The sequence below is a fragment of the Enhydra lutris genome, unplaced genomic scaffold (genome assembly GCF_002288905.1).
Source record: "Enhydra lutris kenyoni isolate GAN:26980312 unplaced genomic scaffold, ASM228890v2 scaffoldscaffold14, whole genome shotgun sequence".
NCBI classification, from domain to species: Eukaryota; Metazoa; Chordata; class Mammalia; order Carnivora; family Mustelidae; genus Enhydra; species Enhydra lutris.
The window spans coordinates 36,905,886-36,977,974 of record NW_019154098.1 but is presented as its reverse complement, the minus strand read 5'-3'; the positions used below and the strand labels follow the sequence as shown (position 1 = coordinate 36,977,974).

General features: G+C 41.4%; 1 protein-coding gene across 2 annotated transcripts; it reads right to left on the bottom strand.

Moving 5' to 3' along the window:
* Positions 1-32,653: 32,653 nt before the first annotated feature.
* On the bottom strand, positions 32,654-65,237 carry LOC111146608 (tyrosine 3-monooxygenase/tryptophan 5-monooxygenase activation protein zeta). Of its 2 annotated transcripts, none has more exons than XM_022502235.1 (6): positions 64,879-65,237; positions 61,784-62,088; positions 39,155-39,278; positions 38,338-38,501; positions 38,162-38,257; positions 32,654-34,895 (listed from the first exon to the last, which is right to left on the bottom strand). In XM_022502235.1, the coding sequence occupies exons 2-6, from the start codon at positions 62,075-62,077 to the stop codon at positions 34,836-34,838; spliced, it is 738 nt and encodes a 245-aa protein (XP_022357943.1). In that variant the 5' UTR covers positions 62,078-62,088; positions 64,879-65,237; the 3' UTR covers positions 32,654-34,835. The 2 variants fall into 2 exon arrangements, with proteins under 2 accessions (XP_022357943.1, XP_022357944.1); XM_022502236.1 differs by having other exon boundaries at positions 64,435-64,879.
* Between the last annotated feature and the right edge of the window lie 6,852 nt (positions 65,238-72,089).

The following is a 72,089-nucleotide window of genomic DNA, read 5'->3' as shown; positions in this document are numbered from 1 at the left end:
ACTTTCCCAGTGGAGGTGTTTTGGCTGAAGAATGGGATAACAAGGAGACCCATCTCCATAGGGACCCCCACTTCTCCTTCCAGGAAATTCCAGAGGTAACCCCAGGGACGCGTTTAAAATCCAATGGGCTAGAAAGATGTACTAGAAAGGCCTGTGGTCCCATCTCTCACTTGCTCTGGACAACCCCTTCAAGGAGTATTTTCTGCACTTAGGTACTTACTGAATATTTTCAGTTGATCAGCGGGAATTGTTCCTGGATAATGTCCACCCAGCACATTCTCCTGGTAAGTGCACTGCTGCTTCCTCCTCCCTGACTTCTCCTTGCATCCTGTCATTGATTAGTTCTACTTGGCAACTCTGTCTTCATTTCCAATCCTCTCTGCCAAATTCTTCTTTCCTCCTAGGATGAGCTGGCCTTGAGGGCAATGATGCATATGTCCACAGGGGATTCTAAAAAGAAGGGACTTCCCAAAGTACGCATTTCTGTGATTTCCATGACCTTTCTCCACCAGAAGCCCTTGGGCCACCTCACTCAGCCCTGAAATGGACGAGTAATATTTACTCCATCAGCTAAGCTGCTCCAGACCCCATTAGAGGAGGAGGAGACAGGGTGTTTCCTAATCGATGATTCCTTTATTAAACTTTTATACATTGCAAGCTGTTACAGGACCTAAATCAAAACCAGGAGGTTAGGGCTATAGGGGAAAATAAAGAGTTGTCTCCAACTCCTCTGTGTCAGTTTGAGTCTTCTCAGAGGCAGATACCAAAATGGGATTAGGGACGCCTGGGCAGCTCAGTCAGTTAAGCGTCTGCCTTTGGCTCAGGTCATGATCTCAGGGTCCTGGGATAGAGCCCTGCATCAGGTTCCCTGCTCTGTGGGAAGTCTGTTTCTCCCTCTCCCTCTGCACCTCCCTCCCTGCTCATGCTCTCTCTCTCTTTCAAATAAACAAACAAAATCTTTAAAACAAGCAAACAAAATGGGCTTAGAGGCACCCACAGCATGTTGCAGGAAACACCTGTAAAGGATTAAAGGGCACAATCAGGAGTCAGCAGGGAGAGGCACAGTGGGAGTGAGGGACACTAGACACAACAGCCTCAGAGAGCAGTAGGTCTTGGCCAGGCAATGAGCAGCTCCCAAGCAAAGGCTGCCCACTGGGCAGGCATCCCTAACCCCAGAATCTCTGTCACACCAGTTGCTGCTGGGAGCAGCCCTGTCAATGTGTGGTCTTGGACTGAACGCCATGGTGGAGACAGAGGTGGACAGCTGGCAGCTGGCAGGGACTTACACACCCTGCAGTCCTCTTGAAAGCCAAAGAGAGAGGAGCACACTTGGCTGCCACACCCACACTCTTGAGTCAATTGATTTCACCCCTGTTACCACCCCAAATTACAGCACCCTTGTCACATGTGATACAGACGCTGTGGGAAGGGGGCCCATTCACTGGCTCCGGGCGTAGTCAGAGATGAATCGGTGGCAGCTTTTGAGGACCTAGAAGTGTCTGATTCTCTTAGAACATCCCCACCTTCACCCAATCTGCTCTTGGACATTTAAGCCGCCATGTTGGGTGAAGGCCCTTTTGAAATGTGGGTGTAATGGCAGCATCTCCCACACTGAAGAGGACATTTCAGCTCATATCCCTTGAAATTTGATGGGACCAGGACAGCAGCTCTGGAAGAAAGCCTAGGAAGGTATCATTTCTCCCTCTTACAGACAGGAAAGTTGGAGCTCACAAAGGCTGAAGTGACTGGCCCAAAGTCAGGTGAGTACGTGACAGAGGGCTGGGTGTAGAGCAAAGTCCTGACCCCCTTAACTCACTCAACAAGTGTTTCCTGAGCCCCTGTTATGTTTTGAGCACTAAGAATACATCTATGTCTTATTGACCCACAATGTCTCTGCCTTCGGGGAGCTTGTACTGTTGACGGGAGAGAGAGGCAATCCACATATTAACTGATTCATTTCCAACAGGTAAGGAATAAAGAAAATAGAGCAAGAGAACCAGAGGGACTGAGAGACGAGAGAAGTGCCCCAGCAAGGGGCACTGGGGGAGGCTTCTCGGAGAGAAGAGCACTGTCACTAGAGAGGGCCATGCCCTGGGGCAGGAACAGGCTGACCTGGGGGTGGTAAAGGGAGAGTGTGGAGACTTAGGGAACAGGGGCAAGAGATAGGCCAGAGAATCAGCAGGGGCTTCATGGGTCCTGGTGAGTTTGGTTTTTATTCTCGTTTCAATGGAAGCCGATCTATGAGAGAGGCTAAAACAGAGGGCAAATCCCGCCAGCTGTCATATTTTCAATACGTTTCTGCCGTGGGGGTGAGGACCCATCATTTGGGGTGCCTCCAGGTACAAAGATGATCACTAACTTGTTAGGAGGTGAATTACTTCGCCCATGGGATCTGTTCCTGGGGAGAAGAGAAGAGAGGAAGAGTAATACCACCGTCCTGCCTCCATTCTCCACTCCTGCCCTATAGAGCGCTCATGCTCTCTCTCAAAATCATGCTTCTTAACCTGGCTCTCATGGAATCATCTGGAGCAATATAAAAAAGAATACATACGTGTGTGTGCGTGCACACACATGCGCGCATGTGTGTTTAATTAAGCCTGCTCTTAGCAATTCTGATTTAACCGGTCTGAGTTGAGAGACTGAATATACAAATGGACAACAGCCGGACCTTAAGTGACAATAGAACTCTGACCCATCATCTGCAGCAACCAGCCCAGAAAATCAAACCACAACCTTTGTAGCAATCGGCCCCAAACACTCAGAACTTAAGCAGTATCTTCCTAATTTTAGTCCCTCCTTCCAACTTCGAATCAACCAGGGAAAGTCAAATATGCATCCCTAACCAATCACATTGGATGCCCCACTTCTAGTTAGCCTACTTCCAGCTTCCCCATTTCCAGAACCCCAATCAGGGCATACCTGAAAGACTTCCTTTTTCTCCATTCATCTGCCTGCCTTTGAGTGTCTATCAGAGGCAAGTGATGGTGGTGTTTGATTCTCTTGTAGTGCAAGTTCTGAATAAATAGCTTTTGACCTTATTTTATTGTTCTTCACTTATTTCTATAAGATGCAGCTCAGGAATTAGGGGTTTTTAAAAAGTTCTCTGAGTGGTTCTAATGCATAGCCAAGGTTGTGAACCTTGGCTCTAAATAAGTGGTTCTTTTTTTTTTATATGATTTATTTACTTGCGAGAGAGAGAGAGTATGTGTGTGTGTGTGTGTGTGTGCACACATGTGTGCACGCAGGCACGTACACACATGCATGCGTATAGTGTGGGAGGGGCAGAGGACAGAGGACGAGGGAGAGAGTGAATCCTCAAACAGATTCCCTAGTGAGCACAGAGCCCAATACAGGGATGGATGTCAGGACCCCTGAGATCATGACCTGAGATGAAATCAAGAGTCAGACGCCCAAATGACCGAGCCACCCAGGTGCCCTCTAGATAAAGTGGTTCTTGAAGTTTAGTCACCAGACCAGCAAATCAGCATTACCTGGTAACTTGCTACAAATGCAAATCCTATATGGCTTTTATTATTTTCAGGAAATTTCCTTCTATTCTCAGTTTGGTGGGAGCTTTTATCATGAAAGGACATTGAATTCAAATACTTCGGGATCTATTGACATGATTATGTGATTTTTATCCTTCATTCTGTTAATATGAAGTATATTAATTGATTTTCATATATTGAGCCATTCCTGCATCCCAGAAATAAGTCCCATTTAATCGTGGTGCATGATCTTTCCCATGTGCTGTTAGATTCATTTTGCTGGTACTTTATTGAGGTTTTTTGAGTATGTATTCATCAGAGCTAATATCATACTCAATAGTGGAAAACTGAAAGTTTTTTTCTCTAAGATCAGGAACCAAAGCAAAGATGCTTGCAGATTCTTGCTACTTCTATTCAATATAGTACTAGAATTTTTAGCCAGAGCAATTTGGCAAGAAAAAGAAATAAAAGATATCCAAATAGGAAATAGGAAAGGAAAATGTCTATTTGCAGATGACATGATATTATATATAGAAAGCCCTAAAGACTACACACATATACTCATTCATGTTAGAATTAATAAATGAATTCAGTAAAGGACATAAAGTCAACATACAGGACATAAAATCCACAAACAAAAATCAGTTGCATTTCTGTATGCTAATAATGACCTATCTGAAAAGGAGATTAGTAAAACAATCCCATTTATAGTAGCACTAAAAAGAATACCATACTTAGGAATGAACTTAACTAAGGAGGTAAAAGACTTCTAGCCTGAAAACTACAAAACACTGGCCACAAATAAAAGAAAGATCCTCTGTTCATCAACTGGGAGACTTAACATTGTTAAAATGCCCATACTATACAAAACAATCCACAGATTCAAATGCAATCCCTATCAAAATCCCAATGGCATTTTTTTACAGAAATGAAAAAAAATACTAAAACTCATATGGAGCCATGAAAGACCAAGAATAGCCAAAACAATCTTGAGCAAGAAGAACAAATATGAAAGTATCACACTTCCTGATTTCAAAATATGTCACAATTGTACAGTAATAAATAGCTTTTGACCTTATTTTGCTACAGTAATAAAAAAAGTATGGACTGGCATAAAGACCGACACATAGATCAATGGAACAGAATAGAGAAGCCAGAAATCACACATGCATAACACATACGCACACACATAGTCAACTGATTTTTGAGAAGGGTGCCAAGACTACACAACGGGGAAACCGTAGTTTCTTCAACAAAACATCAGGGACGTGTGAATAAACTCACAATGGACTATCAGCTCACACCTGTTAGGATTCCTATTAGAAAAAAAAAAAAGTTGGCATCCAGTGTTGGCTGAAGATGCGAATAAATTGGAACCCCTTATACTGGTGACGCAATGCAAAACCGCGCAGCTACTATGGGAGACAGCATGGGGAGCCCTCAAAAATCTAAAAATAGAACCAGCATCTGACCCAGGAAGCCCACTTTTAAGTATTCATCCAAAAGAACTGAAATCAGGATCTCAAAATTAATTAGTACTCCAGCGTTCACTGCAGCACTATCCACAACAGCCAAGATGTGGAAATCACCTAAAAGTCCACTGATGGATGAATGGGTAAAGGATATGCGGTATATACATACAATAAGATATTATTCAGCCTTAAAAAAAAAAGAGAAAAGAGAAGGAAATCCTGCAATTTGTGACAAGAGGGAAGAACATGGGGGAACTTTTATTAACTGAAAAGACAAATATTGCATGATTCCACTTATATGAGGTTATGGAAAATAGTCACAGTCATAGAACTAGAGAGCAGAATGGTGGTCAGCAGGGGCAGGGAAGAGGGAGACATGGGGAGTTGCTCATCCATGGGCATCAAGACTCCCTACACAAGACGGATAAGTTCCAGAGATGTCCTGTACATCACTGTGCTTATAATTAAAATATACTACTACACCATACTATGATACTAAAATAATACTCCATTGTACCCTTAAAAGTTTGAGAGGCTAGATCTCACCTCAGGTTAAGTGTTCCTACAACAATAAAATAAAATAAGTAGGAATTTAGAAAATAAAATAAAAAAAGAAATGCCAATCCATAGGCGTATAGGACCTCCTGTATCAGACACTCTGGGGGTGGGGTCCAGCTGCTTTTAAAGCCTTCCAGATGATTCTGGTGCATGCTACAGGCTGCAGGCCACTGCCTAAATAAAGACTGAACAGACAGTAAATAATATTGATTTGAAGGGTGGCCAAATCGTTAGCTTCCTCAGGATGCTCATGTGCTTTCATGTTGGAGGAACGGTTCCCCTTACCCATGAATAATAACTTATGGCGCACCTACTGCATGCTCAGAGCTCCTTACTTTGAAGAGTCACTGATATTATCCCACCCTGTGCTCATGGCAGCAGTGATGCATGGAGATCTTAAAAGAAAGAAAGAAAGAAAGAAAGAAAGAAAGAAAGAAAGAAGGAAAGAAAGAAAGAAAGAAAGAAAGAAGGAAAGAAATCTGAGGACTTGGTAACTGCTTAAAAATGGAGGCTCATGTTGAAGTAGCCAAGAGACTCCCCAGTTTCCTGCCTGGAAGGGCAGGCAAGACAGTGAGGATGTTAAGTGGGACAGGGGCTGCAGAAGAGGAAAAACAGGGGAGGGGCGTGTCAAATATGGAGTGTGAGAAAGCGAGGTTAGTTGAGAGCACACTGAATCTGAGAAGTGAGGAAGAAATCGATGGTTCTCATTTCTCTTCCTTCCCCAGATCCCTTGAAACAAGCTGTATTGCTAACAGAGGAAAATTGGATGGCATCATAAACCGATTCTCCTCTCAGTTGGTAACTGTGAGGTCAGGAAGAAGCTGAGTCTAAAAGACAGAGTGTGGGCTCTGGAGTCGGTCAGTGTGTGTGCCAGTCAGCTGTGTGACCTTAAGAAAATGACTCAACCTCTTGGATTCTTCAATTTTCTCATATGTGAAATGGTATATCCAGCTGACCTTACAGAATTATTGGGAAGAATAAGTGTGATACTCTCTGCAGCGTCCCTACAATACAGATGGCCCTCTGTATTGTATACAGGAGGCCGTTAAGATTGGACTGTTGTTCTCCTTCACGTAAGCGGGGACTTCCGCCTGGGTCGGGCAGAAATGCTATCCCCACAGCCTTGGGACTGAAGCTGGGTTTCCCTGAAAAACAAGCCCATCTACTCCCTGTCATGAATGCCTCCTGGAAACAAATTAATCAAACCTACTTACTATTTAACTGAACTCTTCTCTACCTAGCTAGGGAATCCTAAATGGACTCAAAATTTGGGTCTGTACGAGCAGTCAACTGACGGAGCGAACTGATGAATTCGCCTGTGTAGATCAAACTGATGGTGAAGAGAACGGTAATAACCATCCATGTCGGCTGCTCCCTGCATGTCGGGCACCGTTCTGGGGCTTTCCAGAGTGCAAACTCATTAAATCCTCACACACAACCCCGCGCAGTCAGTTCTATTATCTCTATCCCCAGTTTGCGATGAGGAAACTGAGCTCACAGGCTCATCCAGTCACAAATACCCCATGATTCCCACTCTTGTCTTTCACTGTTCTTCCAGAGTATGTCTTGCTGTCCCACTAAACCTTGCTTCCCAAGCCTGTCTCAACCCAGTGTGATGTATGTTGAACATAACTTAGTTGGGACTGAGTCCCTCTTTAAAGCAAATGAGAGCAATTGGCTCCTTCACCAGCCCTCACCTGCATTCGACTATTCTCTGAGGAGGAGGAAAGTGAGTCCTCCTATGGGAGCAGAGGTGGGGATGGCACTTTTGAGACATCCTGGTGCCCTATTTCCTGTCACAATTTGGAACACACCCAAGAGAAGGCACCCCTCAGGCGGAGGCCGCCTTCAATGCTTGTCTCCCGAGACCCAGTCTCAGAACTATGCAACTCGATCAAGATTTTTTAACCTTGAGGGGTCAAGGGCCCCCTTGGGAAATCCAGGGAAAGCTGCCGCCTCTGTCCTCATTAAGATGCAGGACTTTACATAAAATCGCACATAGTTTGGAAAGGGCATGGATCCCCTGAAGCCCAACCCTGAGCACCAAGTTAAGAAGTTCTGCCACAGAAGACAGACCAAGCAGGTATTTTAATCATTCCTCCAAATTCAGTCTCAGCCTATTAATTTGTAATGTAACTCCCTGGAAATCTCTCTGTAGTACTGAAATTCACATGCTCCCTGCTCCAGCTCTGTCCTTGAGACACTTAGGAAATTGTCTGCAGAGACTGATTTGGATGGGCAGGCACCATTTTTCACCTGCCATGGCATTTTATCAGGAGTTTCTGTCCTGCCTGGCCAGCCTAGGGGACAGACTAACGCATCTCTTTGAAAATTCAAGTTCAATGACTCTAAGCCCTCATCTTGATTATAACAGAAGCTCCGTTCTTATTAAAAAGGTTGTCCTACTCAAAATAATTTCTGAAACACCTGAGAAATGGTTACATAGTCTACAATCAAACCTTCTAACCTCTTCTGAAGCCCACTCCACCACCTTCTGGGACAGTGGTTGTGCTGGTCCGTATAGGAAATGCTCCATGTCCCTGAGTAAGTCCATAGTTCGATAAGCAGTTAGTTCTCTTCAAACTCCTTACTTTGAAGAGTCACTGATATTATCCCACCCTGTGCTCATGGCAGCAGTGATGCATGGAGATCTTAATCATTTCCACTGACCAATTCTTCCAGCCAGCTCACTGCTTCGTGTAGCAATGGTAGATAGTAAAGTGGTAAAGACAGTCCATTGAATCAGGATATACAGAACAGAATTGCTCAGAAGCTCACTATTCAGGAACCTAAGTATAGAAATACAATGTATTTACTTATGCATTAAGCCATTCAAGTGATAAATAATATGTAATGATTTCAAGTCGGCATACGTTACATGCATTTCCTCCAACTCTTCCCAGCAGAACACTTCCAGTTCACAGATTAAGTAGGCAGGAGTCAGGGGTCAGGAAAGGAAGGGCTTGGGCCAAAGACATCTCCCTTCTATGCTTCCCCAGGGCCTGAGTTTAATAATTGCAGTATACATGTACCCTAGGGGAGGGTACCTAACTAGCTGGCTAATCGTGTCCCTCTCTCGTGAATGTATTTAACTAGACAGCTATCCCCCCAGGGGCTCACAGGTCATTTACAGCTGAGACACTAGAGAGATTCATTGGAGGCTTGAAAGGTAGACCTAAGCAAACATGGGAAACCATGGCAGGAGGGTAGGAACAGCCAGAGAGCAGTGAGTATCCAGGGGGCTGAGGCTCCCATCAGATGGGAATGATGGAGAAAGGAGAGAGATAGGATGTTGACTTCATCTCATTCATAATTAGGCCCAAGGCCAGTACTTCTCTTTCCAGACTGATCCAAAAAGTGCCTTAGCTAATAAATGCCTATTTCTACAAGAGTCAGGTGAAACTTCTTTCCTCAGACCTTGATGTCATTTAGGTCCTGCCTGACTTCTTCATGTTGGACCTGTGATAAACCCTCATTTGCAAAGTCACTCTCCAATCCCTTGCAAAACAAACCACCCCAAACTTACCGGTTAAAACAACAGCCATAGTTATTTTGAGTAACTTTCACGCTAAGTATTTGAACCATCTACCCTGAAGCTAGAGACAAAAATTATCTGTAAACACTGAACTCAAGTCAGTGGTTTCATTTTTTTTTATTCCCGCAGACGTACGGGTTAACAATTTTGAAACTACTCTCTGTATATTCTAGGATTAAGAAAATAAGACAAAATATCATGGATGATAGGAGCCAGGTTTTCACTATTAGAAAAGGAAGTCATAAATATGGAAAGGGAGAGAATTAAAATGAAGCTCTGTGATGTTAGATTGGAATTAGAGATACCAGTATAAAACAAAGTGTGTGTGTGTGTGTGTGTGTGTGTGTGTGTGTGTGTGTACAGACATATATTTTCTAGGTCTCTCCAGTAAGAATGACAAAAAGCAATAACACTCCAGTAGCAATGGGCTTCCCTGGGACCCTGATCTTGGCTTCTAAATACCTTCCCCACTAAAAGGAAAGAGGGTACCTTAGGAAAATGGTTGATTTCAAGGCTGGGGCAGGGGCGGTAAAACACAAGAGCCCCCAAAGGTCAAACCTGGGACAATTTAAGCCATCAGAATAATTCGTGATAGTAATAGATTATTGATTCAAACAAGAATTAGTTAAAACCAATTTAAACAAGTAAATGGGGGGGGCTCTCTCTTACAGTAGAATATTAATAAATGCAGAAGGAAAGATGAAAATTAGAAAGTCAACATTTGGCAATCATCACAATAATAACTGGTTCATCCACTGAATCATGAGACCATCATGACGGTTTGATGTCCATGGTAGCCATGGACACCAAAGCTAGTGGATCACAGTGTCATGAGAAACAGGATATTCACAGGGTCTCAACACACCCCTCTGTGAGATACTTATTAATGAGAAAGAAAACTATAGTAACTTTATATGGACAAAACCGTCAGACACCATCATAATCCTGTTCAAATTTAATATCACCTGATCCCTTCTCTCATATTTTTGCCAAGAATGTATAGCCTGAAGGTAATGGAGAAAGGCCACATAAACCCAATTTGAGAGACATTCTACAAACTAACTGGCCAATAAGTATTCTTGGAAAGTGTCAGTGTCATGAAAGACAAAGAAAGGCAGAGGCACTGCCTGCCACACTCCACTTCCCATACCGTCCACACCCACGGACTGGGCAGTAAGAACGCGTTTTGGGAATAAACAGCCTTGCGCACTGCCCCATACGTTTGTCTCTAATAAACTTGTGGATTCATTTCATCAGCAAAGACGGACTCAGATCTTGCCAGGTACCGGGCCTCATAAGAGATTCTGGGGTTACCGCACCAAGCAAAACCTGACTCAGACCTTGTCCCCTGGAACCTCCAGGCCAGTTAGCTCAAACGAGAGCAGAATCTCAGGCTGACATAGGTATGTTAAGGACGCGTCAGCCATCAGCGGTTGCATTATTGTCCGCACATCTCCTGTAGTAACACAGGGAATGGATACATCTTCTGGAGAACTTTGCTAAATTTAAATCTCACTTACCCAGAGAAGCCAGCTCCTCAGAAGATCTCTGCTCCCAGCCCGCCCCCACATGGCCCCGCCCCCACATGGCCCCACCCCCAGGGCCCCAAGTGGGAGGGGCGGTGCTGAGGCACGGGGTCTGCCCCGCCTCTTGGCCTCACCCTGATTGGCTAGTGTTCCCTCCTCTTCTTAATATTGCTTTCACCTGTTGGGTGTGTTTGGCGCCGGCCTTCCTCCTCCCTCTTGTTACCAAAAGGTAAATATAGAGATTAAGAGAAAATAAGTGGTTGGCTAATGATTAAGTAGCCTTTCCCAAGAGCACTGAAGACATTTTAAAAATTGTACACAGCTCTCTCCCCATTAGGTCACGCAGGCTTGGCAACTAGTGAGGGGTTTTAAATCTCTCCAAAGGGAGGGAAGAGTGGAAATTGTACAATTTAAACTGCAACAACCCCTCTTGCGTCCGAAGAACTTGACGTGGTTGGAACGTGCCTTCCTCCCCACTGACATCCTTCCTAGGGAAAACTGAAGCGAGGCGAGAGTCAGAGCCGAAGCATGGAACACAAGGACAAAGGAGCGTTTCTGGCCTTACGTATTAGAGAACAGTGATCTGTTTGGGTTATTACTGTCCTGGGGGATACCGTTGGAAGGGGTGAAAACATAGGGAAGCAAAACAAACATTGGAACACACTCTGTGAGTTGTTTGAAATCATTGCCTATTCATTTCACACAAACAGAATGTTTGCATTTTTAAATTTAATACTTGAGAGTCTCGACTCCTTAAACATAAACATGCACTATGGTCTGAATGTTTGTGTCACTGCAAAGTTCCTGTGTTGAAATCCTAACCCCCAACGTGATGGTGTTAGGAGGAAGTAACTGGTTGGAGAGGGTTCAACCTTCAGGAGTGGGATCAGTGTCCTTAGGAAAGAGACCAGAGAGCTTGCTCGCTCCATCTGCCCTGAGAGGCTACAGTGAGAAGACCACCATCTCTGAGGAAACCAACCCTCAACAGACACCGAATCTGTTGGTGCCTTAATCTCGGACTTCCCAGCTTCCAGAACAGTGAGAAATAAATTTCCATTGCTAGTTTGCCACCCAGTCTATGGCATTTTGTCATAGTAGCCTGCATGGACCAAGACAACATGGGAACTCCAAAATGTGCCAGAACTGAGATCTCACCAGTTAAAATTGTCTCCCCAAGGCTGGAGGCCAGGAGTTAGTCACGGAGTGTTGAGTGGCAATAACTAGCCTCCTAGAAGTCCCTTCTCAATGTGGCTGCATGATTCCCAATGATGACTTGATTTCATTAAGTCCTCACATCACCCTCTGGAGGAACGAAGTGACAGAAGTGACATCCCCACTGTTCCCCAATATGCTGGGTTCGCCTATCTTTCTGGCAGGGAGGATTCTGCTTCATCGCCCCCTTGAAATAAGGTTGGGCACTTAACTTGCTTGGGCTGATGAAATGTAAGTGAAAGGGACATGTTTCCCTTTTGCCTGGGAACATGCAAACTCTGTCTTCCCTTCTGCGGTTGATGTCTGCCGGTAATGATACAGAGTTGCCTTAAGACCAAAATGCCCTGGAAAAATGAACCAACCCATGGAAAACAGCTGTCCTGGAAGCTGACTGTATCCATAGTAGACTTTTCTGCATGAGTAAGAAACAAACTTGAGGGGTATTAAGCAACTGATTTGGGGGGCCTTGTTTTTGCAGCATAAAATAAACTTGGATCAATATGACAGAGTGGAAATGACCCAAATGCCGGTTCCTGTGACAGCCCTTGAATGGTCTGTCTTGTTCCACCTCCTGCCTCTTGGAAGCTAGTGGCCGTGTAAGAAATGCCGTCTCCCTGAGACCACCATGTGGGAATGTCAGCTCCACTCACTTGGAGGCCTGGAGGACGAGATACTGCCTGGGAAGAGAAAGACCAAGAGACCCTAAATGTGCCAGACATTCGAGTAAAAAGCTCTTTTGGTAGTGGATCTCCCAGTTGCTCCAGATGACATCATGTAGAACAGAGATAAACCATTCAGCCAAGCCCTCCACAGATTCCTGACCTATAAAATCAGGATCCAAATAAATGGTTGTTTGAAACCATTCAGTGTCTGGACATTTTGTTTCCTAGCCGTAGATCACCAGAATACTGAATAATAAATATTTTACAGTGAGCAACATTTTTTTTTTTTTTTAATTGCCCTGTACTGGGTGCCTGGGTGGCTCAGTAAGTGTCTGCCTTCCGCTCAGGTCCTGATCCCAGGGTCCTGGTCCAGCCCCGCATCGGGCTCCCTACTCTGCGGAAAGCCTGCTTCTCCCTCTCACTCTGTGTTTCCGCTCTGGCTGTGTCTCTCTCCATCAAAAAATAAATAAAAATTTTAAAAAAATAAATAAAAATAAAAATAAAATACCTTATATTTAGGATATAAGTCATGCTGTAGGCTTCTATAGGCTATGAGTTCCAAGTCAGATTAATATCAATGTCAAAGTACAGTAGCTCTGAGCCCCCCAGCCCCTGGACTACAGCCCCATAGATGATGCCGGCCCCCTTCCTCTGTTCAGTTCTCCCAGTTACTTCAAGGAGAGCCCCTCTGTGCCCTCAAACTAGTATCACCATGACGTATTCAAAGTTACTCCACTTGTCCTCCAAATACACTCATTCCTGTCTACTGCCCGACATGCCACCAAAAACTCTCACCATCGCCGCCGCCCACTGGTCTTGTCGCAGGAGCTGTCCCTGGGTGTCGTCTCTCCAGTTCATAGCCCCGCCTCCCATTCACTCCTCGCACGCTACCAGCAGCTCAGGGACAACTAGTGGGCGCAAAGGAGCCGTCAGAAGGAATGCTGTGATCCTTCTCCCAGCTGCCCAGCCGAGACACCCCGTTGGAACAATTCGCAAGCATCTTGGGGGGGGGGGAGCAACAAACAAACAAAACCTGTATGTGTTCCTACACACAAACCCTTTTTTTTTTTTAACACACGAACCCTTTTTAAGCATGGCGGAGAACTAAAAGAATTCTTAAACACACCTTTCATCTTAGACTTTTGCATCTCAGCCTGTGCTGGACAGCAAGCTAGAGAGGCAGAAACAGTAAAATCTGGAAGGTATCCATACCAGAGGACAGGAAGCAGCCTCAGAGAAAAGAGGAGAAAAAAGAAAATGAACATGGAGGACAGAGGGACAGGGAGAAGGAGTGAATGGGGAAGGCATCCAGCCTGGAGCAGGGTTCTCCCGGCTCAGGGGCAAGGCTGTAAGTGCCCGCTTAATAATGAATGGAACCAGCCAGCTCCCCAGGGAATCCCTAGGGCCTCTATTTCTGAGATAAGTGAATTATTGATGGAAAATATGTGATGTTCTGGCCTGAGCTGACAGCTGGAAGACAAACCACTAGCAATTTAAATTGATTCTTCCCCCAATAAAGTGGAGGCTGCTTTCTGTCCCCGTAGGCAGAGACAGGAGATCCTTTTCCAAGGAACCATGACTCTCCCTCAGGTCTGGAAGCTGCAGCAGACCTTGGCCAGAATTATGGGCTTGTCCAGTGCTGTTTCTTACTTATGTGTGAGTCCCTGGGGACCCCTGATTGTTCCTCCACGTGTCTGAGCATTTCTCAACAGCTCCATGTCCCTCTCGGATCTGTGTGGTCTGGCTGACTTCCGATGGGGTCTGGGGCTTCCCTAACACAGCACCACAACCTGAATGGCTCAGACAACAGAGCTCTATCGTGTCAGTTCTAGAGGCTGGAAATCTGAGATGGAGGAGTTAGTAGGGTTGGTTCTCTCCAAGGGAGGTTCTGTTCTAGCTCTTTCTCCTCGACACTAATGGCTTGTTGGTGATCTTTGGTATTTTTTGAAGTGTTCATGCATGGTCCCCATCCATCCCTTCGCGACGCCCCCCCACCCCTGTCTCCATGTCCAAACTTCCCCCTTCTCATAAGAACACAGTCCTATTGGACTAGGGCCCTCTCCAGTGACCTCATCTTAACTTGGTCAAGTGTTCGATGATCCTATTTTCAAGTAATTGTCCAAATAAGGGTCCTAAGGATTTCTATTCATTTTGCAATAGATGTCGAATCAACACATTGTACCCCTTAACATCACGCAGTGTTTAAGTCAATTATATCTCAATAAAGCTGTGGGGGTGTCAGGAGAAGCAGGAAAAAAAGGACCCTATTACCAAATAAGGTCACATCTGTGGGTACTGGGGGTTAGGACTTCAACATCTTTTTGGGGGGACACAATTCAGCCTATAACCAAGCCGTTTATACCAGACCTGGCTTTCTTTTCCCTGTACTTCCTCCTGGCCCCCATCAATAAAGAAGACTGCAGTCTATCTTCCTCTGGAACTTTCTTCCCTCACCTATGAAACACATGCCTTGAACTAGGGATCTCTAAACTCTTCAGCATGAAGAATCAGGGCAGGCAGGCAGAAGCCAGGCAGGAAGTATGTGCGATATAGGGGGACATCTATTTTCCCATAAAGCAGGTTCTTTGGGGTAAACTTAGGGTCCAGCACCTTGCCTGGAGTATGAAGGGTGTTCAACGATATTTGTCGACTAAACAGAAGGATCAATGAATTACTGAACATCCTGGAAATGCAATGTTTTCCTAAGTTCCAGTGGTTTTGCCTGATCTGAGACAAGCTTGAGGAGTAGGATTTCCTACAGTCATGATAACTAGATGGACACGGCTGCAGCAAAGGTTGGGGGTGGGGGAGCCTGAGAGCAGGGGCCGCAGCAAGGAGACCACCGCTAAAGGCTCTTCCCCAACAAGTTTTGTTTTCCTGCTCCTCAGATACTGTTTTCCCAGCTACTGCTCACTTGTTCACATGCAGACACACCCACTGTCTCTGGCATTGACTCAATAGCTAAAGCTCGGGAAACTCTAGCATTTAACCATGGCCCCATCCCAGGAAAATTTCCCAAGAAAGGGGAAAAACGCAGGGAGTCAGGAAAACACCAGGACATGGAGTCACTGTGCTTGTTTGCAGGGGGGCAGAATTCAAGAGAACAACAACAAAAAAACCCTCAATGATTTAAAAAAAAAGTAAGATTTTCTTTCTCCCTCTACAACTTCTCCTTATTGTCCTCCTCCCACCCTCCAGAAGTGGTCCCACCCCTTTACCCCACCCAGGGACTGGGAAATGAGAAGGTAGAATAAGAACAGGGGAGGTAAAAGAGGAGGGAAAGGAATGGCCTAAAGAATGATTAACAGTTCTGGGGAGTTTTTTTCCTCTTTACCAGAAAAGGGAGGAAATTGTGTTCTACGGGCATTTCCGCAAAAGAGAACTGGAACGCTCTAGCTTCTCCTGGCCCCGCGGAGCCCTTGCACAGATACCCTTCAGACCCTCTACGTTTCACAATGGCTTCACCCGGCCCTGGGTCCCAGGACCTCCCTCCTGGTCTGGATAACTGCCTTGGGGGCTGGCCAGGGATAGGGTACAGTGTCACGGGGGGAGCAGGTCAAGGGGCAGTGCCGTGCTGGGTATTAGGGATGCCAAGACGGGAAGGCGGGGTCTCTGCCTGTGGGCTCAGGCTGTAGCAGAGAACCTGAGACTTGGAGGATAAAGAGGTGTTTACAAGTACAAAAACAGGGAGGACCTTCCACCAAAGGGAACAGCATGTGCGAAGGAGCCCTGAATGTTCTGTCCGCGGGAAGCAGTTAAGTGAGCTGTGTAATCCAGGGAGAGCACTACTCAAGATGACTGCAACCAGGAAGCTGCAAACCTAGAGTTTGAGTGTTTGTGTCTCCCCACCCTATCCCCCCCCCAGAGGCGTCTGTGAATCCTAATGCCCAACGTGATGGCATTAGGGGGGCCTTAGGGCATGAGGGTGGAGCCCTCACGATTACTCCAAAAGAGGCCCCACAGAGCACTCTCGTCCCTTCCACCAAGTAACGATTCATGGAGAAATCTACAGCCCGGAAGAGGTCCCTCACCTGATCATGCTGGTTCCCTGATCTAGGACTTCCACCTTCCAGAACCGTGAGAAATAAATTTCTGCTGTTTATAAGTGACCCTGCCTACGGTATTTTATCATAGCAACCCAACTGGACTAAGACAGGAGCCAAGGAGAGAATGCAAATCTAGAAGCAGCCCGGGGAGGTGGAGGTCGGGGGTTGGCAGTCCTGGCCACTGGACAAGTTCCTCAATCTCTCTGGGTCTTTCCTGTGAAATGGGCATAAAAGAATCTGCACTTCATGGTGCTGTGATGCTGAGACATGGTGCCGGTGCCTGGCTGAGAGGAGGCCCTCGAACTATCTCTGCACAGCATCCCCCCACCAAAAAAAAAGTGCAAGAGGAAAAAAGGATTTCGTTTTACCTATTGTGGTGTTGTAAGGAGGGCCACCAACTCTCTGACATGCCTCCCATTGGTAGGTGGGTTCCATGTCCCCTCCCGGGAGTTCGGGCAGGCTCTGTAGAACCACACAATGGAACAGCGTTCAGCCTCAAAGGGGTGAAGCATGGACAGATGCTCCCTGTGGATGAACCTTGAAAATCCCATGTGAAGCAAGAGAAGCCAGACATCAGGGGTCTCATGTTCTCTGATTCCAGGGACGTGTCATACCCAGAATAGGAAAATCCACAAAGTCAGAAAGTGGGTTGGTGGCTGCCAGGGGCTGGAGGGAGAGGGAAATGGAGAAAACTGCTTGATGGGTCCAAGATTTCCTTCTGCGGTGATGAAAACGCTGTGGACCTCCACAGAGGTATTTGTACGACACTGTAAATATACTAAAAGCCACTGTGGTGTTCACCATAAACACGGAACAGTTCGTTTAAAAATGATTCATTTTATGTTATGTGAATTTCACATCAATGGAAAAAAATATGTAGCTGCTTTTGTGGAGTGTGACAAAGATTTTTCACAATCTGGGGATCTTTTGTTTCCCCTTCCTATAGGGCTTCCAAAAACATTTTGCATTTGTCAAAAATGACACATGACACACGACTGAGTGCAGAATATGAGAATAAGCCATTTTGACAAATTCAATAGCTTTCTAAGTTTTGTCAAAATGCTAAAATGATTTCTATCATATTAATTATTGGGATGTACCCAGAATATTGGGATGTACCCAGTAGTTTTAAATATCTTATATGTAGAAAAAAAATCCCTTAAAAGTAAACCCTTAGAATTTGGGGATTCCACTTAAAATCCTGCAGAGAACTGATCTCTTATTAGGAGCGTATGGATTAAAGGAGAATGTTTTGAGGAATAGACATCCCACACGTTAATACTTTCAGGGGGAAAGTGGTGAATGGGAGCAGGGAACGGGAGACGTTTGCTCCTGGAGCTTGTACATTGCATTCAGCCTTCTCAGCGGTGCTGAGAAATGATGCGTTGGGAGGCAGTCGCCAGGAATGCTTTGGCAAAGAACTGGGTGAGTTGAGGGGGAATTCAGGGAATGGGGACACCGTGGAGATCTGAGGCCTGAATCTCATGGTTTTGTGAGGGGTTACAGACCCAGGAGAGCACCAAGGAGACAAGTGCTGGTGCAAAGCTTTGAGAGGACAGAGCTGCCCTAATTCCAGAGAGCCAATGTCCTTTAAAACCTTGCCCTAGATTCGCCAATCAGTCCCTAGAGCGAGGTTAGGGCTCTCAGAGGTGGGACTAAAAGATTTCTTTGAGGATTGCCTTGGTATTTTGGGGATCACACAACCTATTTCGTAAAGGTGGAGGTAAATGCAAGGATACAGGCTATGGGTATAGGAATGCTCCAGTTCAAGGGTCAGGGGTCCTGACTTACAATCCCAGGTATGTCACCAACTGTGCACTGTCAAACAAGTCGCTGAACGTCTAAGAAACACACAGTTAGGTTTTTTGGGTCATCTGTAAGCTAGAAGCCTGGGAATGAGCATGTTTTATAAGCTATAAAGAGTATGCAAAGATAAGGAATTTTTACTGGAGCTTAAAAACACAGGCACATTTAATTCTCTTGGCCAATAATCATGTATGGGCAAGAAATCTTGAGTCAGCTCCATGCTGCATACTGAGGATACAAAGGAAGGAGGAGACGCCCCTCTTTGGAGGACTCTGGAACTGAGAGAGAGTGAGAGAGAGTGAGAGAGTGAGTGAGCCAAGTGCCATGACAGCTGGCGGCCATGTTGGAGTTGCACGTGTGCAGAGCTGGGGGGCAGAGGGGGGCAGTCATCCATTCTGAGTCTCCAAGGAGAATATTCCAGCCAAGTTTCTTTTGGCTTCAAACAATAGAGATCTCTTCACTCTAGTTAAAGTGAAAAAGAAGCTTTTCCAGCAAGGATTGAGGAATGTCACGGAAACCCAAGCTCAGGAGATGAGTTATGGATCCCTGGGTTACTGAACTGGAACAGGACACTGGAAAGACTAGAGGCCCAGTGGTTCCCCAACCCCCTCTTTTCTCTCCTTCCTCTCCTCTCTCTCCTCTCTCTCTCTCTCTCTCTCTCATTTCTCATTCCCTCTGTGTCTCTTTGTTATTCTCTGTAGAGGCTTCTTCCGCCTGTTCCTCAGCTTGGAAATGACCCCGAAATGGCGGTCATAGACCTCAAGCCTAGAATCTAGATACTTCTACATTTTTTTGTTCTGCTTTGTCTTTGTGTGTTTTATCACTACCTGGCCACAACTTACAGAATTAGTTCAAATGCTAGAAAGAAACAGCAATCTGGTTGGTCCAGCTGAATTCTTCCATCCAGGACGCTGAAGTCACTAGCCAGCCAGTGGTTAGCTGTTCGGGGCTCTGGTGACCACTTCTAGTCCCATCGGTGGAGCGATACAGTCTTTGGGGTTCCCTTTTCCAAGGGCCATGGGCCAGGCAAGTTCCCCAGGAGTGATGGGTTGGTTTGCCGTTTAATCTGGCAGAGGTGGGACAAGAAAAGATGTGGAAAGGGAGGGAGGGCATACCTGGCAAGGAAGTAGCACATAGGAAAGCCTGGAGGCAGGACAGGTCATGGTGGCTGGAGGCTCCCAGAGAAGCTCAGTTAGGGCCACCTATGTCCCCAGGTGCTCTCTGCACTAACCACATGTCCCGCCACTGGTGGGGTGGGGACACCAGTCAGTCAGAACAGGCAATGGGTGTGAACAGCTGGGATGGCAGAAATGCCGGAAGGTCAGACCAGCCTTTACCTGAAACCCTCCCTGTGTGCATTCGGACAGAAGGCTGTGGCCCCCTCTTAGCCTTCCGTGGCCTCACTTCCTCCCTTAGGAGAGGTACTGTCCCAAAACAGGGAAGGACGGTTGGCTCTGTTGGGCTCAGCCAGGGCTGTGGGTCCCCTGTGGAATGGGCAGGGCAGCTGGCCCTTCTGGGTGCCTCCTGGGTCCTAGGGGACTTGGTTTGCCCAAGGAAGTTTAGCAGCTGCTCTTCCCTTTCTCAGCCTTTCTGAGAATTAAGAGAAGGAGGAAGCTGAGTGTTGCAGCCCCAATGAAGGCTACGGAGAGTTCTGCGTAAGTACTACAAGCGTGGGAAGTTTCCAGAAAGGCTTCTCAACCTCTAGCCCGGGCTGGGGCTAGTCACCGCCGTTCTGTGTGTCCAGATGACTCATCGAGCTCTTCTCTGCCTCGGTGGGGGAAGCCAGCCTAACTGCAGCTGTGTGAGGAGGGGTGGGGGCGAGGGGAGTGGACCTGATCCAGCATTTCCTAGGTTCCAGACGCTGTGCAAGAGGCCATCCCAAATTCCCGGTGAGGACTCTGTCCCGACGCTCTGCCTCCACAGCCCACATTTGGACCCACTGCATGAACGTACCCATCCCGAACATCCCCAGAGCCCATCTAATGCATAGGAAGATCTGGGTACCGTCAGGAAAACAAACAAACAAACAAAAAAACCACCATCCAATACTTGGAAATCAGGCAGGTGAGGTGGACGGCTGCCTTTCAATCCTTTGAGTATCAGAGCAGGTCAAAGACCATCTGAGGATTGTGTAGGATTGTGCTGTCCAGCACCATGGCCATTTGCCAGGTGTGAGGAGGGAGCTCCTCAAATGTGGCTGGTCTGAGCTGAGATGTGCTATTAGTGAAAAAACTCAACAACAGGTTTCAAAGACCTAGTTGGGAAAAAAAATTGTAACATATTTGATTGCTAGTTTTATGTTGATTACATGTAGAAGTGATAATATTTTGAAGGTACTGGGTAAAATAAGATACTTTATTACAATTTGTTTCACCTGTTTCTTTTTTAGTTCTTTCTCGAAATGTGGCTACTAGAAAATTTAAAGTTAACTATGGTTTGTATGGGGCACCTGGGTGGCTCAGTGGGTTAAAGCCTCTGCCTTTGGCTCAGGTCATGATCCCAGGGTCCTGGGATCGAGCCCCACATCGGGCTCTCTACTCAGCAAGAAACCTGCTTCCCCCCTCTCTCTGCCTGTCTCTCTGCCTACTTGTGATCTCTGTCTGTCAAATAAATAATTTTTTTTTTTAAAAATGTGGTTTGTATTATACCTCTTTTGGAAACATTGGTGCAGTGCAATGTAGTCCAGCTCATTGTTTCCTTCTAATCAGAAGTCCCAGACTTAGAGTGAGGTCACCTGCTAATTTGTATATTTTTGTCCAGGAGAGATGCAGGTAATTTCTATTGACTAGAACAGAAAATGCCTACCTAAGCTGTATGGCCTGTTGGACATTAACCAGTTTTATATCTAACCAAGTAAATGTATCCTAATATTCTATTGTTAATTTGCCTATAAATAGCTTAGCTTTTCATATGTCCTTTTTGCTGGTCATAGTATCTTATTATAGGTTCCTTCATTAATTAATGAGCCTTCAAAAATTCTTGATACATGTTTATATCATATCTTTTGAGATTTGTGATTTTTTTATCTTTTAGAACAGCACCAATAGAAACAGAATGCAAGCCACACGTGTAATTTAGAATTTCTTAGCAGTCACGTTAAAAAATAAAACTAATCTTAAAAGTGTATATTATCTAACTCGATATGCCCCAAAGATTATCATTTCTATCTGTAATCAAGATTAAAACATTATCAATGAAATATTTTATATTCTTTCTCCATCCTTCAAAAATCTAGCCTGTCTCAGTTCAGACCAGCTACATTTCAAGTTCTCTCTCTTTTTTTTAGATTTTTATTGTGTTACGTTAGTCACCATAAAATGCATCATTAGTTTTTGATGCAGTGTTCCAAGATTCATTGTTTACGTACAACAATCAGTGCTCCATGCAAATATTTGTGCCCTCCTTAATACCCACATTTCAAGTTCTTAATAGTCGCACATGGTGAGTGGCTGCCGCCGTACTAAACAGGGCAGGTTGTGACTCTCTCCTTAGAAGTAAAAGAATATGGCCAACCAATGAAGGCAGCTCTGGACATTCAGGGTTCTTGTGTGAGTGGGAAGCAGTTCTCTCTGCGCAGACAACATAGGTCCACTGGGAGTGGGAATGTACCTGGAACTATATTCCCGTCCTCACGAAATCTTTATCTCACCTTTGGTTCCCCAGCTGCATGACCTTGAGCCAGTCACCTCTCTGGTTGTGTTTCCTCATTTGTAAAATGAAGGGGTCGAACTTGAAGATCCCCGAGGTCCCTTCTGGCATCCTCGTGAATATTCTCTGAAAGTGTTTGGGTAGCACATTCTGGGGAGGGAAGCTCTTGGAAGTTGTCAGGTACTTTTGACTCTTCTTCCTGGTCTTGGATTTGCGTTCCACGATCTTTACAATACACGGTGTTAGAGAGGCTGGAAACTGGATCAGGGGCTGCCTGCTCAACCAAGAAGGGGCTGCTCCCTTTGGGCAGGTGGGGAGATCAGAGTTACCACGTGCAGGGCTGGAGGTCTGCAGGCTGCTCGTGATCTTCCTCTGTGGCCTCAAAGTGTATTTTGTGGGGCGGGGGGTGGGGGATCTCTTGCTTCATGGAGTTCTACAGTTAATCTTAAGCAATAGAAGATAAAGGAAGTTAATTCCCTTCTGAGGATCCCCAAGAGAGTGTGCAGGAAATTAGAAGCGAATGTGTAACAAAGAAGAAAGAGAAACTGCATAGTGATTGCTCCCTTAAGGAGCTGTAACTAAGTCTTGACTTGTGTAGGTGAAAGTCACTGGAGCCCTAGATTAAGACAGTGGATTAGTCTGCAGACGTTCCTTTTAAATAAATCACCGAGGGGAAACCACACTGGATATGCCTTCCCCAGCCTAACAAAATGTGTGTCCCGTGGGGACTCCACAATGAAATAACGGACAGAGCTTCCCGGGGGTACTGGGAGCCTGGCCCCACACACGGACGCACGGATGGTAGAGAGATGCAGGAGAGGAGGTCGGCCTCCGCAGATGGGGCCATGGCAGGTCTGATAAGCGGCGGAACTTACCTTAGGCTTGTCTTGGGTGGGGGCCGATGAGTAAACCTCTGCACCAGCCGGCCAGATCTTCAACATCGATCTAGAGGACTTATCTGGGTTCACTCAGGGGTATCTGTGGGTGTTCTCACCATCACAGCGCTATCTTAAGGCCATGTCCGTGCAGCAGCCTCTGGGAGCAGGACAGGCAGGAGGAGCCCACATTGCAAGGTCATGGGAGGGGGTGAGGAGCCTCTGATGGTGGGGGTCCCACTTACGGGTCAACCAGAGGTCGCGTCCTCTCCAGGACCCCTCACAACAGCAAGAGAAGTACAAAGTGAGTGGCGTGATCTGTGAGCTGCTGGGGGAGTCACAATATTTCTCCTCCACCACTGCCTGAGAGCCCACGATTGGGGGTGCATTCAGAACCCCTTTGTGTCTGGAAGGAGAGTCTCATTTTAGGAGTTCTCTATCACAGACATAAATCTGGGGGCACGGGCCCCCTTGGGCTTCTCAGCTTGTGCGTGGAGGCGGAGGGCAGTGGAAGCAGCTCACGACGCCTGAAATAAACAACTGTCTTTCTGCCCTGAAAGTTCCAGAAAATGCTCCCTGGAACTTAAGGGATATTTGTGACTCCCCATTGGAAAGTCCAATGCCCTACACATCTTCTGGGGTCCCAGCCTGCCTCTCCATGCCCATTGCCTGCCCTCTGCTTCCATGTAGGAACCCTGGTTTCTCCAGAGATGCCTCCCACATTCCCCTCTCTGACTGTCCCGTCATCTGTTCCCCTTCACCTGCTCTCCCCCTTCAAACGCAGGCTCCAGCTCTGCTCAGCCAGCGGGGATATCTGGTTTGGAACAAGCCAGTTAATTATCTAAACAGTTTTTTTCAGTGTCAAGATGGGGAAACTATTATCAGCCCCATTAGGCTCATAAGGTGGTAGTGAGAAGTTCCCGATTGTCAAAATGGTTTCAAATTTCAAAGCCCCTCACAAGTGTAAAGGACCAGCAAGCACAGGCCCATCCGGTAATCCTGAATTTTTAAAGTCTGTTGTGAGGGCTTAGAAGGAATTTGATTTGTGGGATTGCTAATTTTGTGCTGGTGTAAGAGGCATCTGGTTGCTTTCTCACAAGGCAGGTGTGTTAAATGTGAGAAGGTGTGAAGGGCCTTTGGTACTTTTTCCCTGTTCCATTTTTATCTTGTAAATCTAATACTAGTTCCTCTGGATTTTGGAGGATAAATCCACAGTGGGTTGTTTTTCTCTTTCTTCCAGCCTAAGAGTCTTTGATGTGGAAAACATCGCACTCTGCAGTTCTAGAGAGATGACATGAATAAGCAATGACTTTTTTTTCTCTTTTTATTTATGTCTTCAGCTCCTACACCTGAAGGACAACAGAGGCTCCAAACAGCTGTTCTGGAAGCCATCAGCTGCCTGAGCCCCCCAGCCATGTCTGCGTGATCCCAGCTTCTTACAAATCCCCTTCCTCTTCTTGGATTTTAACAGATGAGGAGACTGAGCTCAGAAGCGAGGAAGTTGTCATGCACAAGCAAGCAGTGGGAGGTGGGCTGAGGCCTGATCTCCCCAGTGGCCCAGGATGAATGTTCAACACCAGATAGTAGATTCTTTCCAAAGGCTGTTTGATTCACGTATGATTTATACACACGGGAGCTTAAAAGAATGATACCTAGGTCCTACCCCAGATACTGATAAGTAGTAGGTCTTGGGTGCTACTGGGATGATTCTAATGGGCAGCCAAGTTTAGGAACCACCGTTCTAGAGTGTTTATTCCTTAAGACTTTAAGACTTATTGCCAGTGTGGGAACAGTTGGATATTGCTTCTCTCCACACATGAAACTGCTTTTTCCAAATCAGAGCTGGCAAACTTCTGCTGGGTCTAGCTTCTCCTTCCCTCTGTCTGTCTCTGTCTCACACACACATACACATGCACGCACACGCACACACACACACACACACACACGGGCCTTAGAAGCTTCATTTGTATTTCTGCGTGTCACCAGGTAAATGTGGCTCTGGTCCCAGCCTGACCCGGTCATACCTAGAGATGAGCTCTACATTCTCAAAGAGGACTAAGTCCCAACAGAATCCTGCGACCACAAATGAGAGTCAGAACTACTGCAAGCATGTGAAGGTAGATATAACACGCTGGTTGTAGGTTAAAAAGAGCAAAACAGATGCTGGTGGAGGTCAGGGAGCAGAAAAGGCCACAATTCCATGCTTCCATGTGAACAAGAGCAGCGGCCCCCACCAATCCCGAGGATGGACATGTATAGTAAAACTGACCTTGGACTAGAAGCCAAGTGCATTTATCTCTGAAGTCCTCTTCAAATTAACCAATAACTCAAAGAGATGCTACCGTTATCAATATCCCTTTGACATTTTTTTTAAATATTAAAAACGAAGTAGCTGTTAGAATACAAAGCAAACTTGATTCTGGAAATAAGGTTTTGGGAACAGATTACCACACATGAGATTCCTTCTCTCTAATCCAATATATTTTTTTTTTTTAAGCACCTATTCTGAGTAAGTCACTATGTGAGCTATTTACAAATTCAGAAAGGGAAATCTTTGTTAGCACAGGTGTTAGAAGGGAGTCAGGGCTTATGTACACACGTTTGCTAGCTTATCTGTTCTGGGCCAGGTTGTATGCGGAGAGCTGACAGCAGAATGATCAGAAGGGCACAGTGGCTGCTCTCTAGAAGCGTAGACGGCAGTCTGTAGTATGTATAGGATTTGGCTGGAGGGTCTCCAGAATGCCTCCCCGCAGTAGACACAGCGTACTTCATCCCCGTGTCCTCTTGTGCGTGCAGGTTCTGGCTGAGGACGGTTTTTGCCATCAGGAGTTCCTGCTGGAGATCAGGATAGTTGCTGCTGGTGGAAGAGGTCTGTTAACAAGGGGAGTGTGGTGGTTTAGCAGTGTGTGTTACTTGTATAATTTTAAACCAATGAAAATGTTGCATAATATGTCCTCCATTTTTTTTTAAAGATTTTATTTATTTATTTATTGGAGAGAGAGAGAAGACGAGAGGGGAGAGGTCAGAGGGAGAAGCAGACTCCCCGCAGAGCAGGAAGCCTAATGTGGGACTCGATCCCTGGACTCCAGGATCATGACCTGAGCCGAAGGCAGCTGCTCAACCAACTGAGCCACCCAGGCGCCCCAATGTCCTCCATTTTCTTGAGAAGCTATTTTTTTTTTTTAGTAGCATCAGTTACAGGACAAAGATGTCATGTGCCTCCTTTTGCAAGGGCCTAAGGACGTGACATCACGTCAGGAGGATTCCTGGGAGAAGAGCACAACCCGAAACTAATGGGAAGACATCAGGATAAAACAAAACAAAAGAGAGGGGCATTCTACAGAGTCTACAAATTAATGAAAGTCAAAACTGAGAAATTGTTCCAGATTAATGGAGACTGAGGAGACATTACAACTACATACAGCCGAAGATCCCGGACTAGACCTTAGACCCATGAGAAGTTTTCTTTCTTCTGCCACAAACGGCACTAGCAGGACAATCCCCGGGTTGAATAAGGTCTGTAGATTAGATACTAGAATCCCATCAGCGTAAATTTTCTGGTTTTGATAATTATATAGTTTTATACGAAACTATCTTTTTAAGAAACACCGAAATACACAGGTAAAGAGGACTCATAGCTGCAATTTACTCTCAAATGATTCTGGAAAAGATACTTGTATATAAACAGTAATAGGGGGTGTATATATTAGGAAATCTGGATAAATTTGGAAAATCTGGGTAAAATGGTATATATAATTCTTTGTACTATTTCTGCAACTTCTCTGTAGGCCTAAAAAAATTTTTTTTTAAAGATTTTATTTATTTATTTATTTGACAGAGAGAGATCACAAGTAGGCAAAGAGACAGGGAAGCAGGCTCCCTGCTGAGCAGAGAGCCCGATGTGGGGCTCGATTCCAGGACCCTGGGATCATGACCTGAGCCCAAGGCAGAGGCTTTAGCCCACTGAGCCACCTAGGCGCCCCGGCCTAAAATTTTTTAAAATAAAAAAGCTTACTGTTTGCTACCATAGTTTAGAATATGCAACCAAAGAAGGCCTTTAACTGCAAATCACCTGAAATTCCACGACGTTGAACAGCCTTCTTTTGAAGAGAAGCCGCTCTCAAGTATTTGCTATACGATCCAATCAAGTTATTTAAAATAAGACACACAGATTATATTAGATCTTAAAATATGAATTTTTATTTCTTAATTAGAGAATGATGAGGCTGTATTCTCAGGATAAAGCTGTTTTGTATCGTCCCTGGGACAGGTAGACTTCCGCATGGTTAGGGCTTTGCCATAGAGCGCCTTGAAAGAAAAACCAACCAACCAACAAGTAGGGAGTAGGAATAGGTTTTCTTAGTTTACAGAACTGGGTTTCAGTTCTAAATTGGATTACCTGCCAGATTATTCAATTACCTAGTGTCACCTTTTTGTTTTTGTTTTTCAGTGTCTTATTTTTTTCATTTTGGCTTCCATTCTTTCTTTCAGGCTCTTCATCCTATCAGACGTCTCTGTGTTACGGTTTCTCTGAGTGGCTCTTTCACTCGAGTTTGCAGTGTGTTACTCCTTCGGTTTATCACCTGCGGACCAGCTGCGGTCACTTTCCACTGGGAGCTGAGATTGTTGACAAGTGAGCAGGGCTTCCTGTGACCACCTCTCCTTTCCGTGGTCCAGGGGCTGGGTGCCTGTGGTCAGCCTCCTTCTCCACTGCCTCACCTTCTTCAGTGGCTGACGGCATGGCTCCACCCGAGTTGCATTCTGTGGGGGCTGGGAAGGTCTAACTTGACTGGAAGGGAACTGGGCCATTGTTCTCTCTGCCCTGGACAGATGTTAAAACCAACTTTCTTAGTCACTCACTGATCCTTGGAGGCCAGTCACCAATTCTGTCTCTGCCAGCTGCTGCTTGACTGCCCCGTAGACTCCAGTGTCCAGGCAGCCCTTTGAAGCCAAGTTTCTGGTCTTGCCCCTTGCTGGCTAGAAACATGTCTACATTCTTTGTCTCCACAAACCTTGAGAGGGCAGGCCATTTCTAATGGAGTTACTTCTCCCTGCTCTGCTGTCAGCAAAGTCAGCTAGACAACAGCTTTTGACTGGAGAATGTCCAATGAGCCTAACTAGTGTCCCTCTGGGCCACATAGGTTAGATTTTGGAATAGTCTGTGAAGTGTCCCCATTGGAACACCGTCCCCTCCTTCCCTGAGCAGTCAGGTGATGGTGCAGAGGAACTCCAAAGCCCAGCACTCCAAAGCTTTCTCCAAATTCTTCCACTTCTAAATTTTGGGGCTCAATTTTGACCCTTTATTAAGTTCTCTAAGAATGGACTAAGGTCTCTAAAAATGACTTTCTGAACAGCTCCCTTGCAAATCCTGGGAAAGGAAAAAAAAAAAAAAAGAACTAACAACCATATTTATATTTTATCTAGTACTATTTAAGGATTATGAATAGATTCTGTACTTTCAACTCTCATCGTCAGTAGACTTTTCCTACAGAAACCAGTTAAACTCTTGAAGAATCCCAGAGGAATGGGAGAAAAAATAGTGAGAATCTTGACTTGGTTATTCAGGAGGTGGGATAGTTATCTCAGTGATTCAGGACTGAATGCAGTGCATTTCCTCTAAAGGTTTTCCTCCAAAGGTTGAGAAGCACGGAATCTTCAGTCTGAATTCGCTGCTGGACATTTTGGCTGTTTTGGCTGCTGGACATAAATTCTTTAGGCCCTACAAAGATAGGCTATGTGCTACCCAAAGTTCTTACAGACTCTCTGCTCCTTCACTTTGGAGACCCGTACTTTTTTCACTTGTTTCAGTGTTTCCTGATAAAGCCTTCCCGGCTGTCCTCCTCTGACCAAATCTCTAGTTCTTGCTCCCTGCCTCCAGAGTCAAATGGAAGGGACAGTAGGATAATTTTAGGGTGTAATGAATAGGACAGCAATTAACCATCTTGTGTGCTGTTTTACCAAACTTGGTGACTACTTTTCGTATTTTCTCTCCTGATCTTATTACCATCAAGCAAGCCTTTGACTACTGAACTTATTGGCCCACTGTACTGTTCCCCTTTAGTTCTTTTCCTTTGTGACCTCTAGTGCCCAGAGCTGGATTAAACATAATCCTTGTATTATCCCTGTGCTTGAAAGGATTGCTTTCTAACAAGTATTTGTGAACTCACCATCCCATTCCCACAATGGTCACATTACCTAAAAACTACATTTACTGATGTCATCTTGCCCTGTCTCCCTGCTTCTCCATAGGTAACCTCTGTTCTAAATTTTCTCAGAAATATCCATGGGAAAGAGAAAATTTTATCATGTATATGTATGCCTAAGCTTCTTGTTCATTTTTTAACCTAGTAAGGATGTCATACTGTATTTTCACTAAATATTGATTCATTTTCACTAATGAAGATTATGTCATTGGGTAAAATAACTATCTGTTCTTTCAGTGGGCATTTGGATTGTTTCCTTTTTTGCTTATTTAAATAAAACAGCTGTAAATTTCCTGGTGTACGGTGGCAAGTGTTCCAGGAGATACATCCAGGAGAGAATTGCTCAACTTTAGGGATGTGAATGTTAACTTTATGAGATAATGCCAAATTATTTTCCAAAGGGATGTAGTAATTAAACTCCCATCAGTACTGGGGGTCTCAAACCACATCTCCCAACATTTGGGTAAGACCAGACTTTCAAACAGGATTATGTGGGGGTAAAATGGTGATATCTAACTGTGGTCCTGGTTTGCATTTCCCTGGTTAAACCTCTCTTCACATATCTACTGGCCATATATTTCCTCCTCCCCAAAAATGCCTGTTCAAAACCTTTGCCCACTTTCCTATTTTTTGTTTACGTATGTATACCAATTTTTTAAGTTATGTACTTTTCCACTCCCAGTTATCTAAATTTTTATGTAGTTGAATTTATATTGAGGTTCATATATGGAGTCTGAGTTTACATATAATTTTCCTAGTTAGGCTATGTCCATTTTGAGAGATGTTTTCTCACATCTCACATCACATAGGAAAGATCCTATCACCTACATCTTCTGAACATTCTGAAGTTTTCTCTCATTCTTCTGGATTTGATTTTTGTGCATGGCACGATTTAGAAGTGCAAATAGCATTTTTTTTTTATTTAAATTTATTTGACAGATAGATGACGAGTAGGCAGAGAGGCAGGCAGAGAGAGAGGAGGAGGCAGGCTCCCCGCTGAGCAGAGAGCCCGATGCAGGACTCGATCCCAGGACCCTGAGATCATGACCTGAGCCGAAGGCAGAGGCTTTAACCACTGAGCCACCCAGGCGCCCCGCAAATAGCATTTTCTTAAAGCACATAAAAACTTGTTACTTTCTCCTCTTGACACAGTTGAAGTTATATGGTACCTGCTTCCAAACTAAATCAGTCATCAACATGAAGAACCTGTTAGGACAGGTAAACTTTATCCTTAATTTCCTTGCTTTGGGAATCATCTGCTGAGCAGAACCACGAACTTGTCCTGCAGACCAACAGTTTTAGAAATAGCCTTTTTTGACTCAAAATGTAATGTTACACTACTTCGTTTTGCCAAATATTGTGCCCCCCCTCCCGATTTTGGCAGCAAGGACACTCAATCTTATAGCACATGGGAGCCTATTTCTTCTTTCTACAGAGTCCCTCACTTGTGAGCGCAAGTTGTCAAGTTCTCATAACTTGATGCCTTTGCACATGCTGGAACCTCTGTCTGGATCCCATTCAGTCTTGACTCAAAACATAAATCCGAGAAGCCCTTCTTAAACATTCAGAAAAGCGGCTGGCCCAAACCAACATTCATTAACAAAAAAATGTCAAGCACCTACTTAAAATACTGATGGGCTCTAAGGTCTGGAAATTCATACTTAAGTCTTTTAAGAACATTTGACAGGTTAAGCTTGGGCTTTCAGAAATTTCATAGAATGAGCTCAAATATGGAAAAAAGGTATTATCTGGAAATTCATTGTCTGGAAATTCATACTTAAGTCTTAAGTAAGGTTAACCTGTCAAATGTTCACCTTGGGCTTTCAGAAATTTCATAGAATGAGCTCAAATACAGAAAAAGGGTATTATTAACTGAATATCTGGCATTACGTAGGGTTGGTAATAGCTGTGCCTAAATATATCCACTTTCAATTTGGTTTCTATATCCAAAAAACACATACGCTTGCTTGTCCAGGATGACAGTTAGACATCCTTATAAACTGAGTAATTATGGTAATGATACAGAGCAGGTGCAGATGTCTTCCAGAAAGTTAGCATATCAAGTCTTGCTATTTCAGGGACTTTCAAGTTCTGAAACACTTGGGGGTGGACAATCATATATAAAGAAGACTTAAAAGAATCCAGGTTGAGCAGCATGATTAGAGTTTGATGTACTCAGCAACATTTTTATTTTTCAAGTTTTCGAAGTCGATCTATTGTGGTGAGATCTTGAATACCATTTTGTCAAGAGTACCGTTTTCCTAGAGGCCTGTTGTTAAGTTTCTTAAAAGAAGTACCTACGCAGACCCAGCAATATCTTTGTTTTTAGGCCTTTAGTCTAAAAGGAGAGCTACAATTAACCAGTAAGACTGTGACTGCTTGTTAAGCCACACTACAGAGAATGGAAGAGCAGTTTATTAATTTCACATTCAGAAAAAGACCCAAGTCTAGCCATCTTCCAAGTGCCGTTTCAGTGACCACCTTAAAACTATAGATGTTTCAATACCACCGCTTATTTTCCCACAGACAAGAAAATAAAGCCATTTGTGGTTCCTGATCTTTCTCTGTAGGAATGAGTAAGATTCTGAGCACACAGCACCAGTTAGGAAGTTCCTAACACACTGTAGGCTCTCATGCAGTGATGATATACTTGCATCCAAATGAAGTGCCATTCTCCCCTAATGTAGACCTGAAACTGTTTCAATGATACTGCCGCTGCTGGGAAGTCTCCAAAATTCTTGGATTTGCACCCCATGGCTTTTCACTGTTGGTCAGAGATCCTCAATTACCCAATCAAGGTTTCACTCTCAAACTGAGGTTTAACCACAAATAATCCAAGACTACAGATTCCAAATAGGCCATTATTAGTTCCAAATATGTTTTGGGCCATGGCAGGATTACTATTTTGTAGGGAAGACAGGAAAGAAAAAAAATTAAGCTACTTGACATTCTTTTTAATTCTCTTATACTCCCCCATCACCTCCACCCATATCTATGATCTTTATGGCGTGAAGTAGTAGCAAAACAATTAAATGGAAAAGCTAGGACCGTAAGTCAGAGCTGCAGCCAAGTCCATACTTTCAACTGACCTCAACGGTGGCTCCTCTCTCAAAGGACAACTGTGAGGTGGACATTTTTTTTTTAAAACAATCCCAATACTCCACACACAGAAAATACATTATTATATTCTCCAAATTCCTGGAAATATCGTTATATTGACAAAAACATACATGAAGCCTGGATTTGGGACAATTAAAGAAATGTTATAAAAATTTATTATTCAAATCCCAAGGCAAGAATCTTCCTTCAGTCTATTGGGCACTAGTATGTAGAAACATTAACAGCTAATATTAATGAAGTATTATCACAATTTATTTCAGAATCAAACTATTAGACTAATGCACATAAATAGGCAAATATGACAAGCTTTAAATTTATAATTTATACTTGAATGAGATCCATCTCCTCAAGTTTAGCTTAATGCGCCTTAGCTATAAATGATTACTTCGTGTCCTTGGCCTGGGGGTCAGGAGAAATGAGTAAAAAAAGAGCCAAGAAGAGGATCATTTTGCCCTAATGCATTTAAGAGATTTTTTTCTCCTTGAAAGAAAGACCCCAAGGCCTCCATTGCACTTTTATTTGAATGTAGTTATCTGGGGGACAACTGTGCCAAAGGCCTGATATTTCCCAATTTAATCTGAGGTCATAATAAAACAAGCAACAGAAGAGTTATTTGGGATTTCCGTTTCTCACCCTTATCATCAAGACTCACTGCCTCCCATCATCAATATTTATTGAGCATTTACAGTGTACTAGGCACAATAGAACATACAGAAAACATTGTCCCTGCTCTTGAGGAGCTTACATTCTAAAAGAAAAAAAAATACACCTCTTTTAAAATGGTATTTTTGTTTGGTGTTTTCTGCAAGGTACTGAGGAAACAGTTTGGGGGTGAGCTTTGGGTGTAGCTTAGCCCCATCATTATTTAAAGAGAGAAGAGGAAGGATTTTAAAGGCAGACAATGACAGACCACTCAGGGAGGCAGGGTTTACAAGGAGATAAACACAATCTCATCAACGAAGGAGAGATTTGCTGCAGTAAATAGGATGAGGGAAATGGTTTGTGGGATGCAAGCAAAGGAAGCAAGGTATCCTTAGACATTGAGTGGAGCCAGAAAGATCATGCGGCCTTTTTTCCAAGTACACACGGCCACCAAGTAGGAATGGTTGGTGACAAGACAGAAGGCTAAAAAAGGTAATCCTGTGCACCTGACAAATAGAATAAAGGATCAAAAGATCAAAATTGAAGGCAGGCTATAACAATATCAAGAAATTCTTTAAAAACAAAAGTGATTTGGAAGCACAAAACTTAGTTAATGCTACCCAATATCATGATGGGTCAAGAACATTGTGGCTTCCTAAGTGAGAAAATGCCATATACCAAAACTTTAAATGGAACATATTACTTTTTCCCAATCAATCCCGTCTCTGAAAAAAACAAACAAAAAAGACAAAAACAAAACTATTTTTTTTTTTTTTAGAGAAGAGGAAGAATATGGGACATGGTTGGGAACAGTAGTAGTTCTATTAGTAGTATTTTGTTACGATAAACTTTGTATTTAAACTTGGTAAAAGCCCATTAGCTGCCAAGAGGGAATAAGGAATAAATTTCCAAAAATGTACAATTTCCTTTAGAGAAGTTTCAGAACCAAAAGACTAATTTACATGAAAAGCTGTAGAGAAAGTAGTTGAAAAGTCCATTCATAAAACTTTTATTCCACTTACATGAACTTAATACACATGTTCTTAACAATTATGCTTGGATTGTTCATGAAAATTTCATAAGACATTAAACAAAGCTAGCCATCATCTGAAGTTATTTCCCTGTTAACTATTTTTTACAGCACATGCATGTTATTAGGCAAGTATCAAAAAAACAAAAAAAAATCACAAAAGCAAAAACAAAAAAAAACCCAAAAAAAAAAAAAAAAAAAGAAAGAAAGAAAAAGAAAAGAAAAGTTAAATACATGGGATTTTTATTTTGCTGCTGTGCTTGATACACATAAAGTAATGGATATCAAGCAATTCATTTTTACTGCATCTTTACTTGTACATTTGTTCTTAGGTTGCCTAAAACATTTAAATACAAATAAAAGGAGTGTAGCAAAAATAATGAAAGCAAACAGCAGGTAACTTTACAAATAATGGAATGTGAACCGTTTCTGCCCTTATCCAGAGTAAATTGGGTCACACTAAAGGAACACTTCTGCAACTGTAATCAAAGATGTGCACACTGAGAGTTGAGTATTCCACAGATTCTCATGGTTCCATACACGGTATCTACAGAATACCCATTTCTACTACAGCCTCGTAAGTGCTCCAAACCTTAAAGTACCCACAAAAACTACACCTGTATCTGGAACCAAGTATCCCTTTTATTCCCCACCAGGACAAACCAATATGTAGGCAGTTTTCTTTGCTTAGACATGGAAGCAGTTTTAACACTGGCCCTTGTGAAGCCACAATGTACCAAAAGTACTATGCCAAACATTTATAACTAGTATAAAAATTCCACATCCCCATATTGGCCACCTCAAGATGAAAACAGATAATTCCCTAAATGTTAACTGGCTCTACTCCCCTAATATTCAACATAAAAACCACATGGGAAATATAGAAATTCAAATAGAAGTAACATAAACCTGTCATAAATCGTAAACAAAAAACTATTTGTGGGACAGCATGGATGACAAATGGTCTACTGTGTAAATTTTAGAATGAGGCAGACAAAAGTTGGAAGGCCGGTTAATTTTCCCCTCCTTCTCCTGCTTCAGCTTCGTCTCCTTGGGTGTCCGATGTCCACAACTGGTAAAAGAAGGAAAGATTTTTCAGCATGTTTCAGTTCGAAAAAAATCTTAATAAATTTGTCATGGTACCAGACTGTAAACACAGCTTTTGCTGAAAGATTACAGCAATGAAGACAGCTTCAAGATACAGAACACCCTCATTTTCTTCCTAACCTTTGTATGGTAAACACTGTTAAGTACAAAACAAGTTGTTTTCAACCAAGACGGATACAAGAAACTTGGTTACCATAGAAAAGAAAACAAAATAAATATACCGAAGTGCTACAAAATACTAAGTATTAATAAGCTATGGGAATATCAAACTGCTCTGAATAGCCCCAACATGAGAGATGGATGTGTAAGTTTAGTGTACCCAAACTAGAATCTTAATTCAACCCAAGTTCAAGCTCAAGATGACTACTTTCCTTTCAGAAAACATTAAGACTCCTCCAAAGACAATCTCATTCCATGAAATTTGGGAGTGAGGATATCAATCCTGAATTAAATTACAAATTTAGCTTTTCTAATGTTTTTAGCTTAGGAAAACATACCTTTGTGAAACTGTAGGACAGATGGAACAGAAAACAGTATGGTCAGAACCCAATCTTATAAGAGGTAAAAACTGAACTGTCCAACAGTGGGAAGACTACGGATTCTATTAATTTTTTTCACTAATGTTAATTTATTGGCAGTAAAAAAAAAACCCAAAAAAACAAAAACAACCTCAAAATTATTTCAGCTTCTTATTTTTTACAAGTCTTTTAACATAGTCCATTAATGACTTTCAGATGTAATTATAAAAGGACTACTGCTTATATAATGAAAAATGAAGGGGGGGAAAAAAAACACGCAGTAATATTTTTCTAACTCCCAAATCACCCATTAGCTTTATTTATTAACCAAAGAGATCTCTGCCCTGGAAGCGAGACTTCATCCAAGGTCATACATTTAAGCTAAATGACCTTTGCAAGTCTGTGTGTTCCTATTAAACGGGGGTTTTGTAAGATGAAACTGTCTTTTAACATTTCTTCCCAATTTTAACCTTCAAGGATTCTTGAATTTTCCATAAATACCTGAAAATACTTGACACATTTTTCTACTAGAGTTGTATGTTGGCAATATTAGTCAACCAGATTCAATCTCAAATACTAGGTAGTTATGGCAAAATTTCTTAACAGATAAATGATCCGGGGCACCTGAGTGGCTCAGTGGGTTAAGCCTCTGCCTTCCGCTCAGGTCATGGTCTCAGGGTTCTGGGATCGAACCCCGCATTGGGCTCTATGCTCAACGGGGAGCCTGCTTCTCCTTCTCTCTCTGCCTGCCTCTCTACTTGTGATCTCTGTCTGTCAAATAAATAAATAAAATCTTTTAAAAAAAAACCCCAAACAGATAAATGATCCAATCCACCTATATTGATAACAGGTGATATTACCAAGGCTTAGAGAAGACACACAGTAATTAGTGATAGAATCAGAATGCAATCCTTGGTTTTCTTTTCACCCAGTTGTTGGAAGTATGCTTTTTCATGCTATACTAACCAAAATCAGCTGTAAGTATTTATTTCAGGTCAGGCCCTCTCAAAAAGTGATGACAATGTTAACAGTAAGCAGGCCTCAATTTCTACCTTTTAGGAATGACAACTATCTCATCACTTCAAACCAGAAAATATGAAAATTCTTTATATTAAAAACAGCTAACAAAGTGAAGTGCTTCTTTCATTCGACATAAAAATTCATTCTTTAAGAAACTACAAGTTACTACTCTCTTGACTAAAATAAAAATCCCCCAAGGTTATAAGTAGCCTCCAGTTACACGTCCTAAAATAATTTTAGGTGTTTAATAATAACCAAGTACACAATGTGGTTCAAAAAACTCTTTGATGATAACTCAACACTAGAATACAGACCTGGTTCAGAAAATTGGCAGTGAACTATAATAAATCTGGAAGCGAAATGTATAAAATGATTTACAGTTCTCCAGCTCTACACTGCAAGTCTTCACTCCTAGCTCATTACCTGGCATAGCAGGCACTTGATAATTTTTACACCTAAGACTCAAAACTTCAATTATTTATCTGAAGGAGAATGGGAAAACCTATGGGATTAAAGAGACACAACAACCACTTTGCAAGGTGTAGACTTTATTTGGATCCCAATTCATATAAAAAACTTTAAAAAAAATTTTTGAAGATTTTAATTTTTGACAGAGAGATCACAAATAGGCAGAGAGGCAGGCAGAGACAGAGAGAGGGGGAAGCAGGCTCCCTGCTGAGTAGAGAGCCTGATGCGGGGTTCAATCCCAGGACTCTGGGATCATGACCTGAGCCGAAGGCAGAGTCTTTAACCCACTGAGCCACCCAGGCGCCCCAAATAAAAACAAAATTTTAAAAAAATAGACAATTAAAAAAAAACTGGGGTTTGAGTACTATTTAGATATTAAACATTATTAAGAATTACTGACAATTTTTTCCATGTGTTAATGGCATTGTGGTTCTTTTTCTTGGTCTGGAGAATGTTAAGGATAAGCATGAGATTCCATAACAAGCCTTTTTTTTTTTTTTACTAACTAGGCAAAACGTTTCCATTTGAATTCCATAGAGTATCTGAAATCTTGTAACTGAAGTTACTGATGGGAGTACTACAGCTGTCTAAATATGGAAGCAACTTTATGATCAAGAAAATCACTTTTTAAAAAAAGCTTTTATTTATTTGAGACAGAAAATGAGCAAGAAACAGAGAGCATGAGCTGGGAGGAATGGGAGGAGAAGTAGGCTATCCGCTGAGAAGGAACGTGACATGGACTTGACCCAGGATCACCACCTGAGTGAGCCAAAGGCAGATGCTTAACTGACTGAGCCACCCACGTGCCCCAAGAAAACCATTTTTAATGGAAATTAAACATGAAGAGAACTTGCATAGTTTTGATAGTAAAAACTATTCTGTGACTAAAATGGAACAAACGGAAAAACCAAATTGAAATGGGAAATGAAACAGCCTATGTGATTGGAAGTCCAAAACCATAGCTTACAAAATTATTTTAAGAAATAAAACTCTAACAACAGATATGCAACTAATTAAAGTACAGATTTTTGGTCCTTGATCTAATATTTCAGTTTCTATAAGGCGGTTTTTCTTCATAGTTTTTTTTTTTATTTTTTTTTCTTCATAGTTTTAATAGCAAATACGATTTCATATTCAACAGAATCCAGAAATATTCTTAGTAATAATTTATAAAAGAACATAATTTCAACCACACTGGCCATTCATGATGCTGTTATGTACTTACTGTCAAGTTGTCTCTCAGTAATTGCATTATTAGCGTGCTGTCTTTGTATGACTCTTCACTTAATGTATCAAGTTCAGCAATGGCTTCATCAAAAGCCTATGATACAAAAAAGTGGACATGTCAGTGCTCAAATAATAAGGATTACTAAATTTCCAGAAAACAGGTAAAATACGTACTGTCTTTGCAAGAGAGCAAGCTTTCTCCGGGGAGTTCAGAATTTCATAATAGAACACAGAGAAGTTAAGGGCCAGACCCAATCTGATAGGATGTGTCGGTTGCATTTCCTTTTTGCTGATTTCAAAAGCTTCTTGATATGCTTGTTGTGACTGATCTACAATCCCTGGAAAATAAAATGTGCCAAAACGTATTGACAATCTGCACTTCATCTTCACTCCTCAAGCCAGACCTTTAATATCCAATATATGCTGTGAAATATTAAGCTGTAGCAACCTTGACTGAATGAAGATCTTAAAGATAAAAAACCTTCTCAAAGGAACACCACACTAACCATTAGTCAATGTCAATACAAAAACAACTCTTACGATCCTCTCAGAATTATTGTATTTTTAATAACTAGTTCACACTGATCTACAGTTATGCTGTGATCATGATCTCTTAAAATTGTGAGGAAACATTCCTATGCCCAAAATTGGTTTTTCAGCAAGCAAGCTTTTTAGAATACCAGTATTAGGCAGCAGATATACATTCGCAGGACTTAATTACTGGAGCATGTGGGTGACTTTGGCTCAGGTCATGATCTCAGAGTTGTAAGATCAAGCCCAGCATGGGGCCTGCTTAGGATTCTCTCTCCCTCGCCTTCTGCCCCTACCTTTATAGTAAAGAGAAAAGTTAATTACTGCTCTTCTTAGAACTAGTGTTCTAAGCAATTAAACAACAACAAAAAAACCCTACAACTGTTTACATTTCAGAGAGACTACTTCCATACTATGTTATTTTATAGAAGTTCAACAAACATGTTGAAAACCAGGTTACCTTTCTTGTCATCACCAGCAGCAACCTCCGCCAAGTAACGGTAGTAGTCGCCTTTCATTTTCAAATAGAAGACTTTGCTCTCTGCTTGTGAAGCATTGGGGATCAAAAACTTTTCCAAAAGAGACTTTGGAAGAAAAGAAACAGTCACAGTAAGAAGAAAATACTTACAAGACTGAAAAAAAAAAAAAAAAAAAAAAAAAAAAATCCTCATTTCTTAACAGCATATTATAATACAGCCTAAGTTATAAAATTCTAATACCCAATTATTGCCAGTACTACAATAGTTGACTGCAGTAGGCTCATGAATTTGTGGTTTAAAAGCAGAATGCTTTGGATAGCAATACTTAAAAAGTGAAGTTAAGGTTGAGTTCACTACTTAAGGACACATTTTGAGTATGTGACTAGCCTGCACAGTGCTATCGATCTGCGTCCTGGTAACGACCATATGCTTCAGTGCATGTGAAACAATGACAGCTCCTAACAGGCTTTTTCTAACAAGATGACAAACTTTCCATTTTCCAGGTAGTCATTAGAATGGAAAGCACACAAGACATGAAACTTCTGGGACTCTGGAGGATTATGCCTCAAGCAAAAACCAATAATGTAAGAGATACTACCAGAGCCCCAACCCGAGAAAGCAGAATAAAATTAACTTTATTTAGAAGAACACAATTCAAGCAAAACCTCAAGAGGTAAAAAGTTGTTTGAAGTTCCACTGCTCCTAATTAAAGTGAGCGGTGGTATGGGGCACCTGAGTGACTCAGCTGGTTAAGCACTGCACTCCTGGTTTTGGCTTAGGTCCTGATCTCAGGATTGTGAGATTCAGCCTTACACCAGGCTCCCCACTTAGCAGGGTGCCTGCTGGAGATTTTCTCCCTCACCCTATCCCTGCTCGCTCTCTCCCTCTCTCTCAAATAAGTAAATCGGGGGGGGGGGGGAGGCAGTGGTAGACAGGTTTATGAGAATTACAGATCTGAAGAGTGAACCTTTAATTTCCTTAAAGTGATTTTTAGCTAATAAAATGCATATTTACAGATCACACCAGCTAAAATTTCATCCTGTATAATTTTGTTTGAAACTATTAACAATCTAAACTAATTTAAATCCTAACATGCTAGTTAATAATAATTACATTCTACAATTGATTTAAAGCAAAAAAATCAGATCATTGTATTAAGGGGAGAAAGTACAATAAACTAGTGGTTTTTTTTTTTAAGAGGGAAAAAGAATTCCAGTAGTACAATTAGGCAAATGTTAATAAAAATACTCAAATAACAAAACCATTCTCACCACCCCAAATTTTCCTCCTAGCTAAATACACCCCAGGAATCAAGGTGAAAATCAGTTTTCAACTGGGCTTAGTCCCAAACTAATCCATTTTTAGAAGAGTTTTCGAATTCTTGGTTTCTATCTTTCTGGCAGTTATGCAGCAGTTTTAGTCTACTTTTATGCAGAACAGTTTGAAGCTACAGATACCACATGAAATGGGTAGGGGCCAACATGGCAGTAAGGCCAAGCTGCATTGCATTACTGGAAGGGGTTCAAGGTAAGAAGTCAAAGTACTATGTTTCCTGTGGTTACTAACCAATATCTGAAACTAGTAGCCTAAAATCAGATGAACACTTTGGTTAGGATAACAAAAACTTCGTATTACACCACACCCATACCTTCTTATTCAAAGACCTATCAGCTGCAAGTGTTTTGTCCTTTGAACACCCCGCTCTTTAGGACACAAGCACTTTGAACACTGACTATGGCGGCTCTTTTGGGATCTGCCTCAAAAACAAAACACAGTGGAGCACCTGGGTGGCTCAGTCGTTAAGCACCTGCTTTTAGCTCAAGTCATGATCCTAGGGTCCTTGGATCGAGCCCCACATCGGGATCCCTGCTCAGCAGGAAGTCTGATTCTCCCTCTCCCACTCCCCCTGCTCTTGTTCCCTCTTGCTGTCTCTCTGTCAAATAAATAATTAAAAGTCTTAAAAAATAGTAATAAAAAAGAGAACATAGTTCCATTTAATATAGTAAATGGATTTTTCACTAAGTATCAATTTTTCACTTAAGAAACAAATGAGTAGGCCTTTTCAAGTTTTATATCCTAATACAAATACATTATTCATTCAACTATGGAAAAATAGTATAGCCTAATGGCTTTGGAGTCAGTCTAGGTTTAAATGGTGGCATTCCATAAGTCAAAGGGTAAATTCTATTTCTGACTAGCTAAGGTAAAGGTTAGACTACAAAGTCTAACTAAAGAAAAAGTATAATGTGATTAACCAGAATTCACAAATAACTTCAAACAGCAAGAGAATAATACATAAATTTAAGGAAGGCTCCATATACAAGTCTCTGGCTCATTCACATATGTAAGATTATATACTAAAATATCTTCAAATAAAACAACTAACAATAACTAAGCCCAACCATGAAAGTTATTTTTCACCTATGCATCTCTATTTCATATTTTACTACTTCAATGTATTTTTCACATTCACTTAATTCTCTAAATACTTAAATGCCTATGCTAGACACTGAGAATATAATGGTGGATAAGATCATCTCTAACTTTGTCCATAAGTGGTCTAGCAAGGAAGAAAAATGAGACTGAGAGTAACACTGCCTACTCACGTCCTTCACTTTTCAATGACTAACCCATTTTATGTCAAGAGGAGGACCACAAACATGTGCAGTCAAGAGTGAATCACTTAAGATGTAAAACTTTACAGTACATCAACTTGTAGAAGTTACTAAGGCAAGGTGACAAGAAATGTTACAACCCATCCTTTGTAACCCATCTCTCTCTTTTTTTTTTTAGTAACCCATCTTTTATGAGAACTAATTCTGTATCCCCAGTAACACTGTTTTACACTACAGTAACTCACAAGGAAAATTTTTTAAACAGTAGTTAAGCACCTCACCCCCCTAAAGTGAACATTGCACAAGCCATTAACACCGAAAACAAGAACAAAAACTTTAAAAAATATTAACCAGAAACTACAAGTAATAGGAAGGCAGGACAACAGTAACCAAGCAGCTTACTGCCCCAACAATAGACCAAAAGGACCAAGAATTAAGTATCAACAGTGGCAAACAAATGTTTCTAGTGAATGCTGACTACAAGATGAGAAAGCAAGCTCATTAAACTGTAACACTAACAAATACGTGAAGTTCTTAGTATGTTAGTTATACCTCAAAATAAAGCTGTTCAAGTAAAAAGCTGAGAACAGGATAAATGGCATACTTTTGTCTATCACATCTTCTGATGACATACCACTAAGAACCATTAAAACTTAAACACAAGAAGACAAACTAGATATTAAAGATTAAATAAAGAGCTAACACTTGGTTCAATAGGCTAAGAAAAAAAGTCTCCAAAGACAGGCTCCACTAATTCCCTTGCCATCCCTGTCCACATATGCCATTCCTCCTCCTGTCAAGATATGGAATTTACTTCCTTTCTCCTGAGTTGGGGCTAACTTTGATGACTTGCTTTGACCAAGAGAATGCAGTGGAAGGGACCGAGTTCCATTTCTGAGCCTAAACCTTAAGAGGACAGGCAGCCTCCCCTTTTGCTTTTGGAACTCTAGGCCAGCATATAAAAAGTCAAACTACCCTGCGGAGAGAAAGGCCAAGCCAGCCCCAGGAATGTGACAAGTCAGGTAACACCATTAGGATATTTCAGCCCCAGCCAAATGCAGCCATGAGTGACTCCAGCCAATACCATGTGTAGAGCTGCAGTTGAGGCAAACCACAGGATCATAAAAAAGAATAAACCATTGTTTTAAATTACTATGTTTTGAATGGTCATGTAGCAACAGACAAAAGCTATTTCAATAATAAAGATGACACTTCCAATTTTTAAATTATTTAATTTGATCCTTTCATAATCACACCCATGAGATAAACTAAATTACGCTACAGAAGAAAATGGGGCCCAGCTACATTATGCAATGCACTCAAAACCGCAACTAATGTGTGAAGAGACAACTCCAACTAGGCAATTTAACCTGTACTACTATAATTATGCAGCATTTTTTTCTGCCCCAATAGGGTACTATGCCTACTAAAAAGGATAATGTGATTCTAAGACATTACTAATACAATTAAGAATCAAAATTAAGGAAAATGATTCAGTTCTATAATGTACTAATGAGACCAAATCTACAGTATATTGCTTCTTCAAAAAAATGTATCAAGACAGGCATCACAAATTGGAAAAGATCCAGGAAAGCAAGCAAGAATGGTAGAGAAACTAGAAACTTGTCATGATGATTTAAAGGATGGCTCTAGGGACGCCTGGGTGGCTCAGCTGGTTGGACGACTGCCTTCGGCTCAGGTCATGATCCTGGAGTCCCGGGATCGAGTCCCGCATCGGGCTCCCGGCTACGCGGGGAGTCTGCTTCTCTCTCTGACCTTCTCCTCGCTCATGCTCTCTCTCACTGTCTCTCTCTCAAATAAATAAATAAAATCTTTAAAGGATGGCTCTAGACAAGACTAGTTAAGTTTACCAAGAGGCAGATTTCTGCTCAATAAGAAGAGATTTGTATGAGTGGTCCAAACTTGGAATAAGCCACCTAGTCAAATAGTTCCATCTACTCTTACAGAGATTTTAAGGAAAAATAAGGTGAGTCACTTGGGGTATTTTATAGAGATTCACACATCAGATGCCATTTCATTCAACTCTAATATAAGATATGGAAGAGATAGAGTTTATTCAATTAAGTTAGTTTTAGTACTAAAGAGGTGATTAAGTATGTTAATTTGTCAAACTGACCAAAGAGAAATAAAAGCTACATTTTCCAGATTTAGAAGCCACAGGAAAGACCCAAATGTAGGGAAAAGACCAAGATGGAAAGAATAAGAACAAAATGAAAAAAGGAAGCAGCACTTACCAGAAAGCAGCAGTGACAAGGAAAAAACTGGAGGTGAACAAACTTAAGTCAAATGGAAGACAGGACCAGTAGTAGCTATTTTCAAAACATACAGAAGCTTAAGAGAATGTCCTACTAAATACATAATGCAACCTTCTAATAAGTTTCATTCATCTATTATAGTATAATGAAAGTGATGATTACTCTGGGCAACATAGCGTTATGTAAGTGATAGATGAGACATTACAACTTCCAACCATGAAAGAAAGGGTGAGCGGACCACTGATGTACTTCCACTTACAAAATTCTTCATATAACACAGTACATTAACTTTCTAATACAAATTTAATTAAAATGGAAAAGGATATTTAAGTCAAACACAAAATTAAAGAACATCTTACACTAAAACACAGAGGCTACATAATCTGTATGAATCTTGCTAAAATATAATTTGATTTAAAAATTCACAGTATTGCCTCGGCAATTTAAAAAATCTGCTTTTGGGGGCACCTGGGTGGCTCAGTGGGTTAAAGCCTCTGCCTTCCGCCCAGGTCATGATCCCAGGGTCCTGGGATCGAGCCCCGCGTCGGGCTCTCTGCTCAGCAGGGAGCCTGCTTCCCTTCCTCTCTCTCTGCCTGCCTCTTTGCCTACTTGTGATCTCTGTCAAATAAATAAATAAAATCTTAAAAAAAAAAAAATCTGCTTTTGATGACAACCACTGTATTTTAAAGATGCCAGGGCCAACATCTGCAAAAGTATCTATGATTAATTTGCAGAATTAGAGTTAACACACATTCTGATTTTATATAGTAGTCAACCTAATAAGGTAAAGTGGGACAGGAAGCAGAAAGATGCTACTAGAAGCCCACATCCAACATCTTTCTGTAAATGGTTCATAATCCAATGCTAAATGATACGTTCTTGAGAAGGCACTGAAATTTAATCTAATCAATGAATAAATTATGTGACCCTTGAGATCTTAAGAGGTAAGAGTTTTCTCTTTACAGATACAATTAACCTCTTAGGTTGTAAAAACACTTAAGATATATGGTCAAGTAATGATCCCCCCTCAACCTGTCAATTTACCAAAGCAGAATATATAAGCAGGTTTCTAACACATGCTTTCATCAAAGGATGAGCTACATACCATCAATGCTTTGACTGTGGAATATGACTGCCCTTCCTGGGGTACGTTCAACCTGCCTTCATTAACAAGAACTTAAACACTCAATCCTGACTGTGGTCAAATATTTCTAATAAAAGGTTTATAAACTGAAAAACCTATCTCTATTCTACTGATACACCATTATTACTGGTCCTTTAGTATGATTACAGTCTGAAATTAAGAGGAAGAGTAAAACATCAAAACTTCAGGCAACAATTGGCCTAGAAGCCACCCACATCATCAAAACTACTACCTAAACTGGTGCAAGACCCTAACCTCTGGGTATCCAAGCACTTCCTAGAACATCAGCTTGGTGTAATAAAGCATAAACTCTAAAATCAGACAGATTCTGAATGCCTTGCTCATCATTAATTTTGAGATACTGGGCAAATTTATATCTCAGAGCTAATCTATAAAACTAAATGAAAATTTATATAAAATGATCTACATGAAAATCTACTTCAAAAGGCTGCTATAAGGTTTAAATGACAGTGTAAACAGAAAAGCACCAATCACAGTTCCTGAGAGCAGGCACTCTATTCAGATATAACATGAGATTTTGACATTCAAATAATCTCATTTTTAACACTCTGAGTTCAATAATCTAAATTTGTGTAACTATTAAGGGGGTGAAATAACATGCAAAAAGCTTTCAGTTTAAAACAGTACTATCATATCAAATGAAAGGTTATGGGGAGCCTGGGTGGCTCAATGGGTTAAAGCCTCTGTGTTCAGCTTGGGTCATGGTCCTGGGGTCCTGGGGTCCTGGGGTCCTGGGATCGTCCCGGCATCAGGCTCTCTGCTCAGCGGGGAGTCTGCTTACCTCTCTGTCTCTGCCTGCCTCTTTGCCTATTTGTGGTCTCTATCAAATAAATAAATAAATAAAATTTTTTTTAAAGGAAAGGGATCATTTTCCTTAATTATTCTTTTTATAGCGGACTTGTAAACTATGGAGACAGACTGCCTACTGGCTAAAGTCAAATCCCAGTTCACTGCTAGTATACTAGCTGCATCACCTTGACAAAGTTCTGAAATGTCCCTGGGCCTCAGATTTCTCAACTGTAAAACTATTAGTAGATATAATATACAAAGGTGTTGAGAGGATTAAATGAATTAATATATAGAAGGCATTTAGAACAGAGCAAGAAGGGATACCCTTTGAAGGACAGAACAGTATAATCTGATCCAGCATTCTCCAACCAAATATTTTCTTTTAAGTACTGTCTAAACTAATCAAGTATAAGTTATCAAAGGAAATACTTGGACTATAGATAATTAACTTTAAAATGACACCTTAACCAGCCAACCCACCAACATCCCAGAAACCCACCTTAGTTCCAGACTGCCCTCCTCTCAGGTGCTCTAATTTCCTTACGTTTCAAAAATGCTAACTTATTCCTCCCAACCACAGTTCTTATTACTGCGCTCTAAACTTACACTTTTGGGGTACCTGGGTAGCTCAGTCGGTTAAGCATCTGCCTTCAGCTCAAGTCACGATCCCAGGCTCCTGGGACTGAGTTCCGCATTGGGCTCCCCGCTCCTCCCTCTCCCTCTGCCTGCTGCTCCCCCTGCTTGGGCTTTCTCTCTCGAAATAAATAAAATCTTAAAAAATTTTAAAAAAATAGATACATGTTCTAGGAAAAAAACTAAGTAATAACAATAAATGCCCCCTAATTTAAGGTTTAAAGACTTTTGGTTTTAGGACTGCTTTATACTCATTAAGAAAATTTGGAAAGCTGTCAAGATCATGGAAGTGGATAGGAGTTTTTCAAAATTCTTATTTATGCTTCAAACCTTAACTTTTATCACTGGTCACAAATACCATTTGTTTTCATTAAAGTGACAAGCTCACTTCTTCATTTTCAAGATGTCTGCCAAATACTCAAGTATGAATAACCAGCTTGCCTGTCTGTCGTTCTTTGAAGAGTGTTCTGTGGGGGAAAATAAGGGAGCAGCTAGTTTAGCTCATGATTCAAATAATCACAAAAACTTTTCCTTGCGGCACCTGGGTGGCTCGGTGGGTTGAGGCCTCTGCCTTCAGCTCAGGTCATGATCCTGGGGTCCTGGGGTCAAGCCCCACTTTGGGTTCCCTGCTCAGCGGGGAGCCTGCTTCCCCCTCTCTCTCTGCCTACTTGTGATCTCTGTCAAATAAATAAATAAAATCTTAAAAAAAAAAAAAATCCAACTTTTCCTGGAAATAACTGCTAGACTTCCCATTATGCCTCAGAATATTAAAAAGATATCTACATAAGGGCTAGTAATGATTTTATAGCTTCAAGAACAGTAAGTAAAGCCAGTATCTACCCCCCCCAAACTAGATGGGTGGTGGTGAGGGATATATAAATTATTAATACAGTATGGTGCCACTATCTTTATTAGTATTGGGACCGGCAGTTTTTCCATCAGTCCTAATGTCCACACAATGGAGTCAATGGTGACTCAGTATTATCATGAAGATGACTGTGACCTCACAGACCCCCTCTACAAAGAGCCTACGCATCACTCTTAAGAACTATTGATTTAAAGTTATATGTGTTAAAATACCATCCACCTTTCAATATCCAGCTCTAATTCAATGTTCTCCCTAAAGCTAATTCTCAAAACTATCCAGTTAAGGCCTATGTTTTCTATACCTCTAGTGTTTAGTGAAGTTTTTTTTTTTTTAAAGATTTTATTTAAAGATAGAGCAAGCAAGCAAATGAGCAAGCGAGCACAAGCAAAGAGACTGGAGCAGAGGGAGAGGGACAAGGAGAGATTGCACTGAGCAGAGCCCAACATGGGGCTCAATCCCACAACCCTAAGATCATGATCTGAGCTGAAATTCAGAGTTTGATGCTTAACCAAATGAGCCATCTAGGCTCATTTGGTTAACCCAAGAGCTTTTAATTAAAGAAAAAAAAAAAGGAATATCCTACTTCTGTCAATAATAGACTAGTTAAATAAATTATATGACACCCACATATAACACTGTAAAACATTAAAAAATGAGGTGTGTTTCAGTATGGAATGAAGCATAAGACACACACCGAAGTGCATGTATGTGTGCAAGTCTGTGTATGCACAACTTACAGAATTATTTTTGGGGGGGGGGTTCCTTGGTTTTGCTTGTTTCTTATTTTTAAGCAATCCCTACACCCAACGTGGGGCTTGAGCTTACAACTCTAAAATCAAGAGTCCTATACTCCACTGAGTCAGCCAGGTGCCCTCAGAATACTTTGTATATAAATACTAACTCATGAGTCTTCTTCAAGGATAGACTGTTTGCATAGGAACGATAAATTCCCAGAAGGACAAAAATAGGACTAGGACTAATATAGATTACCTCTGAGCAGGCAGGACAAAAATCAGAAAATCTTTATTTTTTTACTTCGTATCCTATGTGCTCTGTAACACATAAATTATTATCCAGAGTAATTATAATTTAAAATTAAAAAAATTTAATTTTATACCTTCAACTTTTCACATACGTATTTATTCTTAACCTACTTATAGGCTCTTTAAAGACTCAAGTTTTATACATATTAGGCATTTAAATATTAAATCCCCAGGCTGAATTACATATGCATAGTTCAAACAGCTTCACTTGGATAAAACAGAAGAAACCTAGAATAATCTTGAGTAAAAGAGGAAATAAACTTAAGTTTAGCAACTTGAAAACTATCAAGAGTTCATCTTACTGAACTTCTAGTTAAAATATGAAAGATATATTTTGTATGTCTATCATTGGTAGAATATGAATTCTTAAGGTTGGTATTATACATTAGATAATGATTACTCTGAAAAAAAAAAAAAAAACTATATTGTTCTCTCTAAAGACTTAAGACATTGCTCAAAAATGACGTTTCTGGGGCTACTGGATGGCTCAGTGGGTTAAGCCCCTGCCTTCAGCACACATCATGATCTTAGGGTCCTGGGAGTGAGCCCCGCACTGGGTTTTCTGCTCAGCAGGGAGCCTGCTCCCCCCGCCCCCCGCTGCTCTGCCTACTTGTGATCTCTCTGCCAAATAAATAAAATCTTTTAAAAAAAAAATGACGTTTCTCTTTCTTATGATTTTCTTAATAACACTGTATTTTCTCTAGCTTAAGAATACATTGTACAAAACATATAGCATACTAAATATGTGTTAAAAGACTGTTTATGTTACTGGTAAAGCTTCCAATCAACAGCAGGCTGTTAAGTTTTGGAGGAGTCAATAGTTACACAATTTTCAACTGCACTGGGGGGTGGTCTGCACCTCAACCCCCACATCATTCAAGCAAGGCCAACTATATTCAGAAACAGCAGCCAAGGGGCAGCCTAGGTACATATATATCCTAATATGCTTGCAGGACCCCTGGGCCCCTTCCAGGGTTCTATGTAATAACCCTGAAGGACAATAAGGGGGACAAAAATCCAGAGAGAAAGTCTTCCTGCTTTTCATTCCAACATTAATTTCAAAACCAATTTTATTCCAGGGAAACTTCTCTAATGCACTTCCTATCCCACCGCTATTCCTTAGTTTTTCTTTAAATTCAAGTTTACTTTTTCTTCCTTTCCTAAATGAGAATCAGAATTTATAGACAAAGGGTCCTTAGACTAAACTCTAAAAATCAACGAACGTCCGTTATCAAGTATTTATACGTTTATTCAGCCCTAAAGAACAGTGACTATGCACTACAATTAAATCACTGGCCTAGGGGCACCTGGGTGGCTCAGTGGGTTAAAGCCTCTGCCTTCAGCTCAGGTCATTATCTCAGGGTCCTGGGATCGAGCCCCGCATTGGGCTCTCTGCTCAGTGGAGAGCCTGCTTCCTCCTCTCTCTCTCTCTGCCTGCCTCTCTGCCTACATGTGATCTCTGTCAAATAAATAAATAAAATCTTTAAAAAAAAAAAATAATAATAATAAAATAAATCGCTGGCCTATGTGCTGTGATCTGGGCTTGCCAATTAGAATACATGAAGCCAGCTAGCTAATGAACTATGTATTTCAAAGTAAAATTACAAGCTATAGAACAGAGATATCTTCCCCTCTTCAAAGAGGAATCCATCAGAAAATGACATAATCCATTCAGAAAGTACTTTGTCAAAATACATTGTTCATAACCTTTGACAGAACAATCATAAACAGGGCATATATCTTTAAAAAACTCAACTGATTTCTACAAGTCCTCAGTGGTTTAAATTAGTATCCTATCTAGATACACTGGTTAACTAACAGGAGAGTATCATATGTCTCCTAGACGGCACAATATCACTTCTAGGAAATGGAATTCTTCCTCAAATGCACAATCTGAATTATAAGAACTCACCAGAGAAATCCAAATTGAGGGGCAGTCAACAAAATTAAGACCAGTACAGTGAATTAGGAGGTTATAAGTGGTTTTATCTGTGAATAAATTGTATAGGTTGCAGTTTATTTCATCAGTTATTTTATAAAATGCTAATTTTGACAATTATACTGTGGTTATATAGGACATGCTAATATTTAGGGAGTCAGGTAAAGGGTATTATTTTTTTTCCCTAAGTTTGAAATTATTTCAAAATCGAAAGTTCAAACTAAGGTAACTGGTTACAAAGAATTTAACTACCACAGGTTAAAAAAAGTTATTTTTCCTTTTGGTTATTTAATAGTATATAAAAATAAGTTTAAAAAAAATTCTTTTTAAGAGTGACTACTTTTAAAACATTGACAATACCAGTGAGTTTGCTCTCCACCTTTATATCCTTTTTTGCTAAATCGTATTTTTCAAACTTCCTTATTGGATTGGTAAAAAGTTGTATTTAGGAGAGAAAAAGCTCGAAAACAAGTGCTGATACATTTGTAAACAAAAATATGAGGGATAGAAAGCAGGCTCCCACTTTTTCTTAAAAAGTATTCCCCTAATAATCCTAAATTTAATTTCTACTAAAATAAATATACATAAAATGTCTTTAGCAAATAATAAGTAGCCCCTGAATATCAAAGCAAAAGAACCCCTAGTGAGACATTTATAGACTGCAATTTGAAAATATACGTAGAGTATGCCTCCTTTGACTTAACCTCACCAAATACGTGAATGGGAAACATCAAGCTTCCATAACCCATTCCTGTTTTAGACTGTACTACCATGGCCCTCTTCCATGAAAACAAAGAGAGGTTAGGATACAGATATTCTACTTCATACAAATCATGCATGAAAAATGCCAGTGGTTAGAAGAAAAAAAGGGGGCAGGAAGCTGAGGCACAAAGGCTTTCACAAATGAGATTCTCATTACTTTCATTTAGGTACAGAATCCTAAAATACAGCCTAAAACTGAAGCCATTGTTTTTAATGAAACTGAAGTTGTTAATTTTATCCAGTTATTCGTACAATCCTCAATCCCTCCTAAAAACTTACACATTTACCCAGAGTAAACATCATGTCTCAATCTACAACTAAGGTGATACAGGAAAAGACAAAATACTATGTTTATGGTATGACCTAATGTAAGTCACTGAACCTCTGAGCTTCAGTTTCTTACCTGTGAAAATAAAAAATCTAGAATGGATGCAGCGTCAAGCCTAAAATTCAGTGATTCTATAAAGCTCAACTTCCAATTTATTTTATTAATTACAAAACTCCTAACACCCTAAAGTCATTTTTAATAACACCCTCAGTAAGAAATTTAATTCCAATTTTAAGCACATCATGTAAGTTCAAATTTCTAGTCTTGCACAATTTCCTTGTGCAGAGAATTTTACCAGAATTTTCACTTTATTGTGCAGAGCCGCTGAGCCTTTTATCATTCCTACATCTAAAATTCTAAAAAGCAAGCAGGCTTTTTGTTACATTTGGGGCCCACCAACTTGGAAATTAGTCTCTTGCTCCCCCTCGTGGCTGGAATGGCCTCTTTCGACTGCAGTTGTTTCCAAACAACCAATGAGAAAAATGCTCCACCAGAAATGCTAATGAATCAGGCCACTGCCAAAAATTAATTTGCATACATTTTGACTTAAACTCATCCTTCTAGGCAATGTTGGCCTACAAGAGTAAAATTTTAGGTGTCCTATGAATACGGTCATCTAGAATGAGAAGACAGAGCCACTTAACTTCAAGGATGGGATCACAGAGGAGTGTAACCACTTAGCTGAATGCATTTTCCATTAATAAATAAATGGCAATCTTCACCATTTAGTCTCTAAAAAAAAAATCAACACCGAATTTGAGAAAACCAAGATATATTAACCCTGGTGTTAAGGAATGTTAAAGCCTAAAATATTCATCCTAATTCCTGTTGAAAGCTAGAGTAGCTGCTCCTTAAATTTTCCCTAAAATGAATCAAAAGGTATCTGCAGAAAACTTAAAGCTGATAAAAAGCCTGTTGTTCTAAAACATTTTGTATGTATGTCTTTAAAAAAAAACAACTGGGTGAAAGGACTCACAGTAAGTGGGATGAAAAACTGCTAAATAAAATCAGGTTCTGAGAACTGTCTACCTTTGGACCCTTAATACTAGGCAAAATAATCCCAGGGTAATCTGTATTTTACCTCACATTCAAAATGTAGCTCCTAATGATAAAATGGTAAATTGTATAAAGTACCAAAAAGAATTTATAGAGCACCAAAGGATAACTGTTAAAATTGTTCTACCATTCTCGGGGGCTTTCCTCCTCTTTCCCTGACACAGAACCCTTTTTATAGTTGGCATCAACCTTGATCTGGGCTGACCACCAACCAAGGCCCCATTTCTCAGTATTTCCACTACAGAACTTTTGTTTAAAACACATCATTTTTACTGTTTTTTAATGTGCATATGTACACTATTATTATAAACTTTCTAGTGGGACTAGATTTTATCAGTTGCTTTTTTTTTTTTTAGATTTTATTTGTTTATCTGACAGAGAGAGCTCACAAGTGCAGAGAGCCCAATGCGGGGCTCGATCCCAGGACTCTGGGATCATGACCCGAGCCGAAAGCAGAGGCTTTAACCCACTGAGCCACCCAGGCACCCCTATCAGTTGCTTTTTAAAAAAAGGTGAAGACCAGCTCTTTCATAGTCAACCAAACATGAAGTCTTTCTGTTACATTATTTGTGTATGCGCCCATTTCCCTAAGTTATCAAGATTTTTTTAAGAGTAGGGGCTTTTATTAAAATTTTACTAAATATGTATTTCTTTTATTTCTATATATGTATATTACATATCACATATATTTCTTTTTCAAAAGCACAGGGAGCTTATGAAATAAATATTAATAAAAGGAATTTAAGCAGTTAATTTAAAGTCTTATGTTTAACCTCAAAATTAATAAATCAAACAACAATGAAACAATTACAAAAAAAGGTAAGCCGTGTATTTGCTATTTAATATCACCACAGGTGTGTGTTAACTCAGTAATTTCCAAAACGTCCTTGAGGTAGGGACACCTGGGTGGCTCAGTGGGTTAAGCCTCTGCCTTTGGCTGGGGTCATGATCTTGTGGTCCTGGGATCAAGCCCCACATTGGGCTCTTTGCTCAGCGGGGAACCTGCCTCCCCCCCCACCCCGCGCCTGCCTCTCGGCCTACTTGTGATCTCTGTCAAAGAAATAAATAAAATCTTAAAACAAAAACAAAAACAAAAAACATCCTTGAGGTAGATACTATCATCATTCCCATTTTGAAGATGTGGAAACAGTCAGAGAGATGGAATAACTTGCCCCAAGTCATAAAATGAATAAAAATTTCAAACCCCAAAAGTTTGCATAGCCTGTGCTAGATTTAGATTCTATCATCCCTTTAAAGGTAGTACACACTTTAGCTTCCTTTATTTTTAGAAAAATTACACAAGATTATTCTTTAAGTCTTATCCCTGTGATCTTGTAAGTTTGTCTGATGAAAAGCCCCTCTATCAGATGAAAACAACCAAAGGGGAAACTGGAGGGAAAATTCATTACTCATAACAAAGAACAGGATCACTTTAGGAAGTCCTATTTCTGAACATTTTTCCAAACACAGTAGTAAAATACTGCTGTCAAAAACAGTAGTAAAACAGTAGTAAAATACTGCTGTCAATTTCACAGAGTCACATTTTACAAATAAATCATTTGGGGTAGGATTTCACCAAATGTCCCTGGGTTAAATATTAAAATGTGGTCCAATTTTATGTCTATGTCCTCCCTAAACTCTGGGCAATGGTGTTTATTATATATTTAAAGCAGCAAAAAAGTTCTAAGCAGACAGTTCATGAGTCTTGGATCAACAAGTAGGTTTTTCTCCGAAAAGCATTTGTAATTAATCCATTAAGATGAGACCCACTCAACTCAGACTAGGTTCCTTGGTAATACTGCTAATTTAAAAAAAAACAAACAAAATCCTCTTAGATCCCAAAACTTGTTTTCTAAGATAGGAATTAACCTCCACTAAAAAACATTTTTAACTATTTATATTAAACAATTCAAGTAAATGAAATCCCAATAAAACAAAATTGAGTACTCCTTGCAAATTAAATGCAATAAGGTCTTTCCTACATTTAAAAGAAATGAACAGGCATACAGGTCAACCCACTGAACAAAGTCTTATTTTTGGTCTATTCAACTCTACATATTAACATCTGACACTGTCCTTACAGTCTTACCTTGCCATCCTACCTGTGGCTAACACCACTGTAAGCATATTTTTATTTGGGAGAGAAGGGAAAAATGCTCATAACAATTTCTATCAAAAGAAAGTTGCAGAAGTTTATATGCTGAAACCTTTTAGTATAATCTATTCAAGTGTAAACAAATGTGCATGTCCATATCATAGGATCATACTGATACCAAATCAGCTATATATCCATGCTTTGTTGCCTCAGGAGCCAAACTGTAGCAATAAATAAATAAGCCAACAGAAAACAAAAGTGAACTGTGGCAAGATATAAGACTATTCTATAGAACGCCTGAGTGGTTCAGTTGGTTAACAACTGCATCTGGCTCAGGTCATGATCCCAGGGTCCTGGGAATGAGCCCCTGAGCAGGGAGCCTGCTTCTCCCTCTCCGTCTGTCTGCAGCTCCCCTTGCTTGTATTCTCTCTGTCAAATACATAATAAAATATTTTTTAAAAAAGACTATTCTATAACATGTTACTACTTATGTCACATTAAATGCAAAACTAAATCAATGACAAATGACAACTGGTACTACATTTTTGCAGATACACGTTTCTGATTCGGAAAGAACAAATTAAGAATGACCTGTTGCACAGAAATGTGCTAATACCATGGAAATTGCTGTGATACAGTGGCTAAACACTCCATTCCTCTCAAGCCAAATTAAAATCTGTGCTACCTAAAAAATACAAGTATGCTTAGTATCAAATTAAATACCACAAACATCAAAGTTCCCTTCTGTTTTCAAGGAGGATGAAGAGATGGAGTCAATCCCCTGAAGCTGGGGGCGGGGGGGAATGAACAAGATTAAAGTAAATTCTAAATCAGAGTAATGAAGCAGAAACCCTTAGGCCATAAAGATGGGAATTAGCAGTTGCTAGTCTCGGACAGCGGTAAGACCAAACTACAGTGAAAGGCTCTATATATGGGATTCTGGCAAAGATCGAACAGAAGGACAAGGGAATCCATGCTTTACAGAAATAATTAAGAGCTGTATGCAGCACAGAACTGCCAAAATTAAGTCGACAGAAAGAAGAGGTAACTTCAAAAGAAAGATGAACTCTGGCTTTTGGCATACTGAAACTTACAGCAATTCTAAATCCCCTAAAGTGCACTGTTTATTCTCAATGTGAAACTATCATACTAAAGAAAGTACAAGAACCAGGATGAAATCACAACAGGGACCTTAGTAATTCTAGGAGGAAAAAATTCTAATATCTATTGTAATTTCAATAGACAAGTTTTTTTTTTAATGTGGCTGACATTAGAACATCTATAATTTTAACTTTTAGAAGAGAATTTCTCATATCCATATGCATTCTTCACTATGAATGTGCCAAAGATTACTTACTTTAGGATCAAAAATGTATAGTCAAATGAATCTCAATAGCCCAATAACATGGAACTCAATACTGTAATGGCAAAACTATGTCATATACTGGGCTCCCTTTATATGCTAGAACCACTCACCAGATATGAAAAGATACTATATATTCATGGGGGGGAACCCTAAGTCTTTCAAGGGTTAAACCCCAAGTAAAAAAACAAGATTAGTATATAAACGATTAATATATATATCTATTATACAGGCACTGAGAATCTATTCTGATATTAGTAAAAGACATGAGTCCAAAGAACCAGATCAAATCTTTAAAAAATTTGTAAAATTCTAAAAGCAGATTTTCCTTATAAAAACAACTCTCTTTGCATGTCTACCAATCACCTTCTAAGAGGCAAAATTTGGTGTCACCTTCCAGGGCCTGAAGTTTTTCCATGGCCTCTAGACCACCACTCCTCAGTTGCTATACCATTATACAAGGTATGTAGAACAGTATAGTATAATCTAGCCAGTACCCAGCTCTCTTAGTCCCATCTCTTGCGAAAATTATTGAGAAAAAGCCTTTTACGGGAAGCAATACCCCCCCCCACCAATGATCACACAGAATGATCTGGAATGCCACAATTCTTCTATAAAACCCTTAATATGCTAGATTAACCAAATTTCACTTAATTGATAACCTGGATTACATTATATTCTTCACTCCTAGGTAAGCAAACCCAACAATACCCATGACTTAGACTAAATGCTTGAGGATACACTTTTCAGCTACTCTCTGGAATCCCCCTCAGCTTCTAACAGCAGTTACTGATTATTTATTAAGATACCCAATTAAGAGTCGATATTTATTTCCCAAACCATGCCACTATATTTGCTATAATTACTTAAAGTGTTATGTTAAATGTTAGAATATACAAGGGTGAAAAGATATGTTACTATGAAAACTAAATGGAGTGCTTTGGAAAAACTAAGGTTTTCTGGGGGGGGGGCAACTAGTTTTTAAAGGGAGTTACATACAGAAAAACAGCTTGGGTTGAACAATGAAAAGAAAAAAATTACACATTTCTAGAAGGATTCTGAAGCAAATGCTTACCACACATTTAAGTTCTCACTCTACTCAAACTCAAACTGTATTTTGTAAAGGATACGTTGATAAGGGTAGTTAAGCAAATTATTTGAAAAGGCTTGGTCTCACATTAGAAATGGACAAATGAACATATACATGAATTTTTTTTTAATTTAAAGCAAATATTTAAAACAAGTATGATCATATAAACTACTTTTCAATTAGCCAATTAGGATGCTTCTATTATACCACTACTGAGGTGTTACCACTAAGATTTCTTTACTAGTAAACTTGAGTGTTCTTAAAAGAAAAAAATGAAAAGCAAAATTATTCTTGGTGAGCTACTATAACTCAACGATGGCTTATTTTCCACCTTTCTAATTCAAAATGCCTCTGTGGGGGCCACATACAATTTCTTCCTTTTTCTCAGGTAGATTAGGAGTTGAATCATTATTTTCTATGTGTGTCTGTTCTTCCTATTCTTGAGATTTTAACTCGGGTTTTTCACTCTAATTCTAATTTCAAATCCTTTCAACTTTTCCTTAGTTCACTTTTAACACATTAATCCCATTTTCATCATTATCACCATCACAGCTCATCACTAAAACTAAACATCTCCTATCATCTGTATCTCTTACTCTAACAGGCAGAAAGAGATTCTTAGTGAAGTACTGCTATACTGAAAAGGGATAGGGTAGCCTGTTGCTCTTCAGTTGTTGGTTATTCTTCCCCTTCCCACCAAAGAGCAAACACCTACCTTTCTATTTTCAATCCTCTATTTCCTTTCATTTCCACATCACACACCTCAGACTTTCTAACTGTATAAAACTGCTCACCAGGTGCAATATTTATTGCTTATCATGACAACTCCTCAAAAATAATGAATTTTATTATCAAAAAGACTCTGTCCAATGTATTCCTCCCTGGAAGGCTGGAGGTATCTACTATGCAACAAAAGAACTTTGTATTTTCAAACATACCAAAATCCATTTGACAAAAACATGTAAATATATTAAGTAGTAAAGATGAGTATAACACTGTAGAATTCTTTTGAGAAACCCAATTCCAATAAATAAACTGTCTAGTGACTGTCAGCTTACAATTCCATACAGCGGTTTTTAAAGCCCAAGGCACGTAATATACTCAGGCCAGCAAAACCCCCAAAGCTACCTGGTTTCCTAGCTTGTTCCTGCTTAACAGCAGTTCTGTAGGCTACAAATAAAAGTGAGTGCCCAGCAACCACACCTTAAAACTGCCTTGGGCAAATAAGAATGTAGAGAAGCATATAAAATGGGACTCAGGTTAACTAAGTATTACTATTATTACTCAACTACTGCTGCCAACTGTTAGATGCTAGATACAAGATTTTACTGCTTCACCTCTTGTAAGCTGTTTTTTGCCTTATACCAGTGGCTTTCAAATTTTTTAATGACACTTTGGAAAATTCACTGGTCAGTATGGACCCTCTGCCCCACAAAAATAGTATTTAAGGCTTCCTAGATCTTTTAAATCCCATTCCTGGACTGAGTTAAGAGACTCCTCATTTTCATTCTCTGATAACAATCCTATGGGGTAGACATTACTGTCATTTAATTGAACTCCGTTTTCTCAGAGAACTGAATAATTTCCTTAGGCCTTGCAATTATTAGATGGTAAAAGCTGGTCTGACTCAGAACGTGGTGTTCTTTTTATACCACTACATTCTTCTTTGAGCTGGAATTGGGTTTTCTAGTATGTATTTTGTCATTTCACATTCAAGACAAAACTATCCAGTTTCTGGCTGCTTCTTGTCTATTTATGCAGAGGAAGTAGTAGAGATCACTACTATTTAGCCCCTACCCCACTACCAGGAGAGGTTTTGGTTCACATATGGCACAAACTTCAAATTAACAACATAAGGAAGAACCAAGTTCTCTTGCAAAAAGAGAAGTCCATGTTGTGAATGCCTATGACCATTTCCCACGATAATGTTCTACAACTCTTGCACAAAGTAACAAGACTACCCTTTCTGTTTAGTAAATGATATTAATTAAACACTTGATAAATGCTTATAACTAGGATGGCAGTAACCACTTAATAAAAGACTAAAGAGCTCTTCAGAAAAACTGAGCTCCTTTTTATGGAAAGAGGTCTTTGGCCAGTATGATACAGATACTCAAAAACTCAACAGAATAATTAAGTCTGGTTCATCACTGATGCAACTGATCAGTAACTGTAATTCCGAAAAGAGACTACCTCCTTATTTTTCTCAAATGGCCAGTGGGGGGGATATCAAAGCTTAGGAAAAAACTATACTTAAAAATTGTATTTTTCTTTCTTTTTTTTTTTAAACCATGTAAGACTTTAAAATATTAAGGCAGACTTTCACTAATCATCAAGTACATCAAAAAGATTTTTCTCTAGGAGAAATATCAGTTCTGCTGTATTTTATTCTTTCATTTTCCTCAAAGGGGGAAAAGGGATTTTACGTATTTTTCCAGAGCCAGCATGACCTGTCTGAAAAAAGATGATAAGTCTACTTGAAAAACCACAGTATCTGTAAATACCGAATTTTCCCAAGATGAAACAGAAAAGGCCTTAGAAAATTAGCAGTGCTGCTAGACCAGTTCTATTACCCTCTTTTCCAAAAGAAGACTTTTTGTTCATTTACTCAGCAAATACTTGAGTAGATACTTTATGTCAGGAAGCATGAACTACGCAAAGATCACTAACAGAGCAGAACTAAAAGATCAGCTTTTAGATCACTAAAAGACCAAAGCTGGAAGCAAAAAAATCTGTTTAGCTTTGGTATGGCAAAGGAATTAAACTTTCATTTATCCATATGCTCAAGGTGGAAATTTCATTTAGACTTAGCAAGAGGCCAGTACTATTCTGAAGAACATGGGAAGTCACCAATATCAAATCCCCTTAATAATCATATCAACAAAGAAGCTATTTAGAGATTATCTAGTTATTACCATCCACTCATTTTATGCAGTAATTTTTTTTTTTTTTTTTGGATAAGGAAATCAAATGGAAGCAAAGTAAAAACTGCTACAATCTTTGTATTTTGTGTAGGAAAAACATGCAAATACCTACCTGGAATAGCAAAGAAGCTTGTTAGTAAAGAGTAAATGTTATTCATCCCCTTTTATTCCTAAGGTTGACTTTTGTCTTAAATTGTAACTCAAAACAAACTCTTTGAAACCAAAATAAAAATTATCTGACCTATCAGGTGTAATAACTGGAGGAAAAACACCAGAGTGAAGAAAATTCAGTAACATGTACACAGGTATTAGTCCGTAAAGAGAGCAAAAGAGAAAAATCCAACACATTTTATTATAGAAAGACATTATTTTTGAATTTTAAATATTCTTATTACCTTAGCAAATCACAAGATAAACATTTGTTATTTAGCCTTAATAAAGACACAGAAAATCCCTTCCCACCTTTGAAATGACTCCTATTCATGTAAAAAAAAACAAAACAAAACAAAAAAAACACCACAAACAGACCCCACCCAAGACAGACACTACAAGAGATTTTGTAAGCCCATGTAAAGATAAAAAATATTTTTCTTTAAAATACAGCTTAAAGAAATTATCATTTAAGGATAATTCAGGACTTAAAGCTATCCCATTAGTAATTAAAAACTTGTGTAAAGGAATCTTATTACCAGCATAACTTAAACAAAAGCCCTAAACCTAAAACCACATCAGAAATAATCCTATATTGCTCATTAGAGCAGCCCTTCCATGAACAAGTTTCAAGTAAATGTGCACCTGGATTTCTATTCTGAAGCCCAGAATCAGTAACCTGTCCAGAGAAAATGAGATACTCAATACTGCCATACTGAGACCCAATGTATAACTTGGAAGTCCTACAGGTAATCATTTAGTAAAATCATTCCTGCATCATTAAAAAGGAAAAGTATTAACATATCTATGTTTTATCTAAATGATTGGCTCTCCTACCAATTTATCCTAAGATTTAAACTTTTCCGAATAAGAAAGCTATCATTTCAAGAAGGTTGATTACAATTAGCTAAAATGCAATGTTGTTCTTTTAAGCTTTTTAGAAAAGCAGGGCTTCAATGCAGTAGGTACTAACTTCTTAAAATACTGCCTGATTGAACCTAGAAAAATCAAGTTTGGTATTTTCATAATCTCTGTGTACAAAGTTAACTTCTAACATTTAATGCAGGAAGAGGCAAAAAGCAACTCTGAAGCCATAGTCTTCTGCATAGCTAAGTGGCTAAACCAGGGAGGATATTATGTCTATGAGTCTCCTATTACATCTTTCTTACATAAAACAAGGTACCTGTATCCACAAATGTACGCTTAAGAAAATGAGCTCTATAACTACTATAAATACCTTAACCACAACTGAAACTGTAATAGTTTTTCAATTAGTACAAAATACACTACCAGTCTTTCTTAGTCTACCTGAACTGATAATCAGTACTGCAGTTATTTTATACCAATTTAACTACAACTGTTTAATACCTTTTAGGAATGACACCCTGAAGACTTCAAAATTTAGAACATTCAATTTTTTAAAGGAAAAGAAAAATCAAAGAAGTTGAAAGTAACACTTGATATTCATTATAGGAGCCTTATTTTATAATGAAGCTAGTCTGAATGATTCTCACCAGTACATCATTGCAGATATCTCTTAGCTCGGTCTCAATTTTCTCTCTGTATTCTCGAGCCATCTGCTGTTTTTTCTCAGCACCTTCCGTCTTTTGCTCAATACTCGAGACGACCCTCCAAGATGACCTACGGGCTCCTACAACATTTTTATAAGCAACTGAGAGAAGATTCCTCTCCTCATTGGATAATTCAGCTCCTTGCTCAGTTACAGACTTCATGCAGGCTGCCATGTCATCATATCGCTCAGCCTGCTCGGCCAGTTTGGCCTTCTGCACCAGCTCATTTTTATCCATGACTGGATGTTCTGCAGGGAAAAAAAGCAGCATTTAGATTTTTCCATCGAAATAAATAGACTCAAAATTATATCTTTTGTAAATAAGTGATATTAACACCTCAAACTTAAATGCCCAAGGAAGCATCTCCACATGAGAACTGACTGCAGCCTCACAAAAGGATGGCCAGAATGTGGGGGGAAAAGGGGGGGAGGGCATACTCAGCATTCAGGGGACAAATTTAAATACATTAATATAAAACAAATGAGAAGCAAAACTAAAATTGCACTGCACCATCTTTGTTCAGAAGATCCTAGTTTCACATAAAGCGAAAGCACATTTGGTAACGAGGCTACCTTAAAATCCAACCCTTACCTTACTTGGCCAAAATCTCAATTCCAGTATCATATCAAAATTTTCCAATATCAAAATTAAACAGTTTTTTTTGTTTTGTTTTGTTTTACTGAGAAAGCACTGTTGGCAAACAACATTACAACCTCTACCATACTTCCAGAATCATGATTCAGGTCAGTTTAATGTAATTTATGTATTTTTACTTTAATAATACCTGCTATTCTTGTCAGAAGTGTTTTAAGTTTAAATTTTATTGGTATTATCCCCACCCCAAACACCCATACATGCTTAATACATACCTGAGTCCTACGACTTACCATCATAAACACTAAAATGTATAATATATGAAGTGCACCTCGTGTGATGTTTTCTGTCACTGCTCCAATTTAAATATAGAATTACACTGTTTTTAGCAGTCAAAATTTAATTATCACTCAAGCTGCCTTTACCGTTAACTTCTCACCTAATCCTTTCTCTCATTTTTAAGCTCCCTAGACCTTTCTAATTTAAACGTTATACTTTTCCTTAAAGATACGCTTTTGGATGGTGCTAAAACAGCACAGAAAGATACTAAGCCATACACTGATCCAAAAGAATTAAGTGATTTTAAGGGAAATATACAGTCTGAAGTGCTCTAATAAAAGGTTAACAGAAGAGCCACTGCCACTAAGAATTGACTCCCCAGTATCACATCCTTTACCTTCCTAGGGAAATCCCACAACACTTTTTTTAAAAGCCAAATCGAACAGGGTAAAGACGTAATCAGCTAGCTTATTTGTGAGGTATACCGTGTCAATGCAAAACTATTTAAAATTTATGATCTCATATCCTCCCCCCACACACCCCTAAAATGACTGATCTTTCCCTTAGGAACTCAAAACGCTCTCAGGTTAATGCTGCTTCTAATGAAAAATTATCAAACCCCAGTACAAAGGTTTCTCTCCCCAACCCTTCGGGTACAAGGGGAAGTGCATTTCTCACAGTAGTACTCCAATGCCTCGCCTCCGTATTGCGGAGAGGATTCGCCGCACCCATTTTAACCCTTAACGGACGAGAGACGTAGACTGAGGTGAAACCAACAAGAACAGACCTTGACTTTTAAAGTGCAAATCCTAGCATGCGCGCTATCCGCAACCACCCCTCCTTGGCTCCGCCCAAGTCCCCGATTCTCCCTCTTTGTCATGGCGGATCTGTGTCAAGGAGCCCAACCTACTGCCGAGTGTTAATTCCCCCCACCAGAGCAAGAGGGAGGAGCAGCGCGCCCCCGCCCGAGCCGGGGGAAGGGGGGGAGCCGCTCGCCCGCCCCGGGGGCAGAGACGCCAGCGCCGCCCGCAGAAGCGGAACCACGACCCGCGGGGCGGCGGACACACCCCACTCTCCCACCCGCGTCTCCTCCGCCACCGGACACCACTGGTGCTCATTTAGGCTGTAAGGACCCGACAGCTGCAGCAGGTGGGGGAGGGGACAAGAGCCACACCCAGGCGAGCTGGGCCACCGCCGGCAGTTACGCTCAGCCTCACCCGCCCCGTGAGGGGGACGCCGTCTAAAAAGCCAGCACGGCGACCCTCCCGTTCAAGCCCACCGGGCAGGCGAGCCAGACGCCGGTCCACCGCCTTCCCCCATTCTCTTCTCTATCCCGACCAGCACTCGGAGCCCCCCACTCACCATGAGGTGAGGGGGAAAAAAAAAAAGAAAGAAAGAAAGAAAGGAAAAAACCTGAGCCCCATCCCCCACCCCGCGAAGGAACCCAGGAAATTCGGCCCCACGTCCCTGGCCAGCCCCACCCCAGAGCCGGCTCCCCCTCGTGCCAGAAACGAGGCCTCGCCCTAGAGTACCTGGCGGGCGCCTCCGGGCCGACCTCGGCTCGCGGCCCGGTCCCCAGGCCCGGCCCTGCTAACGCGCCGCCGCCCGGGTGGGGGAGGGCTGGGTGCAGTCGCCGCAGCGCGGGGCGCGGAGGCTGCGCGGAGCAGCGAGCGGGAGAGGCAGGGGGAGGGGAGGGCCGCGAGGGGAGGGGGCGGCCTCACCTGCGCCACTGCAATGCCCGCAGTCGCCAAGTCATTATCTCGGGCGGGAGCGGGGCGGCGACGAGGAGGGGGCACGGGTGGGAACCGAACGCGCCCAGAGGAGCCTCGGTCACCCCCGGGAGCCGGCGACCGGGCGGGTCCCCGGGGATCTCGCGTGTGGGCGCCCTTTCCAGCCCGGGGACGGGGGCCGGGAACCGGCGCTTATCGGGGCCAAGACATCGGTCCGGAAGCAAGTAGCCCTAGGCAGCCGCGAGCCGCCCGCCCGAACCCAGCGGAAAAGCCGCCGCCCGTCTCCGCCTGAGGAGACTCCGCCTCAGCCCAGCGCCGCTACCGCCGGGCGAGCGGGGCTGAGGGGCTGTGGAGCGGGGACGGCCCTCAGGCTTTTGGAAGGTTGGTCTGGGAAAGGAAGGAATGGGACTAGGTGGCGGCGGCCGGGTCCCTTACCTGTGTCCCGAGAGGGTGGCGGCGGACGGACGGGGGCTCAGCAGTCTCTGGGCGGCAGCGGCGAGGCTGAGACTCTGTCCGTAGATCTCGCTGCTCACAGGCTACAGCGGCTCCGCAGACACGGGGTTTCCTCCAATCACCAGCCCCGACAGCAGGGGCACCACACGCACGATGACGTCAAACGCTGCTATGGCAACCGTTGATTGGTGCCCACAGCTCTGGGGGCCCAGTGCAACCGCCGCTCCCTAGCGCGCGCGTCCTGCCCGCCCGCGCTAGAGGGCGAGCGGAGGAGCGTACCACTTCTCCCGCTACCAACGCTCCTCCCCACCCCACTCAGCTCCCAACTTCTCTGCTCTTGGGAGAGTGAGCCTGGGCAGGAAGCGCCTTCCCTTTTTTTTTTTCTCCTTCCTACCAGTGCCTTCCTACCTCGCCTTCTCGAATCCCCCGCAACCTCTACAGGCTCACTCTTCCTCTAAACCAGCAAGGAAATGCCTCCCAACCCCCACCTTAGCTTTCCGTGCGGCCCTCCTGCGCCTGCGCCAGTCACTCCCAGTAGAAGGGGCTCCGGTTCAGCAACATCCGGGACCTTTCACATCTCCCCCACCCCCTCCCCGCGCCCTGGTCCGCCCCGCCCTCCGGGCTTCGCGGTGGTAACTGCCTCCTGGGCCGTCCCGGGGCTGCATTACGCGAGTGGCTCCGCCGCTCTGGCATTGTGATCAGGAATTGGGGGTGGCGGGGGAGGGCGCGGTCAGACGGTCGAGGAGGGGCGGTGTGGCGCGCTACTCCCAGTTCGCCGCACCCCGTCGCCAGGCGGGGCCTACCTGAGCGCGCGGCCCCTCCCTTCCTTCCGCGGCGGCTTTACCTGCGGGCTGGAGGAAAGCGGCCTTAGACCTTTTAAGGCTCGGAATAGAGAGTGAGGAGTCTCGCCCCGGAGTATATGGGCTGAGTGACGGGAAAGTTTTCCAATCGGGGACTCCGGATCCGTGCGCAGTGACAGCTGCGAAGGGGACAATGGGGGCGCGAAGCGGGGGTGAGGTGGGTCGGCTGGGGCGGAGCTGGTGGGAGGTGAGGCCTGGAAGGAGAGGCCGCCGCTTTCAGCTCCCGCGGGGAAACGGCAGCCTTCTTAGACGGAGGGCTCCGGGGATGGTGGAGGCCAGAGCAAAGAACAGGTTGAACCGTACCGACTCGTTTCTCGTAGATGAGATTTTTCTATCCAAATAAAGCATCCACTGGAAGAGTTCATGTTGCAGTGATTTAAAACATAAAGATCATTACCTGTTTTCTCCTGAAGCAAGGTTTGAGGGGTGTGGTATTTCCCAGGGCCCCCGTTGACCCAGCTGGCAGTGGAGCCAGGAAGAGGGGGAAAGAGGAGCGGAAATTGCAGGTGCCTACCAACGGGCCAGCCTAAAACGGTAGAGCCTCCACCCAGTCAACTTAAGGAAGTTCAGAGAGATACATGCACAGTGTAAAATGCCTCTGCCTCTTCTCCCTTTGAACGTTGGAGCTACGAAAAGATTAGTGACCTGCAAAATCAGTTGCAAAAGTCATCTAGAGTTTATATAGTTAGCAATGAAAAGTCAGAACTGTTCCTACTACCTCTCTGCAAACGCCATTTTGGCCTGAGTTTTCCAGCAAATCCTTTTTGAAAATCATTTCCCCCTTACCTCGGTAAGTGTACTCTTTAATGCCCATTCCCTATTTCCCCCATCTCCCCACCTACCTCCCCTGTGGTATCTATCAGTTTGTTGTTCTCCGTAGTCAAGAGTATGTTTCTTGGTTTGTCTATTTCTCCCAACATACCTTTATTGAGCACCTACTAGGGGGCCTGCCTAAAGAACAGCTGACAAAGGAGCCTCACTAAAGAGTTCAGCCTCAAGTTGTGCAGAGGACTGAGTTTATCAGTAGCGGACACATAAAATCCGTCCTCACTCTTCCAGCACTTTGTTCTGTGTGTTCTGTTCTGTTGGATACAGTATTTCTGCCCCAGACCATTCTGCAAATTACGTTTTGCCTGAGGTTCCAGCTGGCATTTAGATAGTAAAGTATAAACCAGGAAGAGAGTTTCCCAGTGACCAGTTCAGTTTCAGAGTGTTTTATTTTTTTCCCAACTTCACATCAGAACAGATTCATACTAGACTTAATTGATCGGGGTTTTATTTCTGAGATGTTAAAGTCCCCAATTAAAGTCTTACTCCCAAGTAAAGTCTTTTCATTTAAAATAATATTTCAAACCCCCCTCCCTTTTTTTTAAGTTGTCTTTGGCTTTGTGCTAGGCATGGCACCTGAAATTTGACAGAAGATACTAAGTTAGGTCTGGCTCAGTTGGAAGAGCCTATAGCTCTTGATCTCGGAGTCATGAGTTCAAGCCCCACATGGGGTGTACCGATTACTTAAATAAATAAAATAAAAAAGATATTAAGTTAAATCTCACTTAAAATGGAAATCGATGTTTCTCTAATCTCAACTATGTCTAGATAGAATATATTCCCTTTTGTTTTAGAGGAAGTGTAGGGATTTCTCTGCATCAATAAACTGTGGATTTACTTTAGGACACAGCTAAATTAGGTGTTCACCTCGTGTTTTAAATAGGCATGTGTGTGTGAAACAATAGGAATTATTAGGTTTACATACTCAAGGAATTTGAGCTCATGGAATAAGGGTGTAATGCAGTTGCAGGGAAGCAAGAATAGAGAGAGTCACGAAAGCCTCAAGTGATAAGTATTTTGAGGAATAGGAATATATATGGCAAGGATAATGACAAAAAATAAAGAACTATGAACTTGAACTTGGGAAAAATTACTGGGAGAATTTCATGTAGCCTGACCTGTTTTATTTTCTTCACTGCTGAACTTTGTTGCCTGAGTCAATTTACTCAACTTTCTATGCCTTAACTGCCACATCAATAAAATACTGGTAATAAAAACAATTTATTAAGTGGTATTGAGGATTAAATGAAGTTTTATATATATATATAATATATAAGACGTAAGTATCTTATAACTATTATAAGATACGTCTTTCATAATTATAAGAGATGTAAGTGATAATCATATATTGCTTAGCATCATTCGTTGCACAAAGTAATAGAACTAGTATTCACTAATAAGTGGACATATCTGATGTCTCTACTGTTCAAAAGGTTATGAACATTAAATGAATGATATATTTAAGTTATCTTTAAAAAGTGAGATAAGGGGCACCTGGGTGGTGCTGTCAGTTAAGCGCCTGATTCTTAGTTTTGGCTCGGGTCGTGATTTCAGGGTCCTGAGACTGAGCCCCATGCTGGGCTCTGCTTAGCATGCAGCCTGCTTGAGATTCTCTCTTCCTCTCCCTCTGCCCCTCCTGGTTGTGCTTTCTCTCTCTCTCTCTCTCTCTCTCTCTCTCTCAAATAAATAAAAATCTCTAAAAAGAAAAAATGAGGTATAAGGATGTTCCCTCTGGAAACAAATCTGTGTTAGTTCGTTAGCACTAATGAGAATTAAGGGATGAGACAGTGAATAGGCTCCACTCATGTACAAGGGACTCCATGACCTCCTCATATCTAAGCTATATATTAAAATAAGGGTTCAGGGGAATTTGCACAGGTGCATTATTCAAATTGGAAAAACCGCAAAAGATGGACTATACTGATGAAGCAACAGTTAGGTGATTTTAAGTTTAATTGCCAATCAGTCAGGTTATAGTCTCACTTTTTAACATTATGATTTAATTGGAGAAATGCAGCATAGGGCAGTGGGCTTTGGAATCAGAACTGGGTACAAATCTTGGTTTGTCTATCAGAGCTATGTGACCTTAGGCTACTAAACTGCACATACTAATACTCAATTCCATCAGATTATTGCAAGCATTAAGTAAGAAAGGAGAGAGCTGCACATAGTGCTCTAGATTATGATTATCTATTGTTGGAATAATCTGGAGTTTGTGCCAGAGGCAGACTCATCAACTCTTGACCAAACCCATTGTGCTCTCTCAGAGCCACAGCTGGACTCCATTGCCCGGGTCTCTCTGGCTGTTTGGTGTGGTCATGTGAGTGAGCACTAACTAATGGCACATGACCAAAGCGACACACTGCACTTGTGGGCCTGTCCCATAAAATCTTCCCATTTGAACCTCTGTTCAGTCCCTGAATAGACCTTTCTGCCAACTGAATGGAGAGGATTGCAAGGCTTTAGAGGAGAGTGGGAACATACATATATATATATATTTTTTTTTAAAATATATATATGATCAATATATAGATCATTTTAGACTTTATTGAGGGATAACACTTACTTTATCTTTTTAATTAAATTTTTTTTAGTAATCTCTATGCCTACTGTGGGAATCAAACTCATGATCCTGAGATTAAGAGTTGTGTGCCCCTACTGACTGAGCCAGCTGGGTGCCCCGAGAGTACACTTATCTTAATGAGCACTAGTACTATATAGAATTGCTCAATCACTATATTGTACACCCAAAACTAATTTAATACCACATGTTAATTATACTGGAATGAAAATAAAATTTAAAACAATTTACTCTTGATGCCATCCTCATTCCTTTGTCTGTTACTTTAGCTTTGTTTTTCTAAAAAAAAAAAAAAAAATGTATTTCTTTCAGCCCATACCTTTTAAATTCTAGCCTCACAGCCCAGACTCTGGCCCTATGTTCTACTTTGGTCATAGATGGGGTCTTTTGCACAATGATTTAAAAGTCAAAGACATAAGCAAAACCAAGCCAACTGTGAGCTCTCATTTCGTAAATTCATTAAGCACTTAAAGAGGTCCCACTGGGGGCACCTGGGTGGCTCAGTGGGTTAAAGCCTCTGCCTTGGGCTCGGGTCATGATCCCCGGGTCCTGGGATTGAGCCCCGCGGCGGGCTCTCTGCTCAGCGGGGAGCCTGCTACCCCTTCTCTCTCTGCCTGCCTCTCTGCCTACTTGTGATCTCTGTCTGTCAAATAAATAAATAAAATCTTTAAGAAAAAAAAAAAAAAAGAGGTCCCACTGGTTAGGGGTTATGTTGCTCACTGGGATAAGAATAAGTAGGTCATGGTCCCTCCCTGAAAGAGCTCACAGTCTTGGACAGACACAGACACTAAATGCAATTACAGTGAAGGATGGTGAAGTAACAGCTATGTGTGTGGGGGGAAATCTGAGCTGTAAGCACTAACTGTCCATAGAAAGGTGAGGAAGAATCCCTGAAAAAACTCACGCTAATTCCTACGAATTACTGACTTGATTATCAACAGAGTCTATTTTGCTTTCTGGCCTCCAATGAAATTTTTAATTCCCCAGTGAAATTTTTAGTTTCCTTGCATTCTTAATTGATGGGTCACTATTTGATAGATATCATGGCTCCTCGCATTCTATTAAGGACACAGTTTCTAGAGTAGTCTTTACCTACAGCAAGTCATTTTCATATATGTGCCCTTCATTGGAATCTTCAGATAGCATTCTGTTTCCTTGAAGTGTAGAATTTTTGGTCGTTCTTATGTTGTGGTGATGATTGTTTTCCTATTACATGACAAGGAGGGAAGTTCCTTCCAGTCTGAGTTGGCCAACAGATAAATGAAATTTCCTCTGCTTCTCTTTACCATGCTCTTGAAAACTGTTGGGTCTGAAGCTGTAGGAGCGTGCCAGTACATGCTCCCTTGGCCAAATTCTGGAATCCAGCAGGCGTTTACATTTATCGCCTGCTGAGCAGCCACTGTGACAAGATCTTGTCCTGACTCACTGTCCAGTTGTCCACGATGAGAATTTGCATTGTCAAGAATCAGAGTCTCTCCATGGTTCTTTTTTAATCAGCTGTGATAAATGTAAAAACAGCAGGGATGAATACTGTGGGCTCTCAGTGTGCTTCCACAGGCTGCTTTATCTGCAGCTCCTTATTTCTGGGGCGTAGCCATCACATTCTGTAACCTGCCTCCCCTGCCTCCCTAGCCCTCTGTCCTTTCTTGGCGCCACCTTTGGGGGGTTGTAGACTCCGACAGAGTAACAGTTTGAAGGCTTAACTTCAAAAAATTTTTTTGAATTTAAGTAAGCTTCACACCCAATGTGGGGCATGAACTCACAACCCTGAGATGAAGCACCCCATGCTCTACCTATTGAGTCAGCCAAGAACCCTTACTCTTCTTTTTCAAAGGATAAATGATCCATGATAAAGTTTCTAGATTTAGCCTCCTCCAAACTGTAAGTGGAAACTCCTCTTATAAATAGTCGACTCTTATTTTTCAGAAACTCCTTCATGGTATTTTAATGGGAAGATGAATTTAGCTTGACACCATTTTTACTATCTTAACCCTCATGTCTCCAGTCAATTGTGTGTATACATGCACACACACACACACACACACACACTTTTATATATATATATTTTAAAAAGAGACAACAGGCCCCAAATGGAGTCACTTGTACTAAGCCCACATCACTATACCAAGACTTAATCCCTAATGTAATTGCATTTTCAGCTTTTCTCAGGAATGCAATCTTAACCAGTGAGTCTGGAATTTCCTGTTCAGTACTCCAGAGGCAATCCACCTGATAGACCCCTGCCGTCCCCAAAAAGAAGGTGACCTTGCCTGAAACAACCCACTCTTTGCTTCTAACCCCCTTTTGTTTTGTCCTGCCCCCTCTGCCTATAAAAGTCTTCCATTTTGTAGGGTTCTTTCTATATGTCAGATAGGATGCTACCCAATTCATGAATTATTGAATAAAGCCAATTGGATCTTTAAAATTTATTCAGTTAAATTGTGTTTATAAACATATGTATATATTTTTTAACATATATTTTATAGAACTTACTTTTTATTGCAGTTTTACATTCACAGCACTATTGAGACGAAGGTACAGAGATTTCCCATATACTCACACATAGCCCAACTCGTGCACAGCCTCCCCGGTTTTCATTTTGCACCAGAGTAGTATATCTGTTAAAATTCCTAGAATTGATTTGTTAAAATTGAATGGTTTATTTTGTCAAAATAAATTCACAAATCATTATGAACCTGAAGTCCAAATTTTACGTTAAGTTTCACTTTTGGCGTTGTACTTTCTGTGGGTTTGGACAAAGGTATGATGACATGTATCCACCATTACAGTATTGTGCAAATCATCTCATACATACATACACACATACCGTATAATATCATACAAAAATCTTCTGTTGCACCTGTTCATCTCTCCTTTGTATCCATGTCAACCACTGATCTTTATATTGTCTCCATAGTTTTGTC

What these genes read in the sequence shown, in the direction of transcription:
- LOC111146608 (XM_022502235.1), bottom strand. Translation starts at nt 62,077, where the DNA reads ATGGATAAAAATGAGCTGGTGCAGAAGGCCAAACTGGCCGAGCAGGCT. An exon ending in ATATCTGCAATGATGTACTG is followed by an intron (nt 39,279 to 61,783) that starts GTGAGAATCATT and finishes TTTCTTCCAAAG; the next exon opens with TCTCTTTTGGAAAAGTTTTT. An exon ending in TACTGAGAGACAACTTGACA is followed by an intron (nt 34,896 to 38,161) that starts GTAAGTACATAA and finishes TTCTTTTACCAG; the next exon opens with TTGTGGACATCGGACACCCA.